Source organism: Oryctolagus cuniculus, chromosome 3 (genome assembly GCF_051225735.1).
Source record: "Oryctolagus cuniculus isolate XC-2025 breed Fujian yellow rabbit chromosome 3, ASM5122573v1, whole genome shotgun sequence".
NCBI lineage: Eukaryota > Metazoa > Chordata > Mammalia > Lagomorpha > Leporidae > Oryctolagus > Oryctolagus cuniculus.
In genome coordinates, this window is record NC_142869.1 from 173,893,972 (window position 1) to 173,966,060 (window position 72,089).

The window sequence follows — 72,089 nt, forward strand, 5'->3', positions numbered from 1 at the left end:
CCATCCTCCACTGCTTTCCCAGACCACAGCACAGAGCTGGATCGAAGAAGAGGAGCAGGGACTAGAACTAGCACCCATATAGGAAGTTGGTGTCACAGCTGGAGGCTTTAGCCCACTATACCACAGCTTTGGCCCCCTTACGCAAGTTTTTAAAAGGTCTCTTGAAGTCTTGCCCTTAAAACTTGGTTCCAGTTATTCAACACAAGAGTAAAGATCTTAAAATGTTGATATTGTGACTTAAAAATATGTTTTGCATATTTGTTCTTGGAAAACTATTTCTGGCAAAACTATTTACCACACTAGCCAGGTGGATAACACTTGGACAAACAGTAACACTAACAACTCTCTAAAGGCAGCTGAAATATAGAACAGTAATACTGTTGGCAAAGTGATTTCCTAACATGCTAAGTAACACCTGGTAAATTTCTGAACAATACAATCTTCAATCAAGTTTAATAGTAGTTCCCATTCCTTGAAAACTTACTGTTAATCAAAATTGTGCAGAAAATATTCTGTTATATGTAAAAGAGGGATATGTTCTAGATGGACACAATTATGAGCAGAGGTTAATACACAATAATGTTGTGTCATGGTGACAACCAAAAACACCAAACAAATTTCCAAAGTACACCTATGGGGCAGTACTACCTTTCTTTGGAAACTGATTTAGAATTAGCTTGTGTTTATTACAGGAAAGACTATTGTAAGCTCTAGCTCTAACTGTACCTGTAGTGTATGTAAACATATTGATACTAATAGGAAATAATTTGAAATGTTCTCAGGAATATTTGTATTTCTACTTTTGGTACACTTAAACTCAATTATCAAAATGGATTTTCCTCTTCTTTTAAAATTCAAGGAACACTGCTATATTGGAAATAATTGTTCTTAAATTCTCTAAGAGCTGATCTTAATTCATCAAAATTTTATAGGTGTTGATAGAATTTATTCTGACATTTCTAAGGGAAAGAAAAATTACTTTGTTTTAAAAATCAATGCCTTGGGGGCTGGTGCTGTGGCTTAATAGGCTAAGCTTCTGCCTGTGGTTCCAAAATCACATAAAGGCACTGGTTCCTGTCCTGGCTGCTCCTGTTCCCATTCAGCTCTCTGCTTATGGCCTGGGAAAGCAGCAGAAGATGGTCTAAATGCTTGGGCCTCTGTACTGGAGAACTGGAGGAAGCTCCTGATTCCTGGGCCTTCAGATCAACCCAGCTCTGGCCATTGCAGCCATTTGGGGAGTAACAAATGAATGGAAGACCTTTCTATCTGTCTCTCCTTCTGTCTGTCATTATACCTTTCAAGTAAATAAATAGAATTTTTTTAAAAAATCAATGCCTTTATTTTACAATAATATCAATAAATATATATGTTTTAATATAACAATTTTGATAATCTGAGAGATGCCTAAATTTTATTAATATCAATTAAAATAATAAATTAGCATATGCAAATGATATGGAAAATAAATAATGAAGTGAATTATCAGAATGTGCTAAAATTAATTGGGAAGGCACTCTTGTAAGAAATTTAAAAATGTAGCTGGAAAGGATAGAATGTCAGAAAAGACACGATTGCATTTGAAGAAACTCATGGAACAAGAAAAGAAATAAAATGAAACAATATTTCAATTACTAAGGTCTAGAGATAAGGTTAAGTTTTTTCTTTACTTTGGTATTTTTCATTTATTTTAATAGGATGTCGAAAGGCAGAATTTTGAGGATATTAACTAAACTTTAAGCAATTTGACTGCTTAACTGAGGGCACTAATCCCATTCTATGACTTTCATACTGTAGTTTCTTATTTCAAAGCAACATTTGAACAAATCAATTCCTTCAGGAATTCGTGAAAAAACAGCAGATATTATTTGATTTTGAAGTACAAATACAAAACATTGTTCTATAACCCAGAAAAGCTATTTTTGTTCCGAGAAAGACCAATGATTCAATTTGACATGTGAGAGAAAACAACAAGGAAGTCAAAAGGAAACTGTTACAGGTATCCTTAGTACATGTATTTGCAAACACAGAAAACTTCATGAAACTCCGAACACCAGTAAGTCAGGTGGCCTGGGAAAAACTGGGGAAGATGTCTGAGCCCTAACTATACACATGGGAAACCTGGTTGTTGCTCCCAGCTCCTGGCTTCAGCCTGGCCCAGCCCTGGCCGTTGTGGTCATTTCGGCAGTGATCTCTCTCTCTCTTTCTCTCTCTTTCCTCCCCTCCCCCATCTCTGTAACTCTTTCAAATAAATATATGAAATCTTTAAAAAAAGAAAACAAGTCACATTGAAAATGATGTGAGTAAATGCTAACAAATGCAGCAGAAAAAAAATATGGTCACCAGGAAATTAAGCTAATATTACCAAATAACATAAAGGAAATTAAAACAAACATAGGATTACAAAATAATAGCAAGACCAGAACAAAGAAGGTAGAAAATAAGTCTTCTAAACAAAAACAAAAGAATAATACAAGAAATGTTAATGACAATCTAGGAAAGATTAGAAAAGGTAATTTCAGAAATGAGTACTAAGAGAAAGGCCCACATGGGCATCTTGAAAGGCTAAAGATTACCATTTACAATAATACATAATATGGATAATACATGGAATGGATGACTTAGGAATAATGTCAAATTTCATAAAGGAGAAATTGCACTGACCCAAGTAAAGTAGGAGAATGAGCCGGTAGTGGAAGACTTTGACATCTGTCTCTCCAACAAAAGCATGGCCACAGAAAACATAACATATTCATAAGGCAGCTCTTGCATCCTTAGGTACTTTCTGCTCAGGTCATCCACTCCTAATCATCAGATACCCTGTGGGACAACACTAATTGGAAGTCCCATTTCCCATTATTTGAAATGAGCAAAATGTTCTATATCAAACTCAACATCTCAACTGATGTTTTTCTATCATTTTTCTTTTTTTTTTTTTCATTTATTTTCAACTTCAAATTGTTGTTGATGTAAGTATTTAATGTGATGGATTTTCCTAGGAGCATTACTTTTTCTACAAACCATAGATTCTAGTATTTTTATTTCATTGTAATTATTTTCTAGAAATTTTGTATTCGAATTCCCTTTTTACCCTAAATTTTTGTTATTAAGCAAATAAAACATTGCTGGAAAAATTTAAAAATAGAAACAGACAAAAATGGAAAACTAAATTTCATTTGTGAATTTAATGCAAAAATCTTAAACATAATACTAGTAAACAGAAGCTAGCATTGTATTCAAAAGCTAGATTCTGATGTACATGTTTATTTAGCCTACCATTTAAAATGCTGCACTCTGTATCATTTTGCCTGGGTTTGGTTCCCAGCTATAGTTCCTGTGGCCAGGTTGCTGCTAATGCAGACTCTGTGACAAAATGATGATGGCTCAAATAATTGGATTATTGCCATCCACATGGAGGACCTGGGTTGTACTTCAGGCTGGCAACTTCAGCCCCACTAAGCCCCGGCCATTTCGGCCATTTCAGCCATTTGGGGAGGGAATACGCAGATTGGATTGGAGATGGCTCTCTATTCTGTCTCTCTCTTTCTATCTGTCCTGCTCTGTCTCTCTGCCTTGCAAATAAATAGAAATAAATGAAACTGAATCATACTCAACCCTTAAAATATATGTTCTGGCCAAATGGAACTTTCTATAGGTATACAGTTGCCCATAATTAGAAAATACATTAAATAACTCACTATATTAATAATTAAAAGAAGAAAAAAATATAGATATAAAAACATATTTGAAGAAATTGAAGTTATTAAGGAATATCCCTCTGTCTCTTCCTCTCACTGTCAGTAACTCTACCTCTCAAATAAATAAGTAAAATCTAAGAAAAAGAAAAGCTCCGAACAGTACTATCAGAGGGGCTGGTGCTTGCAATTTAGGGGTATTTATATGTCTTTAACACGTTATCTCCAAGGAACAAAGGTAGTGGTTATACATTAGTTACCGTGAAGACCTGAGTTGGGGGGGGGGGGGTTGGCAGTCTTAATGGAGCCCTTTCTAGCCTGTTTTTATGGAGACCTAGATCTTGTCATTGAAACTTAGGTCTTGTCACCTTTGATAAGTATTTGTTACAAGGGGTTTCCATCCTGATTTATTTAGTGTGTATGTGCTGGGAGGGAGCCTTAGCATACGTGTTGAAAGGAGCTGCAGGATACAGCCAGTCTGGCCTGCTTCTAGTTCTATGCATTCCCCCTCTCTGCTTATGGAAACCCTGGCTGATGACAGGGCTTAGAGCAGAGATGGCTCTGGCTTCTTCAAGCTGAGTAGGGGAGAAGCAGGGGCCCTCAGTCAGGCCAAGGTCCCAACACTGGGTGGCCTTTCAAGGGGGCCTCTGTACCAACTCACAGCACTGTTTCCAACCGAGGTTCTATGTGCATGACCATCTGGAGTTTCATTGCTTCAAGTATAGAAGAAACAAATTTAATAAGCAGGTTAAAAATGTAGGGCCTAAACATTAGAGTACAGATTATCATAGACAATGGGCCCAGCAGAGCAAGTATCCACGCTGTGGATGGCAACCAGGGTTTCATTTGTTCCCAGACTTGACCCATCATTTGTGTCTTAACTGAAAGACTTTTTTACCACATGGCCTTTTGTAGGATTTTATCTGTTCAGGTATCTATGGCTCCTGAGATGTGGATATGGAAGCAGCAAGAGGTGTTTGGTACTGCATGCACTCCTGCTTGCTGAGCTAACATATAGTCCAAACCAAGTCTGTGGTCTAAGACCATCTGTACTAATAAGTTAAGAAATTTTTGTAGGTCTTTGAGGTTGAGATGAGCTTCCTGAGCTATGTCACCTACAGTGTTGGTAATATTAGTTTCTTGTGGGTGAGTACTAACTGCTCCATAGGTTCACCCAGCCAGCGATGCCACTCGGTCAGCAACACCCAGTACAATCAAGGTGTTCTCTGGTTCTCTTTTGGTTCTGGCTTGGTAAGCCCTCTCAATCAATGTCTGATTGATTTGAGAAAGAAGATTCCTTCTGAGTCTGGCATTAATTGGCCCAGTGTCCAACATCCTCTGGTTTTACCTGGATGGAAGCATCTTATACCCAACGCCTTTCTAGACTGGCTATTGTAACCTACAAAGAACATCCTCAGGGAAGACAAAGAAGCTTTTTTGTGGGCATGCTGTTAAGATTATTTTTTAATGTTTTTTAAGATTTATTTATTTATTTGAAAGGCAGAGTTACAGAGAGGCAGAGGCAGAGAGAGAGAGAGAGAAGGTCTTCCATCCAATAGTTCACTCCCCAAATGGCTGCAATGGCTGGAGCTGAGCTGATCTGAAGCCAGAAACTTGGAGCTCCTTCTGGGTCTCCCATGCAGGTGCAGGGCCCAAGACTTGGGCCATCTTCTACTGCTTTCCAAGGACATAGCAGAGAGCTAGATTGGAAGTGGAGCAGCCAGGACTCAAAATAGCACCCATCCATATGGGATTCCAATACTGCAGGTGGCATCTTTACCAGTTATGCCACAGTGCCAGCCCCGAGTAACATTATTACTTAGCGGTGGATCATGATGTTGAACATCTTAGGGGATGAGAGGTTTATTTCATTTTGTTTTAGTTTTTGCCTTGCCTTTACTTCACTGGTTTTACCCTCCCTCTGTTGGAGCATGCTGATCACATCGCCAATAGAGTAGGATGACTCTTATTTTCATAGACTCCCTTTCAGCCAAAGCCCCAGCCAAAAATAGAAGTAGAGCAATAAAGTCCTCCCATATTTATGTAGGAAGTTACTTGTCCCTCCCACAAGAGTTGATCTATGGGCATGACAGGGTTAGAGAAGGACAGATTTTTTACCTTTTACTATTTGTGTCAACCCATTTCAAATCTGAGGCTTAAACCACTAAGGCTCAATGGCTGTTCTTAAAGAAGAAAAACACATCCAGCAATTGTTAAGTCGGTGGCTGCATTTGCCATATGGACAAGGGAGTTGTGATCAACCCTGATAAAAGAACCAATAGCTGTACCCATCAGTGTTACATACATACAACATAAGAAAAAGAGCCATCACACCCAGCAGAGGAAGAGCTGTACTACTATGATCCCTTTGTCAACTGTTTTATCAGAGAGGTTGTTACTCCTAGTCTCACTGCCACAGTCAAGATTCACTGAAGTTAGTGATGTTACCAGATGAGGACACTAGTCTTGGCTTACCATCAGATCTGACCCTTTTGAAGAAGAATCTGAGGTTTTCAGTGAGCTCACAGGTGTACGTGTCTGGGTGGGTCATCTTTTCCTGATCTTGTTCTTTGCGTTGAGATGTCTACGGTTTGAATCTGGAGTGGTGGATCCAGCAGTCAATCCCATTCACCTTGACAAAGATGGGTATGGATAAAATCATGATATATGATCCCTTCCAAATGAGTTCTAAGGAAAGGGAGAGAGAGGGCAAAGCCTTGATTAGTACATTATCCCCTGGGTTAAAGAGTGGATTTCCTTCTTTCCAGGGCTGAGAGTCAGTTGTCAGATAGTTTATTGGAAGATTCTTTCTTAACCTGATAAAATCTAACTATATCTGCCCCAAAAACAACATATTGCTTAATAAGGAAATATTAGATGCATAGCAACTAACATCAGAAACAAAATAATGATATTCATTATCTCTACTACTATAAATGTATTCACTAAGTTAATTAGTCCAGATAAAGAAATTCAGTGCAAAAGAAACAGAAAGAGGTGGAGAGGCATAGATTGTGGGAGATCCCACACCCCAGCCTCAGGCAAACGGGATTTGCTTTCTGCCTGCCACGGATTGAAGTGTCCATGATGGAATTACCCAAGAAGGAGAAAATCTGTTCCAGCTGAGCCCAGGCCACCCCAGAAATGCGATGGCTGTGGAGCAGGCAGGCAGGACCAGACTGAGGTTGAGTTTCCAACAAAGATACTGGATTCTTCTAGTTAGGATAAAGAACTTCGAGTCCTTAGCAGTGAAAATGGCATGGTCTGCATTAGCATCCCACAGTTTGAAGGCATGACAGTTAAGGAACACACATGGAAATGCATGCACAGAAAAAAGGAAATCTGTAATTTTTAGAAGTAGGAAGACATTCTTCTGTGCCAAAATGGGTACATTCTGCTCAGTTATCAAGTTTGAAAATCTCCAAGAATCAAAGATATTGTATCACTGGGGTCCCATCATAGCCCTTGGTGTTACAGCAATATGTTCAACGATGGCCATAATTGACTCTGTGCTGTGGTACTGACCCTTACTAAACTGCAGGAAGTGTGAATTTCACCATGTTGATAAATTGGACTGTCATGATTCATTATAATTACTTCAATGCCATGTTTTTTGGTCCTGGCTTTGTCCCTCTGGGGTGGAAACCGGAGAATTCTCAGGATACCATGTATCTCCAGTTTTGTAGTCTGCCAAGCATCCAAGGCACCACATTCACATCACTGCAGAAAGTGTAACAGATGTGTAATGAATATGGATCATCACTGTCCTTAGATCAACAATTGTAGTTACCAAAATCATGCTTCATTCACACTGTTTCTCCTGTTAGCACCACTGGGTTATTATTTTTTTTGACAAGCAGAGTTAGTGAGAGAGAGAGAGACAGAGAGAAAGGTCTTCCTTTGCCGTTGGTTCACCCTCCAATGGCCGCCGCGGCCGGCGCACCGCGCTGATCTGAAGGCAGGAGCCAGGTGCTTCTCCTGGTCTCCCATGGGGTGCAGGGCACAAGCACCTGGGCCATCCTCCACTGCACTCCCGGGCCATAGCAGAGAGCTGGCCTTGGAAGAGGGGCAACTGGGACAGAATCAGGCGCCCCGATCAGGACTAGAACCCGGTGTGCCAGCGCCGCAAGGCAGAGGATTAGCCTGTTGAGCCATGGCGCTGGCCTGGAGACAAAATTCTTAATGATTCCTTTGTAGAAGATGTTTCAAGAATCAGAGGACGGTTCCCAAGCAACTGTGTGGAAAAGTGTCCCTGTGATGCAGAAACAGATCTGGCCCCAGAGGGTGAGAAGAAAATAAATAGCCACTGTAAATGTGAAGTGATTCTTTAAAGCTGCTTTACTACTTGAAAATTGTACATAATTACTCAAGAATTATGCAAAGAGTCTACTCTGGTGAAGGTGTTCTTTTCCTCAAAGGTGCCCTAGTGCCACGATCTAAAAATTTTTATACTGTTTTGAAATGGAGAAGCCATTCTGCATATGCCTTTGAATCCTACTCTTTTAGCCACCTCTTCTTCTGCCCAAAAGGGAAAACCATTTTACCAAGCAAGTTGAAATTGCATTTTCTCTAGGATTTTTCATGTGCTACACACTCTGGACCTTACCTGCAGATGTGGTTCTCTCTTTGCAAGGAACAACTGAATGTGATGCTTTTATTTCCCCTCAGTTCATATATCTTATATAATATTCTAGATCCTGCAGAATTAATTTGTCAGATTCAATATAAGCTCAGATTTTGTTACTTGTCTTTTAATAATGCAGATTTTGTCAAATCAAATAAAGATTAATGGACGTTGTTAAAAAAAAAAAACAGAAAGAAGCAAAACTTTTTTCTGTTCATAGATAGCATGATTAAAGATTTGGAAATCTCAAAAGTAGTAATGGAGAAACCATTTCAAGCCATAAGGAAAAATAATAAAATTTCAGGAAAAAAATGAGCATACAGGCTTCACATACAGAAAAAATGTCTGGAGTTGGACAGGTTTTGTTCATAAAAATCATAAGGAAGAAAATCCAAGTAAAAATTGTCAGGAAAACTTCAAGAACAATAGGAGAGTGAGTTTAAAACATTAAAATAAACACAGAAAACATACAAACCCACAGTAACTAAAATATTTGTGCTTTGTGGCTGTATGAATAGGCAGACATCCTGGAACAGAAGATATAGGAAAATATACACAAATGCATGTAGAAATTTAGCATTTGAGCAAGTAAGGAAAAGATGAATTTTTAATTAATTACATTAGGACAACTGGACTACAACACAGTAAAGGTAAAAATTAAACCTGCAAATACCATATACTTCTAGAAATTCCAAAATGATCAGAGCTGGAAAAGAAAAAGTGCCTTGATATACAGAAGAAAACTTTCCAAACTAGGCTTAAATCCAGAGGCAATAGTAAGAAGTGTGTGCAGGTGTGACAAAGGATTGATATTCCTGATAATCAGTTTCTTAAAAATGGAGCACTGCAGAAAATGAATTACTTAAAAATTGCGTAACAATTCAGAATAAAAGAAGTTAAAATGGACCTTATATTTTGTTACATGTTGTACAACCTCTTTTATAATAAGAGCAAAGCAAATGTAACCATATTAAGATCTTATATTTATATGAGATTGGCAAAAATCTAAAAGCTTGACATCATGCCCTGTATTAGAAGCCATGGAAAGTAGGCATTCTCATGCTCTGATGTGGAAAGGTAAAATGGGGCAACTCCTATGCGGGGAAATTTGGCAGCATTTACTAAAATTACATAAACATTTACTCCTTCATCCAGCAATTCCTATTTTGAAAATCTATCACTGAAAGATATTTGCAAAAGTATAAAATTATGTGTGTGCACAGTATTCACTTTATGAATTACTCATTTTTTAAGAACTAAAATGTAGTGTCTGCTAATACTAACTGATAGAATCAAAAAGGGAGAGAACGGTCCAACATGGGAAGTGGGATACACAGCAGACTCATAGAATGGCAGATGTCCTAAATAGCACTCTGGCCTCAGAATCAGCCCTTAAGGCACTCAGATCTGGCTGAAGAACCCATGAGAGTATTTTAGGCATGGAAAGCCAAGACACTCTGGGGAAAAAAAAAAAAAGAAGACGACCTAAATGAAAGATCTCTGCGAGTGAGATCCCAGTGGAAAGAACAGGGCCATCAAAGAAGGAGGTACCTTTCTCTGAAGGGAGGAGAGAACTTCCACTTTGACTATGACCCTGTCAGAATAAGATTGAAGTCGGAGAACTCAAAAGGCTTCCATAGCCTTGGAAACTCATGACTAGAGCCTAGGGAGATTACTGACGCCATAAACAAGAGTGCCAAATTGTTAAGTCAACAACAGGAGTCACTGTTTACTTACTTCTCATGTGGGATCTGTCCTTAATGTGTTGTCCAATGTGAAGTAATGCTATAACTAGTACTGAAACAGTATTTTACACTTTGTGTTTCTGTGTGGGTGCAAACTGATGAAATCTTTACTTAATATATACTAAATTGATCTTCTGTATATAAAGATAATTGAAAATGAATCTTGATGTGAATGGAATGGGAGAGGGAGCGGGAGATGGGAGGGGTGCGAGTGGGAGGGAAATTATGGGGTGGGGAAAGCCACTGTAATCCATAAACTGTACTTTGGAAATTTATATTTACTAAATAAAAAAAAAGAAAAAAAAGAACTAAAATTAAAAAAGACACACACACACACACACACACACACACTAAAAAACCATCTGCCAAGGACTGTTTTTGCTGTACTGCAGTGCACTGCAGTTTTTTTAAGGCAACGGCTGCTGGCTGATATTAGACCATGAATTCTACAGGTATGATTTGTTGTTCTACTGTATTTGCTGATACATAAGGTATCTGTCAGAGGTATTACTGTGCAGTAAAAAGTTATAATATGTGAGGTATCCTTTTTTTAAAGATTTATTTTATTTATTTGAAAGAGTTACAGAGAGAGGTAGAGACAGAGAGAGGTCTTCCATCCGCTGGTTCACTCCCCAGATGGCCACAATGGCCAGAGCTGTGCTGATCCGAAACCAGGAACCAGGAGCTTCTTCCAGGTCTCCCACGCCGGTGCAGGGACCCAAGGACTTGGGCCATCTTCTACTGCTATCCCAGGCCATAGCAGAGAGCTAGATGGGAAGAGGAGCAGCCAGGACTAGAACTGGCACCCATATGGGATACCGGCGCTTCAGGCCAGGGCATTAACCTGCTGCACCACAGCGCTAGTCCCCATAATATGTGTGGTATTCTATGCATCTGCATACACTGGCAGAAGTCCTGTGGCCAACGAAGGCAAATCTATGCTAAAGTCCCATGTTAATGAGGACAAACACTATCCCTGCTATGATAGAAGGAAGCCTCGTGTAATCAATCTTCACCAACAAAATTACTGGAGTCCACCAGGGAAGATAGCTATATCTCCTTTTGTCTTTTGGGTACTAAATAGCATCAGATCAGCTTTGGAAAGGAAAAATTCAATGTCTTCTTTGTCTCTTGGGTCATCAAGCAAGCACCAACCTCACTGCAGATGCCGTATTAGGAGGATTTATATGGGAATTGCCTATCTTCAAACGTGGTGTGCTTCCTAGTAAGTCCAACCTATAACCAGCCACACAATTTGTTAAATACTGCCTATGAATTAGTGTTGACCTGGTCTTCAGGTTATTTCTCCTTTCACACAAAGTGAATTCTTAGATCCACCACAAATATTCTACCTAATGGGAGAATTTTCCTTCACGTGTGTCCTAAACTATGAGTAAGGCCATAGTGCAGGAACCATGCACTTCCGTCTGCTTTAGGTCACTGTACATATTGATCTACCTATGAAACCATGTCTTTGGTTTTTCTTCACAAGAAAACACTATGGGTGAGGAAACCACAAAATTGCAGGGCAGCAACAAAGGCAGTCATTATCATTGCTGAACCTGAAAGCAGAGGAAGAGGGAGTGGTTCCTGGAACAAGGCAACAGAGAAACTATGCTTCAAATTTGGTTTATTTATTAACTTGTTTGATTATTTGTAGCTTTTTTGCTATGATCCACTTGCTTATGATAACATGTCCACCCAGAGACTTGCACACAGCAGAAACGTTAGGGGGCAGGGGATATGTGGGAACCCTCTGTACTATTTGCTCAGTTGATCTGTAAACACAGAACTACTCTAAAAAGAATGTCTATTAGAATTGTATCAATGGAGGCCAGCACTGTGGTATAGCAGGTAAAACCTCTGCCTGTGGTGCCAGCATACCTTTTGGGCACTGGTTTGAGTTCTGGCTGCTGCACTTCCAATCCAGCTCCCTGCTAATGGCCTGGGAAAGCAGTGAAAGATGGCCCAAGCACTTGATCTCCTGTACCCACTTGGAGACCTGGAAGAAGCTCCTGGCTCCTGGCATCATATTGGACCAACTGCAGCCACTGCAGCCATTTGGAGAGTGAACCAGCAGTTGAAAGACCTTTCTCTCTGTCTCTCCCTCTATTTGTCTGTAACTCTGCCTCTCAAATAAATAAATCTTAAAAATAAAAGAATTGCATCTATGAAATAATTGAATCTGTTAAAAACTAATTAAAAGTTAAAATAAAAATATCTTTAAAAGAATGTCTATTAATATTTTATGTCAGGATACAACTATTCATAATCACAGTGTTGGTGGCATTCTAGGATACCATGGTTAATATAGCATATTGACCTGCATCAACTAAAGTCAGAACGGTTGGTCAGTTCCTCACATGTGCCCTCACCTGCAGGTACTGGGAGTACTCCTAGAGTGCAGGTGCTGGTTCACCTGGGTCAGAGAAGCTCACCCCATGATAGTGCAGGCAGACTAGGGGCATCTGGTAAGGACAGGGAGAAACCAATGAGCTGTCAGGGCACAGTGCAAACTTCCAAACATTGACACTTCACAGCTACCCAGTAGCACCCACACATAAAATCAAAAGGATACTGGGAGGATCTGAATGTGGCAGTGACCCCCCTGCCTGAAAGATACAACAGCTTCAGGGACTTGAGTAGATGTGAAAGAATCAGGAGCCAGAAAAAACTTAGGTGACAACTAGAACATCTGAGGACTAGAAGATCCTAGGGTTTGAGCCACCAACCTTTTCCATTAACAGCCACACACCAAACAAGTATATCAGAGATGACGTACTATAATGTCACAGAGTGTTCCCAGGTGGTGAGAAGACACTCCCAACCCCTTCATTCTCACTTGAAGACACATTCACAACCAGCTTGTGCTGGTCACAATAATTCTTATCTTTAGCATGTTTGATCATTGACATGAATGAGCTGTTGCACTGTACACTCAAACACAAGGCCACAAGTTGATCCCACCTGCTTCTTGCCTTGTAGAAGGCAGCCCTCTTCTGGTGATAGCTGTACCACTCAGGCCAAAGTCATACATTTACCATTCTTCACCATGCTTCATCCTCATGGTCACCCCAAGTCAAACAAGACCCAGATGGTAGGCACACAGGAAGGACTAGAATAAGCTCTGCACCTACTTTGCTGCTCCTTCTCAATGTCTCCACAAATGAACTTCATGATCAGGGGACCTGAGATGTGCTCCTTATGCAGTGCCCTTCCAGTGCAGGACCTGACACCTGATAGTGCCCAGTAAATGATCAGTGGAAGGAGGTATTTGCTACAAGGGCCTGGGGTATCACGAATTCCATTGCATCATGTCAACTTTTAGTCCTAGAGAATCTCAGAAGAGGAGGGTATAAAAGACTTTCAATGGTGTGTTCTTTGCAACCTTTATGCTCACAGCCAAGCAAATTTCCCACCACAGAAACATTACAGGCATCATCTGCATCAGTGCTGAGTGCCCTATCCAGCACAGTGAAGCTGACATAACCTGGGAGATGCAGGTGTTGGGAAGAGGGTACAATGCGTCAAAAAGGAGAAAGTGGCAGAAGTGTGGCAGCAGAGAGAGAATAGAGAAAATGAAAGAGAGAAAAAAGAGAAAGTTTGGAATGGGGGCAGAGAAAAGAGGCACAGAGGAAGCCATGAAGGAAAAGGTCCTGAAAGAATTACTATTACCGACTTAAATCAAACAACTTACTCCTGGGGCCAGCGCTGTGGCTCAGCGGATTAACGTCCTGGCCTGAAGTGCCGGCATCCCATATGGGTGCCTGTTCTAGTCCCGACTGCTCCTCTTTTGATCCAGCTCTATGCTATGGCCTGGGAAAGCAGTGGAAGATGGCCCAAAATCCTTGGGCCCCTGCACCTACGTGGGAGACTCAGAGGAGGCTCCTGGCTCCTGGCTTCGGATTGGCGCAGCTCCAGCCATTGTAGCCAATTGGGGAGTGAACCATCGGATGGAAGACCCCTCTCTCTCTGCCTCTCCTCTCTATGTGTAACTCTGACTTTCAAATAAACAAACAAATCTTAAAAAAAAAAAACTTAACTCCTGACCACAGCTCTACAGATTGTAGATGGCAAACCATGATCATGGTTGGATAAGTAGGGGTCATGGTCCCTTGGTTCAAGTCTGCATTTCAACACTAGAGGACCTTCTGTCCCTGACTACAACCTGCAAAGCTGCTGTGCGGTTTTTTTCCTTTGGGTCAGGCAACTTTCCACGTCCTTCTATAATCAGGCAAGATGGCTGATGCTGCACTGCATCAGGACAATTCTGTGTTCAGAGGCTCAGTGATGTCACAGGATGTCCCTCCAAGGCAGGAGGTGACAGCACTCCAGAGTGAATTCCAAGAGCACAGAGTGTTGGGGCTCCAGATAGCAGCAGGACAGGAAGCCATGATCTCTTGTTGAGTGCCAGATGCCTGAGAACTTTCACTTCTGTCTAAATGAGGAATGTGGCTAGTTCTTCTCTGGGCAAGCTCTAGCCAAACTATTCCAAAACATTAAAGGGGGTGCTCCAAACTAATTTTACGAGGCCAGTATTATCTGGAACCAAAAGCCAGTCAAAGCAAAAACAGCAAAGTTATAGGTCAATAGATGCAAAAATTCTCAACAAAGTCTAGGAAGTTGATTCCAACATTACATTAAAACAAAAGAAAAGGAAAAAAAAAAACATACATCACAGGGGCCAGTGCTGTGGTGCAGCAGATTAAGGCCCTGGCCTGGAGCACCGGCATCCCATACGGGCACCAGTTCTAGTCCCAGCTGCTCCTCTTCCAATCCAGCTCTCTGCTGTGGCATGGGATAGCAGTACAAGATGACCCAAGTCCTTGGGCCCCTGCACCTATGTGGGAGATTCAGAGGGGACTCCTGGCTCCTGGCTTTGGATCGGCGTAGCTCAGGCCACTGCGGCCATCTGGGGAGTGGGACAGCGGATGGAGAACCTCTCTCTGTATCTCTACCTCACTCTGTAACTGTCTTTCAAATAAATAAAATAAATCTTTAAAAAAAATACATTGCGATCAAGTGGGATTTATTTTAGGAATGAATCAACATCCAAAAATCAATAAATGTAAGGTATCATATCAACAGAACCAAAGATAAATATCACATGCCCATCTTAGTTAATGCAGAAAAAGCATTTGATAAAATACTACATCAATTCATCATGAAATCTTGAACAAATTGGGGTTGGAATTTGCATACCTCAACCTAATAAAGCTGTATAGGAAAAATCCACAACCAGAAAAATAGTTAATGGGGTAAAGCTGAAAGCATTTCTTCTAAAATCTAGAACCAGAAAACGATGTCCACTGTCACCATCCATATTCAAAATACTAATGGAAGTATTTGAGCAATTAGAGAAACAAAATGAACAAAAGCCATATGGGAAAGGAGGAATTCAAATAACCCATGTAAGCAAATGATAGACTAGAGAGAGAGAGAAATCTAAAGACTCTACTAGGATATTAATAAGCAATTTAGTAAGAAAATTAGATAAAGGTGCATTATGCAAAATCAACATACAAAGACATAGCATTTTTATGCACCAATGAAGAATTTGCTAAGAGATTATGTAAATGTCATTCCCAAAAGCTAAAAAAAAACTGTGTAATAAATTTAAAGATGAGACACATCTCTACAATGAAGAGATACTAACAAAAGAAATCCAAACATATGCATAAATAAAAAGATCTTCTATATTCATAAACTGGAGAACTAACATAATGAAAATATCTGTATTACCCAAGCCATTTAGTACTCAAGGCATTTGTCATCAACTACCAACAGCATTCTTCTCAGGACTAGAAAACACAACACTAAAATTCACATGGAAGCATAGAGATGCAGAATTGTTTTGACCCTTGTGGGAGGGCAGATTCATTTTAACATCCCGTTTAGTGCTGTATCAATATTTTTTTTACTTTTATTTAATGAATATAAATTTCCAAAGCACAACTTATGGATTACAATGGCTTCCCCCCATACCGTCCCTCCCACCCACAACCCTCCCCTTTCCCACTCCCTCTCCCCTTCCATTCATATCAAGATTCATTTTCGATTATCTTAATATACAGAAGATCAGTTTAGTATACATTAAGTAAGGATTTCAACAGTTTGCTCCCACACAGAAGCATAAACTGAAAAATAATAGATGACTTTTTAAATGATGATGAAATCAGATCAGACCTATTGTCATGTTTAATCCCAGTGAGAGTCAAGTTGGGAATTGATAATTTCTTTTTTTTTTTACAGAAGATCAGTTTAGTATGCATTAAGTAAAGATTTCAACAGTTTGCACCCACATAGAAACACAAAGTGAAATATACTGTTTGAGTACTCGTTATAGCATTAAGCCTCAATGTACAGCACATTAAGGACAGAGATCCTTCATGAGGAGTAAGTGCACAGTGACTCCTGTTGTTGACTTTACAAATTGACACTCCTGTTTATGGCATCAGTAATCTCCCTATGCTCCAGTCATGAGTTTCCAAGGCTATGAAAGCCCTCTGAGTTCTCCGACTCTTATCTTGTTTAGACAAGGTCATAGTCAAAGTGGAGGTTCTCTCCTCCCTTCAGAGAAAGGTACCTCCTTCTTTGAAGACCTGTTCTTTCCACTGGGATCTCACTCACAGAGATCTTTTTGCCAGAGTGTCTTGGCTTTTCATGCCTGAAATACTCTCATGGGCTTTTCAGCCAGATCCAAATGCCTTTAGGGCTGATTCTGAGGCCAGAGTGCTATTTAGGACATCTGCCATTCTATGAGTCTGCTGAGTATCTCGCTTCCCATGTTGGATCACTCTCCCCTTTATTTATTCTATCGGTTAGTGTTAAGTGCTGTATCAATATAACCCTCTGAGGTTCAGGTCAGATTTTTCAACATACTGTGGGGAGCAATTCGGACTATACTGTTACTGGAATTAAGATTTATTCTATGCATCTGCTCTCCCACAATATGGCGCTGGGAGAGAAGTAAACAGCTTCTACCCAGCTGCCTCTCACCAACTTGACAAGCTGCAGGAGCTGCTCCTGATTGGAGGAGAGTGGCGTGCTCGGCGTGTGGGCAGCCAAGTTGGGATTGGTGGAGAGGACTATATAGGAGGAGAGAGACGGCATGGTGGTGTGGGTTGGTTGGAGAGTGCGTTGGAGAGTTCGCGGGGAAGTTCGTTACTTCGTTCTTTCTCATTTCTCTCTACTCATTCTTGCTTTGGGAGTTTGCTGTTTACTTATTCTTACTTTACTATAGAAAGGACTTGTAAAAAAGGGAACAACAAGCGCCCGGTCCGGTGCGGCTCCTCCGCGTGCGGAGGAGCAGCAAGTGGTGCCGTGACTCGGATAGGAAACCTAGGAGGGAAAGACCGGGAAGAAGTGGGAAATTACTGGAGAGAGAGACTAGCAAAGAGCCTAGGGGAAGGCCGGACGGAAAGAGTGCCGGTGAAAAGCTAGTCAGAACCTAGGAAAAAAGCCGCGGGGGAAGAAAATTAGAAGCTAGGAAGGAGGTATTAACTGGGAACGTCTGGGAGACTCGGTCTTCCATTACGCTCACTGCTCCAACATGTCACAGACGGTACAGACAATGGAGTTCTTTGGCTACTCTTTGCCCACTGGCTACCTCTTCCTCCTCCTGGGCACCATCCTCTGTTTCTCCCTAAAGATCATCTATGGGCTAAATATGGTTTCTCTCTCTCTCTCTTCCTACTCCCCACCTCGTCGCAGCTTTTCCTCTAAGCAAGGGAAACGAGGGGGGAGGAAAATTCATGCATTCGTAAGAGCAATCGTAGAGACGTCCCCCTGGTTTCCACAGCAGTGGAGGCAGGTGGGACGGAAAATGCGCGAGGCTGGGGAACCGATAGAAGTGCTGAAGCTGTGGCAACTCGTTGATCAGGTGCTTCAGAACCCCACGGAAGGGATCGAGTTGTTGCTTAATGAGGGGAGTGAAATGCAGGAAGAATTATGGCAGGGCAGCCAGGCGAGCAACTATTGTAACGAACAAGTGAGAAGAAAATCAAAGAAGGATTTAGAGAGCCAGGAAGCTTATGGGGGGGAGAAGGAAGCTGAGGAGGGAACCTCGCCCCCGAGAGAGATGCCTGGCCATACAAGGCTGGCAAATTCAACCATAAAGGATGAATCACCACCCCGGTATCGCCCATTGGTACTACCAAAGTTTCCTCCTGTAAAGAAAAGCCCCTTTTTTCCCCATGAGATTGAAGAAGAGTGGGAGGAAGAAGGAGTGATGGAGGGAGTAGGTATGCAGGAGGAGCTAGAAAGGCCAAGAACCGAAAACAAGCAAAGGGGAGCTGTTTATAGAAAACCTGCTTGGGAGCAGTACCAGGAACCAGGCCAGGTGTTTCCTGTAATTCAGGATCCACAGGGAAACAGGGGATGGACGCCTCTTGACCATAAATTACTTGAGTTGCAGCAATCAGTACAATTGTATGGGCCCCATGCAAGTTACACTCAGGCAATCCTTGATAACATCGGGCAGCAAGGCCTAATACCTGAGGATTGGAGAAACTTAGTAAAGGCGGTGTTAGGCGGGGGTGACTTCCTCTTGTGGCTAGCTGCCTATAAAGAATTTGCGCGAGAATATTCAAAGCAGAACTATCAAACAGGGAATCAAGCATGGGATGAGGAAATGTTAAATGGAGAAGGGCGATTTGCCTGTCCCGATGAGCAGGCCCGATTACCAACAGCTGTCCTCTTACAGGTGAGAGAGATAGCAAGAAGAGCCTGGAAGGTGATACCCAGAAAAGGAGAAGTAAGACACAGCCTAACTAAGATAGTACAGGGCCCTACCGAACCTTACGCTGATTTCGTGAACCGATTAATGGAAGCAGCAGGAAACATTTTCGAAACCGTGGAAGAAGCAATGCCCTTAGTCAAAAGATTGGCGTATGAACAGGCCAATAAAACATGTCGGGAAGCTCTTAGACCATGGCAGCATAAGGACATCCCTACCTTTTTGAAAATCTGTAGGGATGTCATGGATGATGTAGTTTCTGGATCACATGCTGCAGTAGCAGTAACCCGACAATTTAGACAGAACATGAGGGGACGTATATGCTTTAGATGTGGTCGAGAAGGGCATCTAATGAGGGAATGTAGGGCCAGATTTCCAGCCCGAGATCGGCAGGGCATAGAGAACTCGAGAAGACCAGGCCTTTGCCCACGCTGTAAAAGAGGAAATCATTGGGTCAGTGAATGTTACTTTAAAATAAACAGCGCAGGCAATCCCCAGAGGATGCCAAATGAGCCGGGCCCCATAAGAAGATCAGGTGTATATGGTCAACAGCAAAAAAACGGAATGTGGGCCCCTGCACCCCGGGGCCAAAACAATCGGTGGGTGCCACGGTCCCAAAACCAAATATTTACCGCGCAGAGTTACGAGCCACCGAATATTCGGTACTGACACCTCAAATGGGGCCACAAGCCATAGAGGTGAGGGCAGAAGCAATTTCAGCGGAGCATAACGGACTTGGAATAATCGTAGGAAAAGAAACAAATGCTTTGAGAGGCCTAATGGTCATCACCGGAGTCATTCAGTTACCTTTTGATAAGTTAAAAGTGCTAATACAATCTACAAAGGGTATTATTCAAATCAAACCAGAAGAACCTGTGGCTCAAATACTGATCATGATTGGAGCGCAGGACGTTCATGGACCCCAAGGGGAGAAATTTGCAGCCTTGTCCCTATCTCTAGCAGATCGACCTCTGTGGACCTTAACCATTAGAGGAAAGTCGATTCAGGGCCTGCTAGACACAGGTGCGGATGTAAGTATAATTTCGGAAAATGATTGGCCGAAGTCATGGCCCCTTCAGCCAGGAGATAATACTTTAGTAGGCCTAGGTGCGGCCATGACACCATCAAGGAGTGCTCAGGTGCTTCATTGGCAGGATCAAGAAGGGAACAAGGGAAATGTGCAACCTTATGTTAGTGCACTCCCCATCACATTATGGGGAAGAGACATTTTAGAACAATTGGGACTGACGTTAACAAATGAGGATCAATTGGAGAGTTCTACAGGACGGCGTATTATGTATAAAAAGGGATATCAGGAGAGAGGATTAGGCTCCAGAGAAGGCAGAAGGGACCTAGCCCAGCCCATAGGCGATTTTAAAAGACAGGACACGGGTTTTTCGTGGGGGCCACTGAGATGCAGCCGCTGCCATTGTCATGGCTGGACAACAAGCCAAAGTGGATACCACAGTGGCCCCTTACCCAGGAAAAGTTGGCTGCGGTAAATGATATAGTATCACAACAATTAGAGGCAGGCCATTTGCAACCATCAACCTCCCCATGGAATACGCCAATATTCGTGATAAAGAAAAAATCAGGGAAATACCGGTTGTTGCATGATTTACGGGCTGTTAATCAGCAGATGCAACCCATGGGGGCATTGCAACCCGGACTCCCGGTTCCTACTATGATCCCAAAGCACTGGCCACTAATAGTACTCGATCTGAAGGACTGCTTTTTTAGCATACCTCTACATGAACAAGACACTCAGAGGTTTGCTTTCACCGTACCTTCCATTAATCATCAAGGTCCCGACAAAAGATATGAATGGAAGGTGCTTCCCCAAGGAATGACTAACAGTCCTGCCATATGCCAGCTATATGTTGACCAGGCAGTAGAGCCGGTTCGACAACAGTGCCCAAAAGTACAAATTTTACACTACATGGATGACTTGTTAATAACGGCTGAAAGTGAAAGTCACCTAATGGAAGCATATAAGCTGCTGCTATTATATTTGGAAAAAGTTGGGTTACAAGTAGCGCCAGAGAAGATACAAAAAGGGGAAGTAGTACAGTACTTAGGACTTAAAGTAACTTCTGAAAAGGTAACCCCATTAGAATTTGAAATTGCAATAGATGGGACTCCCGGCAAGATGGCGGAATAGGAAGGGAGCACACTGATAGTCTGGGGAGAGATAGTTTAATAAAAGTGGAGATACTGCAGGTTCAAGGAAGAGTAGGGGAGGAAACAGCAGAAGAAACTCTTCCGGAACGCGTGACTCACAGCGGACCTGCGTGGACAGCGTGGGAGCCCACAGTTTGGGACATCAGCGGCAGACTCAACACACCAGCGCTGGAACGCGAGGTGAGCCGAACCTCAATAGCCCGAGACACCGGCAGGCAAGCGGAGAGAGGAGACTAGAGGGAACGACCCCCCGGGGGGGGGAAGTTCACAAGGCTAACTGGAAGAGAGAGAGAGAGAGAGAGAAAAAAAAAAGGGTGACTCTAGTACGGACACGGGTTTCTCTCTCTCCGCTCACCTCTCAAGGACGAGCAAGACAAAGAGCAGGCGCCATCTTGGACATACGTCATAAGCAGAGCGACCTCAGGTCTGCACCGGCCCTGAGCCTAGCAGAAAAACCTGACTCTGGGCGGGGTGAATTAACAGGAGATTAGGAGCTAGTAAATTTGTGGTGCTACTGAACTGAGACTGTGAAAAAAGAGACGGTGGGGGAGAGAACTCACGGAATTCACGTGAGCACTCTCCAGAGACGCTACAATTCCGTAACTTTGGCAACCCAGTGAGAGGCTGAAGGAGAATTTGAGCCCACTCTGAGGGCCGAACAGATTCCCTGTGGGGATCTTGGGAAAGAGCTTCCGATCTCTGGCTCCTGTGGGTATATCATTTGCCTGCTAACTACCTCCAACTTCATTCAGCTGTGCGGAATTACTTCCCTTTTGAATCAAAAAAAAAAAAAAAGAAAGAGAGAGAGAGAGAGAGATTTACCACGCCTAACCTGGGAGTGTCACCTTTGGCACACCAAACAGAGCTCTCAGGCCACACCCATCTCAAGCCCTAAGGCTCCATCAAAAACAGATAGTCCACTTAATCTAGAGTCATAGTATAACAAGAAAAAGCACCACAGTGAAGAAACCAAATATCTCCAATATGCCAAATAACAAACGCAAAAACCGAGGTAATAAAAACAAGGAAGTCACCATGACGCCCTCAAATGAAAAAGACACCCCAATTCAAGATTATGAAGATGATGACATAGAAGAAATGCAAGAAGCAGATCTCAAAAAATTGATAAGAACATTAAGAAGTTCTCAAAAACAAATTCTGGAACTACACAAATCCTTAATGGACAAGATAGAAAATCTCTCTCGTGAAAATGAAATATTAAGGAGGAATCAAAATGAAACGAAACAACTAGTACAACAGGAAACTGTGATAGTGACTGAAGCGAAGAATTCAATAGATCAAATGAAAAACACAATAGAGAGCCTTACAAACAGAATGGGTGAAGCAGAAGAGAGAATATCGGACTTAGAAGACAGAGAACAGGAAAGGATACAGTCAGACCAAAGAAAAGAAGAGGAAATTAGAAATCTGAAACATATTGTCGGGAATCTTCAGGATACTATTAAAAAAACCAACATTCGGGTTCTAGGAGTTCCTGAAGGCATGGAGAGGGAGAAAGGATTAGAAGGCCTTTTTAGTGAGATATTAGCAGAAAATTTCCCAGGTTTGGAGAAGGACAGAGAAATCCTAGTACAGGAAGCCCACAGAACCCCTAATAAACACGACCAAAAGAGATCCTCACCACGACACGTTGTAATTAAACTCTCCACAGTGAAACATAAAGAAAAGATCCTAAAATGTGCAAGAGAGAAACGTCAGATTACTCTCAGAGGATCTCCAATCAGACTCACAGCTGACTTCTCATCAGAAACTCTAAAAGCTAGGAGGGAATGGCGAGATATAGCCCAGGTACTAAGAGAGAACAACTGCCAGCCCAGAATATTATATCCTGCCAAGCTATCATTTGTGAATGAAGGTGAAATAAAGACTTTTCATTGCAAACAGAAATTGAAAGAATTTGTTGCCACTCGTCCAGCCCTGCAAAAGATGCTTAAAGATGTGTTACACACAGAAACACAGAAACATGGTCATCAATATGAAAGAAGGTAAAGGAAGGAAACCAAGGAAGGAAACCTCACAGCAAAAGATCACAGGGAATTCAAAGCATATATTAGAACTTATCTTTGGCAAATGGCAGGGCAAAGTTACCACTTATCATTAGTCACTTTGAACGTGAATGGCCTGAACTGTCCAGTTAAAAGACACCAATTGGCTGATTGGGTTAAGGAACAAAACCCATCTATATGCTGCTTACAAGAAACACATCTTTCCAACAAAGTCCATACAGACTGAAAGTGAAAGGCTGGAAAAAGATATACCATGCCAACAGAAATGAAAAAAGAGCGGGCGTAGCCATCTTAATATCGGACAACATAAACTTTACCACAAAAACTGTTAAGAGAGACAAAGAGGGACACTATATCATGATTAAGGGATCAATTCAACAGGAAGATATAACAATTATCAATGTATATGCACCTAACTACAGGGCACCAGTTTATCTAAAAGATTTATTAACGGACTTAAAGGGAGACTTAGACCCCAATACAGTAGTACTGGGGGACTTCAATACTCCACTCTCAGAAATAGACAGATCATCCGGTCAGAAGATCAACAAGGATACAGTAGATTTAAACGACACTATAGCCCAAATGGATCTAACAGATATATACAGAACTTTCAATCCTACAGCTAAAGATTTTACATTCTTCTCAGCAGTACATGGAAGCTTCTCTAGGATTGACCACATACTAGGCCATAAAGCAAGTCTGAGCAAATTCAAAAGAATTAGAATCATACCATGCAGCTTCTCAGACCATAAAGGAATGAAGTTGGAAATTAGTAACTCAGGAATCCCTAGAGCATACGCAAACACATGGAGATTGAACAACATGCTCCTGAATGAACACTGGGTCATTCAAGAAATCAAAAGAGAAATCAAAAGCTTTCTGGAAGTAAATGAGGATAACAGCACAACATACCAAAACTTATGGGACACAGCAAAAGCAGTGTTAAGAGGAAAGTTTATATCAATAGGTGCTACATCAAGAAATTGGAAAGACACCAAATAGATGAGCTTTCAATTCACCTCAAGGATCTAGAAAACCTACAGCAAATCAGACCCAAATCTAGTAGGAGAAGAGAAATCATTAAAATCAGAGAAGAAATCAACAGGATTGAATCAAGAAAAACATTACAAAAAATCAGCCAAACGAAGAGCTGGTTTTTTGAAAAAATAAACAAAATTGACACCCCATTGGCACAACTAACTAAAAAAAGAAGAGAAAAGACCCAAATCAATAAAATCAGAGATGAAAAAGGAAATGTAACAACAGACACCACAGAAATAAAAAGAATCATCAGAAATTACTACAAGGACTTGTATGCCAGCAAACAGGGAAACCTATCAGAAATGGATAGATTCCTGGACACATGCAACCTGCCTAAATTGAACCAGGAAGACATCGAAAACCTAAACAGACCCATAACTGAGACAGAAATTGAAACAGTAATAAAGGCCCTCCCAACAAAGAAAAGCCCAGGACCAGATGGATTCACTGCTGAATTCTACCAGACGTTTAAAGAAGAACTGACTCCAATTCTTCTCAAACTATTCAGAACAATCGAAGAAGAGGGAGTCCTCCCAAATTCTTTCTATGAAGCCAGCATCACCTTAATTCCTAAGCCAGAGAAAGATGCAGCACTGAAAGAGAATTACAGACCAATATCCCTGATGAACATAGATGCAAAAATCCTCAATAAAATTCTCGCCAATAGAATGCAACAACACATCAGAAAGATCATCCACCCAGACCAAGTGGGATTTATCCCTGGTATGCAGGGATGGTTTAATGTGCGCAAGACAATCAATGTGATACACCACATTAACAGACTGCAGAAGAAAAACCATATGATTCTCTCAATAGATGCCGAGAAAGCATTTGATAAAATACAACACCCGTTCATGATGAAAACTCTAAGCAAACTGGGTTTGGAAGGAACATTCCTCAATACAATCAAAGCAATCTATGAAAAACCCACAGCCAACATCCTATTGAATGGGGAAAAGTTGGAAGCATTTCCACTGAAATCTGGAACCAGACAGGGATGCCCACTCTCACCACTGCTATTCAATATAGTTCTGGAAGTTCTAGCCAGAGCTATTAGGCAAGAAAAAGTAATTAAAGGGATACAAATTGGGAAGGAAGAACTCAAACTATCCCTCTTTGCAGATGACATGATTCTGTATTTAGGGGACCCAAAGAACTCTACTAAGAGACTATTGGAACTCATAGAAGAGTTTGGAAAAGTAGCAGGGTATAAAATCAATGCACAAAAATCAACAGCCTTTGTATACACAGACAATGCCATGGCTGAGGAAGAACTTCTAAGATCAATCCCATTCACAATAGCTACAAAAACAATCAAATACCTTGGAATAAACTTAACCAAAGAAGTTAAAGATCTCTACGATGAAAATTACAAAACCTTAAAGAAAGAAATAGAAGAGGATACCAAGAAATGGAAAAATCTTCCATGCTCATGGATTGGAAGAATCAATATCATCAAAATGTCCATTCTCCCAAAAGCAATTTACAGATTCAATGCAATACCAATCAAGATACCGAAGACCTTCTTCTCAGATCTGGAAAAAATGGTGCTGAAATTTATATGGAGGCACAAGAGACCTCGAATAGCTAAAGCAATCTTGTACAACAAAAACAAAGCCGGAGGCATCACAATACCAGATTTCAAGACATACTACAGGGCAGTTGTAATTAAAACAGCATGGTACTGGTACAGAAACAGATGGATAGACCAATGGAACAGAATTGAAACACCAGAAACCAACCCAAACATATACAGCCAACTTATATTTGATCAAGGATCTAAAACTAATTCCTGGAGCAAGGACAGTCTATTCAATAAATGGTGCTGGGAAAATTGGATTTCCACGTGCAGAAGCATGAAGCAAGACCCCTACCTTACACCTTACACAAAAATCCACTCAACATGGATTAAAGACCTAAATCTACGACCTGACACCATCAAGTTACTAGAGAACATTGGAGAAACCCTTCAAGATATTGGCACAGGCAAAGAATTTCTGGAAAAGACCCGGGAGGCACAGGCAGTCAAAGCCAAAATCAACTATTTGGATTGCATCAAATTGAGAAGTTTCTGTGCTGCAAAAGAAACAGTCAGGAGAGTGAAGAGACAACCGACAGAATGGGAAAAAATATTTGCAAACTATGCAACAGATAAAGGGTTAATAACCAGAATCTACAAAGAGATCAAGAAACTCCACAAAAACAAAACCAACAACCCACTTAAGAGATGGGCCAAGGACCTCAATAGACATTTTTCAAAAGAGGAAATCCAAATGGCCAACAGGCACATGAAAAAATGTTCAAGGTCATTAGCAATCAGGGAAATGCAAATCAAAACCACAATGAGGTTTCACCTCACCCCGTTTAGAATGGCTCACATGCAGAAATCTACCAACAACAGATGCTGGCGAGGATGTGGGGAAAAAGGGACACTAACCCACTGTTGGTGGGAATGCAAGCTGGTCAAGCCACTATGGAAGTCAGTCTGGAGATTCCTCAGAAACCTGAAGATAACCCTACCGTTCGACCCAGCCATCCCACTCCTTGGAATTTACCCAAAGGAATTTAAATTGGCAAACAAAAAAGCGGTCTGCACCCTAATGTTTATTGCAGCTCAATTCACAATAGCTAAGACCTGGAACCAACCTAAATGCCCATCAACGATAGACTGGATAAAGAAATTATGGGATATGTACTCTTTAGAATACTATACCGCAGTAAGAAACAACGAAATCCAGTCATTTGCAACAAAATGGAGGAATCTGGAACACATCATGCTGAGTGAAATAAGCCAGTCCCAAAGGGACAAATACCATATGTTCTCCCTGATCGGTGACGACTGACTGAACACCAAGAGGGAAACCTGTTGGAGTGAGGTGGACACTATGGGAAATGGTGGCTTGATCAGCATAGCCCTGACTGTTAATGAACAACTTAATACATTATCCCTCTTAGTAGTTTTTTTTATCTGTTCTACTTAATATGACTGGTTTAGATCTGTAATTGATGCACAGTTATTCTTAAGTGTTGAAAATTAACTGAAATGTGATCCCTGTTGAACATGGTGGTGGGAATGGGAGAGGGAAGAGATGTATAATTTGGGACATGCTCAGGCTGACTTGCCCCAAGTGGTGGAGTTGGAAGCATACCAGGGGATTCCAATTCAATCCCATCGAGGTGGCATGTACCAATGCCATCTCACTGTTCCAGGTGATCAGTTTCAGTTCACAGTTGGTCATGGTGAAGGGACTGGGAGTCAAAGGGAACACATAGACAAGTCTAGTACCTGCTAACGCTAACCGATGGAGTAAATAAAGGGGAGAGTGATCCAACATGGGAAGTGAGATACTCAGCAGACTCATAGAATGGCAGATGTCCTAAATAGCACTCTGGCCTCAGAATCAGCCCTAAAGGCATTCGGAGCTGGCTGAAAAGCTCATGAGAGTATTTCAGGCATGGAAAGCCAAGACACTCTGGCAAAAGATCTCTGCGAGTGAGATCCCAGTGGAAAGAACAGGTCATCAAAGAAGGAGGTACCTTTCTCTGAAGGGAGGAGAGAACCTCCACTTTGACTATGACCTTGTCTAAACAAGATAAGAGTCGGAGAACTCAGAGGGCTTCCATAGCCTTGGAAACTCATGACTGGAGCATAGGGAGATTACTGATGCCATAGACAGGAGTGTCAATTGGTAAAGTCAACAACAGGAGTCACTGTGCACTTACTCCTCATGTAGGATCTCTATCCTTAATGTGCTGTACATTGAGATTTAATGCTATAACGAGTACTCAAACAGTATATTTCACTTTGTGTTTCTATGGGGGTGCAAACTGTTGAAATCCTTACTTAATGCATACTAAACTGATCCTCTGTAAAAAAAAAAAAAAAAAGAAAAAAAAAAAAGAAATTATCAATTCCCAACTTGACTCTCACTGGGATTAAACATGACAATAGGTCTGCTCTGATTTCATCATCATTTAAAAAAATCATCTATTATTTTTCACTTTATGTTTCTGTGTGGGAGCAAACTGTTGAAATCCATACTTAATGTATACTAAGCTGATCTTCTGTATATCGAGATAATCGAAAATTAATCATGATGTGAATGGAAGGGGAGAGGGAGTGGGAAAGGGGAGGGTTGTGGGTGGGAGGGACGGTATGGGGGGAAGCCATTGTAATCCATAAGTCGTACTTTGGAAAATTATATGCATTAAATAAAAGTTTAAAAAAAAAAAAAAAGAAATTGCAATAGATGGGTTACAGACCCTTAACGACTTCCAAAAATTATGTGGCAATTTAAATTGGTTGAGGCCCTATTGTAAATTAACTACCGAAGATATGATGCCATTATTCAATATTTTAGAAGGAGATGCCCAGCTTGATTCCCCTCGTAGATTGACAATAGAAGCCCGCTTGGCGTTACAGAAAATTGAAAAACAAATTAAAGCAATGCAGATGGAAAGATGTGATCCACAACAAGCCCTAGAAATATTAATTTTTATGGAACAGCTGTATCCCTTCGCAGTCATTTGGCAAGGAGGACCCTTGTTGTTTGTATACCCACATTCACATGCACCGCGTGTACTATACACCCAAGGCATTGCGGTGGCCGATTTAATATTAACAGCAATAAAAAAGGCGACAGAAATGGCGGGGAAGACTCCAAAGCGATGTGTAGTTCCCTTTGCTCAAGAGGCAGTAGAAGCCTTTACAAGGGAATGCTGGCAATGGGCATACATAGTTCTCATTCTACAAATAGAGATTGACAATCACTACCCTCGCCATCCATTTGTTAACTTCTGCACACAGGTTTCAATAAAACGGGTGCAGAAGGTGCGAAGGGATCCAATTCAAGGGGCAGTTACCGTATTTACGGATGGAGCTAAAGGCGGAACAGGAGCAGCTATATTTAACAATCAACGATATTTCGTTTTAACAGCATCCCCTTCTCCACAACATGCAGAATTAGCTATTATCGCAACAGTATTACGCAGAGAGAGTGCACCCATGAATATTTTGTCTGATAGTGCATATGTGGTGAATGCAGTTCAGATGCTCACTACACAGTGCCTTATTCTTAAATCCTCCTCAGTCTATTCTTATCTAAGTGAAATTCAGGGGTTATTAAATCAAAGAGAGCATGCTATTTACATAGGCCACATAAGAGCTCATTCTAATTTACCTGGCCCACTTACTCGAGGAAACATGATGGCAGATCACTATTCAAGATTCTTGCTTGCATGCACCGCTTTGGAACAAGCTAAAGAATATCACTCTAAATGGCATGTTAACACCCACACTTTAAGTTTTAAATTTAATATTCCCCGCAAGCAAGCAGAAGATATTATTAGATCCTGTGAAAAGTGCGTTGTTACCATAGTTCCAAAGATTCCTGCGGGAGCCAGTCCCCGTGGCCTTAAACCAGGACATATCTGGCAGATGGACGTTACACATATCCCTTCTTTTGGGCGACAAAGCTGTGTTCACGTCACTGTAGATACATACTCAGGTGTAATTATGGCCACAGCCATGAATAAAGAAGGAGTACAACAAGTAATCCAACACTGCTTGCAGGCTTTTGCAGCCTGGGGAGTTCCTCATGTGATCAAAACGGATAACGGCCCAGCGTATACATCAAATAGTTTTGCTGCATTTTTGAAAGAATTTGGAATCTCCCATATTACCGGTATTCCATACAATCCACAGGGGCAAGCTGTGGTAGAACGCGCTCACTTATATTTAAAAAATTTAATAATTAAACAAAAAGGGGGAATAGGGGAAATGGCCACATCCAACAAGGATGTCTTGGCCCTAGCTCTTTATACAATTAATTTTTTGAACAAGAAAAAGAACGGTAAAACACCTGCAGAAATGCATACTCAATCAGTTGATAAGGAATCAATACAGTGGGTAATGTGGAAGGATTTACAGGACAACCAATGGAAAGGCCCGTTCCCCTTACTCAGAAGAGAACGAGGCGCCGTTTGTTTTTTTCCACAGGGTGCGGCACAACCAATATGGACCCCTGAGAGAAGAATTCGGTTGATAAACCTGCCAGCAGAAGATCTAGAAGAAGAAAACTCCATTTGAGGAAGAAAACAATGAATAACCAATCCCTGGGATCTTTGGAATACGGGACATTTTTCAACAAACTCTGAAGTAGCACGACAAATAAGAGTCAATAGCATGAAGATCACACTGAACTTTACACAGGCGCGTATCAACGCCAAAAAAATAAAAAGAAAGGGGGATCTGTGGGGAGCAATTCGGACTATACTGTTACTGGAATTAAGATTTATTCTATGCATCTGCTCTCCCACAATATGGCGCTGGGAGAGAAGTAAACAGCTTCTACCCAGCTGCCTCTCACCAACTTGACAAGCTGCAGGAGCTGCTCCTGATTGGAGGAGAGTGGCGTGCTCGGCGTGTGGGCAGCCAAGTTGGGATTGGTGGAGAGGACTATATAGGAGGAGAGAGACGGCATGGTGGTGTGGGTTGGTTGGAGAGTGCGTTGGAGAGTTCGCGGGGAAGTTCGTTACTTCGTTCTTTCTCATTTCTCTCTACTCATTCTTGCTTTGGGAGTTTGCTGTTTACTTATTCTTACTTTACTATAGAAAGGACTTGTAAAAAAGGGAACAACAAGCGCCCGGTCCGGTGCGGCTCCTCCGCGTGCGGAGGAGCAGCACATACGATTTAAAGCTGAGGGAAGGATGACATGGGGGAGTCTGGTTAAGACAGAATGTAAACCAGGACTCAAAACCCAGAGTCCTTAGCGGGCCTTGAACTATCACCTTTCAGTGAGCAAATAAGGGAACGAATGATTTCCCAGCTGACACAGACCTTGCGCCTCCGTGCACCTTCTCCTGCCCCCAGGCTGCAGCACCCCAGGGCCCTGCGCCTCCTCCAACCCCGCAGCTCCGGGAGACACGGAGGACAGGGCTCCTAGGGACACGTCTCCAGCTCCTGTCCGGTGCAACCAAACCCTGACAGATCTCGAAGCTCGCGGGTTGAAGGACGCTCACGCCCACGCGCAGAAGGAAACGATCATGGCTGTGAGAGGCTGGACAGACGAAGGCAGCATTTCCTACCGCCCGATCCACGCAGGGTGTCCTGAGACTCCTTTCCCGGCGGGGCGGCCAAGGCTTGGCTACCTGGGCTTGCACCGCCGGCCTGGGCGCCTGCGCCGGGCCTTGGCGCGCCTTCCAGCCCCTGCACGCGGCCACCGCCCTCCCCTACCTCGCTCTTCCCAGGAAGCTGTGCGCGCCGCTCCCTCGTCTTCCTCCCTCTGAGCGTCAGTTCTGAGGCCGGGTCGGCGCTCTGCCCTCCGGAAACGCTGTTCCTCAGCGCCATCCCGCCAAGCCGCCTCCGCTCCTGGGCCCGGCGTGGTGTTCGCTCTCGGCGGCTTCTCCCTCGAGCAGGTGTCCCCAGCAATGGCCTCAAGGGCTCCAGCCGCCGACGTCCTCCAGGGTGAAGGCAGGGCTGAGGCGTCCCTGTGCGGTCGGTGCGCGTGGCCTCGGCCGCCTGAGGGACCGCGGCGCTGAGGCGCGGCTGGGCGGGGCCTGCGCCGATGACGCACGAGGGGCGTGGCCTCTGCCCACGTGGCCTTTCCCGCCGTTTGAGGGCTGCTGTGGAGGCCCCGGCCGGAGTGGGCCCTGGGGCTCCCGGGGCCCTGGAACCAAGTCCAGCACCGCCGCCCGACTGGGGTCGGGTGCGGCCTTCGCACGGGGCCCGGGACGCAGGCGTGCGGGGTCCTGGAGACCTTGCGGTGCTGTGCAGGGAGTGAGGCTGAGCCTGCGGCACGTGACGCGTGTTCTCGCGCACAAGGACGGACATCCTGACGTGAGGCTGCTCCTCCAGGTGAGGCCATGTGGGTGTCGCACGTCCTGTGTCTGCAGCTTCCGACCGCGTACACGGTGCCGAGTCAGGGATGCGTTGAGATACTGCATATGCAGGCGGACGGGACGAGGCGGGCTGAGGAGACCAGGAGGGATGTGACGTGGTGGGCCCAGGACACAGGAAGTGACGTGTGTGACAGGCAGAGGGGACAGGACTGGACAGGACTGCTGCTGGCCGGCCGAGGAGGCCGGACGGAAGTGTCGGGGCTGGCGGAGGAGGCGAGAAGTAACATGACAGGAGGTTCGGGGCAGAGACGTGGCGTGAGGGACTGAGGCCGAGGTGAAGTGCGGGCGGAGGAGACGCACTGTGCGGGTCAGAGAATGAGGCGACGGGCGGGCTGAGCAGGGGTGAGACTGGGGGTGACCGCCGAGGAGAGGAGACCATGGCGGGAGCGAGTGTGCGAGGTGACTGGTCTGGGCTCCGGGAACACATGAAGAGCTGGGATGGAGGCTGCCTCGCGGTAGGGGTGGTGCTGGGTTCTGGACCATGGACGTGAGCAGTGTTGGCCATGCGGGGGTCTGTGGCCTGGGCATCGTCATGACGGCAGTAGCACCAGTGTCTGGGGCAGGCATATGGTGGCGCAGGGATGGAGGTGGGTTGGTGATGGCTCCACCATGGGCTTTGGGCAGCGCCGTCCGCCAGGGTAAGCGTTAGTGGGGACTGCAGAAGCCCTCGGTGAAAGCTCATTTCCTTTTTCCCCCACGAGTGGAGGCCTTGGCCAAATAGATCTTCTCAGCCTCACCTGAGCCAGTCTTCCTCCTCTTTGCTAACCTTGAGCTTCCAAGATCCCTTTCTTCTTTCTGGTTATCCTGATCCTCCCTTCCACATTGACAGCTCCCTGCACTTTCTGTCTGGCACAGCTCCTCAGGCTGCTGCAGACTGCAGAGGAGTAGCAACCTTGGCTGTATGGAGGGTCCTTTATTCCTACTGCTAACTGGTGTTTCATTGCTGTTGCTGTCAGATACTGTGTGCATGGGTGTGAGTGTGGGTGTGTGCAGTACATGCACATGGGTATGTACATGCCTACGCATGTGTGCACACATGTGTGCACCCCATTCCACGAGTTTGTGTTTGGGATGACTTGTAGGGACACACCAGAATGAGGATGTGAGAACCTCAGGCTGTAGGTTCTACCCCTTTTCTGGCTGTGTCTTATTTCCAAGTTTGTGAGACTTTGCTGGAGCCCACCAACCATTCTCCAGCTGCCCTGCCCTCCAGGAACTGCCCTTAGTTCGGAATACCTGGAGCAATGGGAAATGCTCTACTCTGCCAGGCTCACCGCACTTCCTTCTTGCACAGGCTTCATAAATTAGGGCACATCTGTCACCCACTGGAAAGAGTTCATATCTCAGTTCAAGGCTGTAGAATGCCAAGGGTTCCTGAATCCTCAGAGGCAATGCTGCAGTGCAGGGACATCAGGTCATGTCTGTGGTTGCCAGCACAGTGTACACAAGGAGCATCCTGCAATGCCAGCACTGTCACTGATCTGGGTGGGACCAAGGGTCATCTTTTATACTTCCTCTGTCCTGCACTCTCCCTTTGTAACCTGAACACATTGTGATCCGCATCCCTCATTGTGCCCTGTAGATTGACATAACCTGACTGCACACTTTGAGGGTTTTTACCTGGTGTATTTTGTAGGTATAAATGATAAATTTTTAGCTGTGTAAAACAGTATGCAGAAAGACACATAAAACAAAAATATTTCCCTTAACAAATTTCTACAAGTTATTGTATCCTTCACTCATATTAATACCCAGAATACAGGGAGTTTCCAGAAGTTTCCAAGATGTCCTTTCCTATCTCTCCTCACTCTCCGCCCTGAGCACTTATCATGCTGTTATCTTCACTGTGTTCTATTCTTTTTAAAGATTATAATTTTTTGCCTCTTGTATGTTCTAAACAGGTCTGCATTTTAATCTAATCATTCAGGGTTTATTTTCCTATACGTGGTTGCTTTGTCATTAAAACTTACTGATTTGGTAGTCACTTATCCTCAAGGTCAATGAAAAAAATCATAATTTGTCTTCCTTTTTTAATTAATTTATTTTTAAGGAATAGAAATTTTACATGTATGTTAGGAATATAGTTATTCTTCCCACTGTACCCACCCTCTCACCCCTCCCTCTGCTCACTCTCCCATTCCCTGTCCCATTCTCCATTAAAAATCATTTTCAGTTAATTTTGTACACAGAAGACCAACTCTATACTAACAATTTCAACAATTGCACACACACACACACACAAACACACAACTGTCTGAGAACAGGTATCATAGTTAACTCTCATAATACAACTCACTGAGGACAGAGGTACTGCATAGGGAGTTAGTGCACAGTGACCCTGTTGTTAATTTAATAGTTAACACTCTTATGTATGATGTCAGTGACTACTCGTGGCTCTTGACATGAGCTGCCTAGGCTATGGAAGCCTTTTGAATCCACAAACTTCATCAGTATTTAGACAAGGCCATAAGCAAAGTGGAAGTTCTCTCCTTCCTTTAGAGAAAAGAACATCCTTATTTGATGGCCACTTCTTTCCACTGGGGTCTCACTCACAGAGATCCTTCATGTAGAACATTTTTTTGCCCACTATTGGCTTTCCATACTTGAAATGCTCTCATGGAGTATTCAGCCAGACCAGGAAGCCTTAAGGGCTGATTCTGAGGTCAGAGTGTTACTTAAAGCAATTGGCATTCTATGAGTCAGCTGTTTGGACTGCTTCCGGTGTTAGAACATTCTCTCTTTTTGAATTCTATCTACTATAATTACCCTACACTTGATCCTACTTATATGATCATTTTAACACTTAATCCTATCTATATGTTCACTTGAACACTTCATATGATAACCTTAACACTTAAGTTGACATTTTTATCACCCAGCTTAATGGGATTTGGGGTCCCATGACAAGTTTTTAAACTGTACCCTTAGAAGTTAGTCCTTAGGAAAGTATACAGAACTGTACAGCCTTCCAGTTGCAAACTTTCTCCTCCATCTCTTATCTCACTCTTATTTCTTACTGAGATCCATCCTTAATTGACTTTATATACAAACAATTAACTCTATGTTAAGTAAAGAGTTCAACAAATAGCATGAAGAGAAAAAATGAAAAAAACAAAACTGTTCCTTGATGGTCAAGACAAGGGCTGCTCAAGTCATTGTTTCCGCACGTGTAAATTTCACTTCTGCAGATTTCATTTTAGGTGCTCTATTAGTTCTTTTTTTTTTTTTTTTTGACAGGCAGAGTGGACAGTGAGAGAGAGAGACAGAGAGAAAGGTCTCCCTTTGCCGTTGGTTCACCCTCCAATGGCTGCCGCGGCCAGCATGCTATGGCCAGCGCACTGCGCTGATCCGATGGCAGAAGCCAGGTGCTTCTCCTGGTCTCCCATGGGGTGCAGGGCCCAAGTACTTGGACCATCCTCCACTGTACTCCCTGGCCACTGCAGAGAGCTGGCCTGGAAGAGGGGCAACCGGGACAGAATCCGGCAACCCGACTGGGACTAGAACCTGGTGTGCCGGTGCTTCAAGGCGGAGGATTAGCCTATTGAGCCACGGCGCCAGCCACTCTATTAGTTCTTACAGATCAAGGACAATATATGGTATTTGTCCCTTTGGGATTGGCTTATTTCACTAATTATGATGTTTTACAGATTCATCCATTTTGTTGCAAATGATTGGATTTCATTTTTTACTGCTGTGTTATATTCCATAGTATACATATTCCATAATTTCTTTTTTAGTGTGGTATTTTCTTTTTTTAAATTTTTTAAGGAATACAAATTTCATAAATACAACTTTAGGAATATAGTTTTTCTTCCCACCACACCTGCCCTCCCACCCATGCTTCTACCCCTCCCATTCCTCCCTTTCCCCTTGCCAGTCCCATTCTCCATTAAGATTCATTTTCAATTAACTTTGTACACAGAAGACCAACTCCATGCTAAGTAAAGATCTCAACAATTTGTATTCACACACACACACACACACACACACTATTTCAGAACTGGTTTTATGCTTAACTGTCAATACCACTCATTGAGGACAGAGGTCCTGCCTGGGAAGTTAGTGCATAGTGATTCCTGTTGTTAATTTAACAATTAGCACTTTTATGTATGACGTCAGTGACCACCCAAGGCTCTTGACATGAACTACCTAGGCTATGGGAGCCTTTTGAATCCACAAGCTCCATCAGTATTTGGACTAGGCCATAAGCAAAGTGTAAGTTCTCTCCTCCCTTTAGAGAAAAGTGCACCCTTCTTTGATGCCCACTTCTTTCCACCGGGGTCTTACTCACAGAGATCTTTCATGTAGAACATTTTCTGCCACAGTGTCTGGCTTTCCATGCCTGAAATGCTCCCATGGGCTTTTCACTGAGACCAGGATGCCTTAAGGGCTAATTCTGAGATCAAGTGTTACTTGAAGTGATTGTCATTCTATCATTCTGCTGTGTGGATTGCTTTCCATGTTGGACATTCTCTCCATTTTAATTATATCTATTCTTATTACCAGGCACTTGATCCCATTTATATAATCTCATTAGCACTTAATCCTATCTATATGTTCACTTTAACACTTAATATGATCACTTTAACAATTAATATGGCATTTTAGCACCAAGTTTAATGGGATTTGAAGTCCCTTGACAAAGTTTTAAACTATACCCTTAGAGGTAAGTCCATAGGAATGTATTTAGAACTATGCAGCTTTACAGTTACAAACTTCCTGCTCCCTCTCTTACTCCCATGATTACTTTTTACTAAGATCTACTTAAAATTGACTTTATATACATATGATTAACTCTGTGTTAAGTAAAGAGTTCAACAAATAGTATGAAGAAAAACATGAAACTCTTCCTCAATAGGCAATTCAAGGGCAGCTCAACTTATCCCTTCTCAAAGTGTAAGTTTCACTTCTACAGATTTCTTTTTAAGTGCTCTATTAGTTCTCACAGATCAGGGAGAATATATGGTATTTGTCTCTTTGGAATTGGGTTATTTCACCAAGTATGAGGTTTTCCAACTTGCTCCATTTTGTTGCAAATGACCAGTTCCATAGTGTGCATATCCTATAATTTCTTTATTCAGTCTTCATTTGATGGGCACTCTGATTGATTCCATGTCTTAGCTATTGTGAATTGAGCTGCAATAAACATGGGGTGCAGATAACACTTTCATATGCTGATTTCATTTCCTTTGGGTAAATTCTGAGGAGTGGGATGGCTAGGTCATATGGTAGGTCTATATTCAGACTTTTGAGGTATCTCAATACTGTCCTCCATAGTGGCTTTACCAGTTTACATTCCTACCAACAGTGGATTAGTGTACCTTTTTCCCTACATCCTCTCCAGCATTTGTTGTTTGTTGATTTCTGCATAAAAGCCATTTTAACTGGTTTGAGGTGAAACCTCACTGTAGTTTTGATTTGCATTTACCTGATGGCTAGTGATCCTGAACATTTTTCTATGTCTGCTGGCAATTTGGAAAATTTTAAAATGTCTGTTTAAGTCCTTTAACCATCTCTTAAGTGGGTTGTTTGGTTTGTTGTTGTAGAGTTTCTTGATCTCTTTGTATATTCTGGTTATTATTCCTTTATCAGTTACATTGTTTGCAGATAATTTCTCCCATTTTGTCAGTTGCCTCATCACTTCTCTGAGTGTTTCTTTTGCAATACAGAAACTTCTCAATTTGATGTAATCCCATTTGTTAATTTGGCTTTGATTGCCTGTGCCTCTGAGATCTTTTCCAAGCAGTCTTTTCCTATGCCCAGTGGTCTCTAATAATTTGATGTTGTCAGGTCATAGATTTAGATATATAATCCATTTTGAGTAGATTTTTGGGTAAGGTATTTCTGCATGTGGAAATCCAGTTTTCCCAGCACCATTTGTTGAAGATACTGTCCTTGTTCCAGGGATTGGTTTTATCTCCTTGGTCAAATATAAGTTGGTTGTAGATGCTTGGATTGATTTCTGGTGCTTCTATTCTGTGTCATTGGTCTATACATCTGTTTTTGTAACAGTACCAGGCTGTTTTGATGATAACTTCCTTTAGTATGTCTTGAAATCTGGTATTGTGATGCCTCCAGCTTTGTTTTTGTTGTATAAGATTTCTTTAGCTATCTGAGGTCTCCTGTGTTTCCATATAAACTTCAGCATGATTTTTTTCTACATTTGAGAAGAATGTTTTCAGCATTTTGATTGGTATCACAGTGAATCTGTAAAATACTTTTGAAAGATTGGAAATTTTGATGATATTGATCCTTCCAATCCATGAACATGGAAGATTTCTGCATTTTTTATATATTCTTTTATTTCTTTCTTTAATGTTTTGTAATTCTCATTGTAGAGATCTTTGACATCCTTGATTAAATTTATTCAAGGGTATTTTATTTTTTGGCAGCTATTGTGAATGGGATTGATCTTAGAATTTCAGTCTATTGCTTGTCATTAATTGTACATACAAAGGCTGTTGATTTTTGTGTATTGATTTTATATGCTGCTACTTTACCAAACTCTTCTATGAGTTCCAGTAGTCTCTTGGTGGTGCCTTTTTGATCCCCTATATATAAGATCATGTATATGGATAGTTTGACTTCCTCCTTCACAATTTGTATCCCTTTGATTTTTTTTCTTGCCTAATGGCTCTGGCAGAAACTTCCAAGATTATATTAAATAGCAGTGGTGAGAGTAGGCATCCTTGTCTGGTTCCAAATCTCAGTGGGAATGCTTAACTTTTCCCCATTCAATAGGATGCTGTCCGTGGGTTTGTCATAAACTGTGGTAGAATTAGAAGATGAGAAGATCATGAATGTGGTGGAATGAGAAGGTGAGAAGGTCATGCCAAGATGGCCACCGACAACAGAAATTGCCTGGCAACAGGCGTGATTGGATGGCTTTGGAAATCACATGACAACAGAGCCTGACTGACAACAGGATGTGATTGGATGGTTTCAGAAACTGCCTGGCAAAAGAGCCTGACTGGCAGCAGGCTGTGATTGGATGGCTTTGGAAACTGCCTGGCAACAGGCTGTGATTGGTTAGGGCATAGACCGCCCCTTAACTGGATTGGCTACCTTGGCTACATAAGCAGCTGTAGCAACTGAAATAAACAAGTCTTTGGGCTGCTCACCTCTGGCCCACTTTCACCCGACTCCCGGGGTCTGTGTGGTGACTCCATGCCTCTCGCCCCTGCCATGCTCTTCCTCTCAGAAACAAATCCACAGCAACAATAAACTCTTGATTGTGTTGAGGAATGTTCCTTCTGTACCCAATTTGTTTAGAGTTTTTATCACGAAAGGGTGTTGTATTTTATCAAATGCTTTCTGTGCATATATTGAGATAATCAAATGGTTTTTAATTCTTCAGTCTGTTAGTGTTATGTATCACATTGATTGATTTGCAAATGTGGAACCATCCCTACATGCCAGGGATAAATCCCAATTGGAATGGGTGGATGAGCTTTCTGATGTGTTGTTGGATTTGATTGGCTAGTATTTTGTTCAGGATTTTTGTGTCTATGTTCATCAGGGAAATTTGTCTGTAATTCTCTTTCTGTGTTGCATCTTTTTCAGATTTCGGAATTAAGGTGATGCTGGCTTCATAGAAAGAATTTGGGAGAATCCCTCCCTTTCAATTGTTTTGAATAACTTGAGAAGAATTGCAGTTAGTTCTTCTTTAAATGTCTGGTAGAATTCAGCAGTGAAGCCATCTGGTCCTGTGCTTTTCTTTGTTTGGAGGGTCTTTATTATTGATTCAATTTCCATCTTGGTTGTAGGTTTTCTGTGTCTTCATGGCTCAATTTAGGTAGGTTGTATATGTCCAGGAATCTATCCATTTCTTCTAGGTTTCCCAGTTAGACAATGGAATGAAGCTGGAAATCAGCAACTCAGGAATCTATAGAATATATGTAGGAGGCCAGCACTGTGTCACAGTGTGTAAGCCACTGCCTACAGTGACAGTATCCCATATGGACACTGTTTGAGTCCTGGCTTCTCCAAACTCTATTCAGCTCTCTGCTATGGCCTGGGAAAGCCATAGAAGATGGCCCAAGACCTTGAACCCATGAACCTGGCTTTGGATTTGCACAGCTATGGCCATTGTGGCCAATTGGGGAGTGAATCAGTGGATGGAAGACCTCCCTCTCCCTCTCTCTCTATCTCTCTCTCCCTGTCCTTCTTTCTCTATGTAACTCTAACTTTCAAATAAATAAATATGTCTTTTTTAAAAAGAACATATGTAAACACTTGGAGACTAAACAACATGTTCCTGAAAGAACAGTGAATCATTGAAGTAATCAAAGAGAAATAAAAAATTTCTGGAAACAAATGAAGATGACAATACAACATATCAAAACGTACAGGATATAGCAAAAGCAGTGTTAAGAGGAAAGTTTATATAAGGAAGAATCAAAATGAAATGCAGAAACTAGTAGAATAGGAAAGTGTGATAGTGAAGAGAAATCAAAATGAAATGAAGAGCTCAATAGATCAAATGACAAACACATTAGAGAGCCTTAAAAACAGAATGGGTGAAGCAGAAGAGAGAATATCGGACTTAGAAGACAGAGAACAGGAAAGGATACAGTCAGACCAAAGAAAACAAGAGGAAATTAGAAATCTAAAACATATTGTTGGGAATCTACAGGATACTATTAAAAAAAACAACATTCGGGTTCTAGGAGTTCCTGAAGGCATGGAGAGAGAGAAAGGATTAGAAGGCCTTTTTAGTGGGATACTAGCAGAGAACTTTCTGGGTTTGGAGAAGGACAGAGACATCCTAGTACAAAAAGCTCATAGAACCCCCAGTAAACATGACCAAAAGAGATCCTCACCATGACACATTGTAATTAAACTCTCCACAGTGAAATATAAAGAAGAGATCCTAAAATGTGAAAGAGAGAAACGTCAAACTACTCTCAGAGGATCTCCAATTAGACTCACAGCAGACTTCTCATCAGAAACACTACAGGCTAGGAGGGAATGGCGAGACATAGCACAGGTGCTAAGAGAGAAAAATTGCCAGCCCAGAATATTATATCCTGCTAAGCTCTCATTTGTGAATGAAGGGGAAATAAAGACTTTTCATAGCAAACAGAAATTGAAAGACTTTGCCGCCACTCATCTGGCCCTGCAAAAGATACTTAAAGATGTGCTACACTCAGAAACACAGAAACACGGCCATCAATATGAAAGAAGGTAAAGGAAGAACACCTACCAGTAAAAAAGCATGGGAAGCTCAAAGCATATACTAGAAAATATCTCCGGGAAAATGGCAGGGCAAAGTCACTATGTATCAATAGCCACATTAAACGTTAATGGCCTGAACTGTCTAGTTAAAAGACACCGATTGGCTGAATGGCTTAAGGAACAACACCCAACTATTTGTTGCCTACAAGAAACACATCTCTCTTAACAAAGAAGCAAGCAGACTGAAAGTGAAAGGTTGGAAAAAGATATTCCATGCCAACAGAAACCAAAAAAATCAGGTGTAGCCATATTAATATCAGACAAAATAAACTTTAATACAAAAACTGTTAAGAGAGAAAAAAAGGGGCACTATATAATGATTAAGGAACAGGACAATGATTAAGGAACAACGGGAAGATGTTACTATTATAAATGTATATGCACCTAATTACAGGGCACCGGTCTATTTAAAAGATATGTTAAGGGACTTAAAGGGAGACTTAGATTCCAATACAATAGTACTGGGGGACTTCATATTCCACTCTCAGAAATAGATAGATCATCCGGACAGAAGATCAACAAGGAAACAGCAGATTTAATCGACACTATTGCCCAAATGGATCTAACAGATATCTACAGAACTTTCAATCCTACAGCTGAAGATTTTACATTCTTCTCAGCAGTGCATGGAACCTTCTCTAGGATTGATCACTTACTAGGTCATAAAGAAAGTCTCAGCAAATTCAAAAGAATTAGAATCATACCATGCAGCTTCTCAGACCACAGCGAAATGAAGCTGGAAATTAGCAACTCAGGAAACCCCAGAAAGTATGCAAACACATGGAGACTGAACAACATGCTCCTGAATGAACACTGGGTCATTCAAGAAATCAAAAGAGAAATCAGAAACTTTCTGGAAGTAAATGAGGATAACAACACAACATATCAAAACTTATGAGATACGGCAAAACAGTATTGAGAGGCAAGTTTATAGCAATAGGAGCCTATATCAAGAAATTGGAAAGACACCAAGTAAATGAGCGTTCAGCGCATCTCAAGGACCTAAAAAAACTGCAGCAAACCAGACCCAAATCTAGTAGGAGAAGAGAAATAATTAAAATCAGAGAAGAAATTAACAGCATTGAATCCAAAAAAAAAATTTACAAAAAATCAGCCAAGTGAAGAGCTGGTTTTTTGAAAAAATAAACAAAATTGACACCCCATTTGCCCAACTAATTAAAAAAAGAAGAGAAAAGACCCAAATCAATAAAATCAGAGGTGAAAAAGGAAACATAACAACAGACACCACAGAAATAAAAAGAATCATCAGAAATTACTACAAGGACTTGTATGCCAGCAAACAGGGAAACCTATCAGAAATGGAGAGATTCCTGGACACATGCAACCTACCTAAATTGAACCAGGAAGACATAGAAAACCTAAACAGACTCATAACTGAGACAGAAATTGAAACAGTAATAAAGGCCCTCCCAACAAAGAAAAGCCCAGAACCAGATGGATTCGCTGCTGAATTCTACCAGACACTTAAAGAAGAACTAATTCCATTTCTTCTCAAACTATTCAGAACAATCGAAAAAGAGGGAATCCTCCCAAATTCTTTCTATGAAGCCAGCATCACCTTAATTCCTAAGCCAGAGAAAGATGCAGCACTGCAAGAAAATTATAGACCAATATCCCTGATGAACATAGATGCAAAAATCCTCAATAAAATTCTTGCCAATAGAATGCAACAACACATCAGGAAAATCATCCACCCAGACCAAGTGGGATTCATCCCTGGTATGCAGGGATGGTTCAACATTCGCAAATCAATCAATGTGATTCACCACATTAACAGACTGCAGAAGAAAAACCATATGATTATCTCAATAGATGCATAGAAAGCATTTGATAAAATTCAACACCCTTTCATGATGAAAACTCTAAGCAAATTGGGTATAGAAGGAACATTCCTCAATATAATCAAAGCAATTTACAAAAAACCCACAGCCAGCATCCTATTGAATGGGGAAAAGTTGGAAGCATTTCCACTGAAATCTGTCACCAGGCAGGGATGCCCACTCTCACCACTGCTATTTAACATAGTTCTGGAAGTTTTAGCCAGAGCCATCAGACAAGAAAAAGAAATCAAAGGAATACAAATCAAGAAGGAAGAAGTCAAACTATCCCTCTTTGCAGATGATATGATTCTGTACTTAGAGGATCCAAAGAACTCTACTAAGAGACTATTGGAACTCATAGAGGAGTTTGGCAAAGTGGCAGGATATAAAATCAATGCACAAAAATCAACAGCCTTTGTATACACAAGCAATGCCATGACTGAGAAAGAGCTGCTAAGATCAATCCCATTCACAATAGCTACAAAAACAATCAAATACCTTGGAATAAACTTAACCAAAGAAGTTAAAGATCTCTACGATGAAAACTACAAAACCTTAAAGAAAGAAATAGAAGAGGATACCAAAAAATGGAAAAATCTTCCATGCTCATGGATTGGAAGAATCAACATCATCAAAATGTCCATTCTCCCAAAAGCAATTTATAGATTCAATGCAATCCCAATCAAGATACCAAAGACATTCTTCGCAGATCTAGAAAAAATGATGCTGAAATTCATATGGAGGCACAAGAGACCTCGAATAGCTAAAGCAATCTTGTACAACAAAAACAAAGCTGGAGGCATCACAATACCAGACTTCAGGACATACTACAGGGCAGTTGTAATCAAAACAGCATGGTACTGGTACAGAAACAGATGGATAGACCAATGGAACAGAATTGAAACACCAGAAATCAACCCAAACATCTACAGCCAACTTATATTTGATCAAGGATCTAAAACTAATTCCTGGAGCAAGGACAGTCTATTCAATAAATGGTGCTGGGAAAACTGGATTTCCACGTGCAGAAGCATGAAGCAAGACCCCTACCTTTCACCTTACACAAAAATCCACTCAACGTGGATTAAAGACCTAAATCTACGTCCTGACACCATTAAGTTATTAGAGAACATTGGAGAAACCCTTCAAAATATTGGCACAGGCAAATATTTTCTGGAAAAGACCCGGGAGGCACAGACAGTCAAAGCCAAAATCAACTATTGGGATTGCATCAAATTGAGAAGTTTCTGTACTGCAAAAGAAACAGTCAGGAGAGTGAAGAGACAACCGACAGAATGGGAAAAAATATTTGCAAACTATGCAACAGATAAAGGGTTAATAACCAGAATCTACAAAGAGATCAAGAAACTCCACAAAAACAAAACCAACAACCCACTTAAGAGATGGGCCAAGGACCTCAATAGACATTTTTCAAAAGAGGAAATCCAAATGGCCAACAGGCACATGAAAAAATGTTCAAGGTCACTAGCAACCAGGGAAATGCAAATCAAAACCACAATGAGGTTTCACCTCACCCCGGTTAGAATGGCTCACATACAGAAATCTACCAACAACAGATGCTGGCGAGGATGTGGGGGAAAAGGGACACTAACCCACTGTTGGTGGGAATGCAAACTGGTCAAGCCACTATGGAAGTCAGTCTGGAGATTCCTCAGAAACCTGAAGATAACCCTACCGTTCGACCCAGCCATCCCACTCCTTGGAATTTACCCAAAGGAGTTTAAATTGATAAACAAAAAAGCGGTCTGCACCCTAATGTTTATTGCAGCACAATTCACAATAGCCAAGACCTGCAACCAACCTAAATGCCCATCAACGGTAGACTGGATAAAGAAATTATGGGATATGTATTCTTTAGAGTACTATACCGCAGTAAGAAACAACGAAATCCAGTCATTTGCAACAAAATGGAGGAATCTGGAACACATCATGCTGAGTGAAGTAAGCCAGTCCCAAAGGGACAAATACCATATGTTCTCCCTGATCGGTGACAACTGACTGAACACCAAAAAGGAAACCTCCTGAAGTGAAATGGACACTATGGGAAACGGTGACTTGATCAGCATAGCCCTGACTGCTAATGGACAACTTAATACATTATCCCTCATAGTATTTTTTTTTGTCTGTTCTACTTAATATGACTGGTTTAATTCTGTAATTATCACACAGTTATTCTTAAGTGTTGAAATTTAACTGAAATGTGATCCCTGTTAAACATAAGAGTGGGAATAAGAGAGGGAAGAGATGTATAATTTGGGGCATGCTCGGGCTGACTTGCCCCAATTGGTAGAGTTGGAAACATACCAGGGGATTCCAATTCAATCCCATCAAGGTGGTATGTGCCAATGCCATCTCACTACTCCAAGTGATCAATTTCAGTTCACAATTGATCATAATGAAAGGACTAAGAGTCAAAGGGAGCACATAAACAAGTCTAGTATCTGCTAACACCAACCGATAGAATAAATAAAGGGGAGAGTGATCCAACATGGGAAGTGAGATACTCAGCAGACTCATAGAATGGCGGATGTCCTAAATAGCACTCTGGCCTCAGAATCAGCCCTAAAGGCACTCGGATCTGGCTGAAAAGCCCATGAGAGTATTTCAGGCATGGAAAGCCAAGACACTCTGGCAAAAAGATCTCTGTGAGTGAGATCCCAGTGGAAAGAACAGGTCTTCAAAGAGGGAGGTGCCTTTCTCTGAAGGGAGGAGAGAACCTCCACTTTGACTATGACCGTGTCTAAACAAGATAAGAGTCGGAGAACTCAAGGGGCTTCCATAGCCTTGGAAACTCATAACTGGTGCATAGGGAGATTACTGATGCCATAAACAGGAGTGTCAATTGGTAAAGTCAACAACAGGAGTCACTGTGCACTTACTCCTCATGTAGGATCTCTGTCCTTAACGTGCTGTACACTGAGGCTTAATGCTATAACGAGTACTCAAACAGTATATTTCACTTTGTGTTTCTATGGGGGTGCAAACGACTGAAATCTTTACTTAATGTACACTAAACTGATCTTCTGTAAAAAAAAAAAAAAAAAAAGAAAGAAAGAAATTATCAATTCCCAACTTGACTCTCACTGGGATTAAACATGACAATAGGTCTGATCTGATTTCATCATCATTTAAAAAAAATCATCTATTATTTTTCACTTTATGTTTCTGTGTGGGAGCAAACTGTTGAAATACTTTTAAGGTATACTAAGCTGATCTTCTGTATATTAAGATAATTGAAAATGAATCTTGATGTGAATGGAAGGGGAGAGGGAGTGGGAAAGGGGAGGGTTGTTGGTGGGAGGGACGGTATGGGGGGGGAAGCCATTGTAACACATGAGTCGTACTTTGGAAATTTATATGCATTAAATAAAAGATTAAAAAAAAAAAGAAATTGGAAAGACACCAAGTAAATGAGCGTTCAGCGCATCTCAAGGACCTAAAAAAACTGCAGCAAACCAGACCCAAATCTAGTAGGAGAAGAGAAATAATTAAAATCAGAGAAGAAATTAACAGCATTGAATCCAAAAAAAAAATTTACAAAAAATCAGCCAAGTGAAGAGCTGGTTTTTTGAAAAAATAAACAAAATTGACACCCCATTTGCCCAACTAATTAAAAAAAGAAGAGAAAAGACCCAAATCAATAAAATCAGAGGTGAAAAAGGAAACATAACAACAGACACCACAGAAATAAAAAGAATCATCAGAAATTACTACAAGGACTTGTATGCCAGCAAACAGGGAAACCTATCAGAAATGGAGAGATTCCTGGACACATGCAACCTACCTAAATTGAACCAGGAAGACATAGAAAACCTAAACAGACTCATAACTGAGACAGAAATTGAAACAGTAATAAAGGCCCTCCCAACAAAGAAAAGCCCAGAACCAGATGGATTCACTGCTGAATTCTACCAGACACTTAAAGAAGAACTAATTCCATTTCTTCTCAAACTATTCAGAACAATCGAAAAAGAGGGAATCCTCCCAAATTCTTTCTATGAAGCCAGCATCACCTTAATTCCTAAGCCAGAGAAAGATGCAGCACTGCAAGAAAATTATAGACCAATATCCCTGATGAACATAGATGCAAAAATCCTCAATAAAATTCTTGCCAATAGAATGCAACAACACATCAGGAAAATCATCCACCCAGACCAAGTGGGATTCATCCCTGGTATGCAGGGATGGTTCAACATTCGCAAATCAATCAATGTGATTCACCACATTAACAGACTGCAGAAGAAAAACCATATGATTATCTCAATAGATGCATAGAAAGCATTTGATAAAATACAACACCCTTTCATGATGAAAACTCTAAGCAAACTGGGTTTGGAAGGAACATTCCTCAATACAATCAAAGCAATCTATGAAAAACCCACAGCCAACATCCTATTGAATGGGGAAAAGTTGGAAGCATTTCCACTGAGATCTGGTACCAGACAGGCATGCCCACTCTCACCACTGCTATTCAATATAGTTCTGGAGGTTCTAGCCAGAGCTATTAGGCAAGAAAAAGAAATTAAAGGGATACAAATTGGGAAGGAAGAACTCAAACTATCCCTCTTTGCAGATTATATGATTCTTTATTTAGGTGACCCAAAGAACTCTACTAAGAGACTATTGGAACTCATAGAAGATTTTGGCAAAGTAGCAGGCTATAAAATCAATGCACAAAAATCAACAGCCTTTGTATACACAGACAATGCCATGGCTGAGGAAGAACTTCTAAGATCAATCCCATTCACAATAGCTACAAAAACAATAAAATACCTTGGAATAAACTTAACCAAAGACGTTAAAGATCTCTACGATGAGAATTACAAAATCTTAAAGAAAGAAATAGAAGAGGATACCAAAAATGGAAAAATCTTCCATGCTCATGGATTGGAAGAATCAATATCATCAAAATGTCCATTCTCCCAAAAGCAATTTAGATTCAATGCAATACCAATCAAGATACCGAAGACCTTCTTCTCAGATCTGGAAAAATTGGTGCTGAAATTTATATGGAGGCACAAGAGACCTCGAATGCTAAAGCAATCTTGTACAACAAAAACAAAGCCGGAGGCATCACAATACCAGATTCCAGGACATACTACAGGGCAGTTGTAATCAAAACAGCATGGTACTGGTACAGAAACAGATGGATAGACCAATGGAACAGAATTGAAACACCAGAAATCAACCCAAACATCTACAGCCAACTCATATTTGATCAAGGATCCAAAACCAATCCCTGGAGCAAGGACAGTCTATTCAATAAATGGTGCTGGGAAAATTGGATTTCCACGTGCAGAAGCATGAAGCAAGACCCCTACCTTTCACCTTACACAAAAATCCACTCAACATGGATTAAAGACCTAAATCTACGACCTGACACAATGAAGTTACTAGAGAACATTGGAGAAACCCTTCAAGATACTGGCACAGGCAAATATTTTCTGGAAAAGACCCGGGAGGCACAGGCAGTTAAATCCAAAATCAACTATTGGGATTGCATCAAATTGAGAAGTTTCTGTACTGCAAAAGAAACAGTCAGGAGAGTGAAGAGACAACCGAAAGAATGGGAAAAAAATTTGCAAACTATGCAACAGATAAAGGGTTAATAACCAGAATCTACAAAGAGATCAAGAAACTCCACAAAAACAAAACCAACAACCCACTTAAGAGATGGGCCAAGGACCTCAATAGACATTTTTCAAAAGAGGAAATCCAAATGGCCAACAGACACATGAAAAAATGTTCAAGATCACTAGCAACCAGGGAAATGCAAATCAAAACCACAATGAGGTTTCACCTCACCCCGGTTAGAATGGCTCACATACAGAAATCTACCAACAACAGATGCTGGCGAGGATGTGGGGGAAAAGGGACACTAACCCACTGTTGGTGGGAATGCAAACTGGTCAAGCCACTATGGAAGTCAGTCTGGAGATTCCTCAGAAACCTGAATATAACCCTACCGTTCGACCCAGCCATCCCACTCCTTGGAATTTACCCAAAGGAGTTTAAATTGATAAACAAAAAAGCGGTCTGCACCCTAATGTTTATTGCAGCTCAATTCACAATAGCTAAGACCTGGAACCAACCTAAATGCCCATCAACGGTAGAATGGATAAAGAAATTATGGGATATGTACTCTTTAGAATACTATACCGCAGTAAGAAACAACGAAATCCAGTCATTTGCAACAAAATGGAGGAATCTGGAACACATCATGCTGAGTGAAACAAGCCAATCCCAAAGGGACAAATACCATATGTTCTTCCTGATCGGTGACAACTGACTGAACACCAAAAAGGAAACCTGTTGAAGTGAAATTGACACTATGGGAAACGGTGACTGGATCAGCATAGCCCTGACTGCTAATGGACAACTTAATACATTATCCCTCTTAGTAGTTTTTTTGTCTGTTCTACTTAATATGACTGGTTTAATTCTGTAATTAATACACAGTTATTCTTAAGTGTTGAAATTTAACTGAAATGTGATCCCTGTTGAACATAAGAGTGGGAATAAGAGAGGGAGAGATGTACAATTTGGGACATGCTCAAGCTGACTTGCCCCAAATGGTAGAGTTAGAAACATACCAGGGGATTCCAATTCAATCCCATCAAGGTGGCATGTACCAATGCCATCTCACTATTCCAAGTGATCAATTTCAGTTCACAATTGATCATAATGAAAGGACTAAGAGTCAAAGGGAGCACATAAACAAGTCTAGTACCTGCTAACACTAACCCATAGAATAAATAAAGGGGATAGTGATCCAACATGGGAAGTGAGATACTCAGCAGACTCATAGAATGGCAGATGTCCTAAATAGCACTCTGACCTCAGAATCAGCCCTAAAGGCATTTGGATCTGGCTGAAAAGCCCATGAGAGTATTTCAGGCATGAAAAGTCAAGACACTCTGGCAAAAGATCTCTGTGAGTGAGATGCCAGTGGAAAAAAAAGGACTTCAAAGAGCGAGGTACCTTTATCTCAAGGGAGGAGAGAACCTCCACTTTGACTATGACCTTGTCTAAACAAGATAAGAATCGGAGAACTCAGAGGGCTTCCATAGCCTTGGAAACTCATGACTGGAGCATAGGGAGATTACTGATGCCATAGACAGGAGTGTCAATTGGTAAAGTCAACAACAGGAGTCACTGTGCACTTACTCCTCATGTAGGATCTCTGTCCTTAATGTGCTGTGCATTGAGATTTAATGCTATAACGAGTACTCAAACAGTATATTTCACTTTGTGTTTCTATGGAGGTGCAAACTGTTGAAATCTTTACTTAATGTATACTAAACTGATCCTCTGTAAAAAAAAAAAAAAAAAAAAAAAAGAAAAGAAAAGAAAAAAAGAAATTATCAACTCCCAACTTGACTCTCACTGGGATTAAACATGACAATAGGTCTGATCTGATTTCATCATCATTTAAAAAAAATCATCTATTATTTTTCACTTTATGTTTCTGTGTGGGAGCAAACTGTTGAAATCCTTACTTAATGTATACTAACCTGATCTTCTGTATATTAAGATAATCGAAAATGAATCTTGATGTGAATGGAAGGGGAGAGGGAGTGGGAAAGGGGAGGGTTGTGGGTGGGAGGGACGGTATGTGGGGGAGCCATTGTAATCCATAAATCGTACTTTGGAAATTTATATTCACTAAATAAAAGTTAAAAAAAAGAAGATGGAAATATATTTTAAAATTAAAATAAAATAACTTGTGGATGAACTGTGAAAAAAAAAATCAGCCAAACAAAGAGCTGGTTTTTTGAAAAAATAAACAAAATTGACACCCCATTTGCCCAACTAATTAAAAAAAGAAGAGAAAAGACCCAAATCAATAAAATCAGAGGTGAAAAAGGAAACATAACAACAGACACCACAGAAATAAAAAGAATCATCAGAAATTACTACAAGGACTTGTATGCCAGCAAACAGGGAAACCTATCAGAAATGGAGAGATTCCTGGACACATGCAACCTACCTAAATTGAACCAGGAAGACATAGAAAACCTAAACAGACTCATAACTGAGACAGAAATTGAAACAGTAATAAAGGCCCTCCCAACAAAGAAAAGCCCAGAACCAGATGGATTCACTGCTGAATTCTACCAGACACTTAAAGAAGAACTAATTCCATTTCTTCTCAAACTATTCAGAACAATCGAAAAAGAGGGAATCCTCCCAAATTCTTTCTATGAAGCCAGCATCACCTTAATTCCTAAGCCAGAGAAAGATGCAGCACTGCAAGAAAATTATAGACCAATATCCCTGATGAACATAGATGCAAAAATCCTCAATAAAATTCTTGCCAATAGAATGCAACAACACATCAGGAAAATCATCCACCCAGACCAAGTGGGATTCATCCCTGGTATGCAGGGATGGTTCAACATTCGCAAATCAATCAATGTGATTCACCACATTAACAGACTGCAGAAGAAAAACCATATGATTATCTCAATAGATGCATAGAAAGCATTTGATAAAATACAACACCCTTTCATGATGAAAACTCTAAGCAAACTGGGTTTGGAAGGAACATTCCTCAATACAATCAAAGCAATCTATGAAAAACCCACAGCCAACATCCTATTGAATGGGGAAAAGTTGGAAGCATTTCCACTGAGATCTGGTACCAGACAGGCATGCCCACTCTCACCACTGCTATTCAATATATTTCTGGAAGTTTTAGCCAGAGCCATCAGACAAGAAAAAGAAATTAAATGAATACAAATTGAGAAGGAAGAACTCAAACTATCCCTCTTTGCAGATTATATGATTCTTTATTTAGGTGACCCAAAGAACTCTACTAAGAGATTATTGGAACTCATAGAAGATTTTGGCAAAGTAGCAGGCTATAAAATCAATGCACAAAAATCAACAGCCTTTGTATACACAGACAATGCCATGGCTGAGGAAGAACTTCTAAGATCAATCCCATTCACAATAGCTACAAAAACAATAAAATACCTTGGAATAAACTTAACCAAGGATGTTAAAGATCTCTACGATGAGAATTACAAAATCTTAAAGAAAGAAATAGAAGAGGATACCAAGAAATGGAAAAATCTTCCATGCTCATGGATTGGAAGAATCAATATCATCAAAATGTCCATTCTCCCAAAAGCAATTTAGATTCAATGCAATACCAATCAAGATACCAAAGACATTCTTCTCAGATCTGGAAAAAATGATGCTGAAATTCATATGGAGACACAGGAGACCTCGAATAGCTAAAGCAATCTTGTACAACAAAAACAAAGCTGGAGGCATCACAATACCAGATTTCAGGACATACCACAGGGCAGTTGTAATCAAAACAGCATGGTACTGGTACAGAAACAGATGGATAGGCCAATGGAACAGATTTGAAACACCAGAAATCAACCCAAACATCTACAGCCAACTCATATTTGATCAAGGATCCAAAACCAATCCCTGGAGTAAGGACAGTCTATTCAATAAATGGTGCTGGGAAAATTGGATTTCCACGTGCAGAAGCATGAAGCAAGACCCCTACCTTTCACCTTACACAAAAATTCACTCAACATGGATTAAAGACTTAAATCTACGACCTGACACCATCAAATTATTAGAGAGCATTGGAAAAACCCTTCAAGATATTGGCACAGGCAAATATTTTCTGGAAAAGACCCGGGAGGCACAGGCAGTCAAAGCCAAAATCAACTATTGGGATTGCATCAAATTGAGAAGTTTCTGTACTGCAAAAGAAACAGTCAGGAGAGTGAAGAGACAACCGACAGAATGGGAAAAAATATTTGCAAACTATGCAACAGATAAAGGGTTAATAACCAGAATCTACAAAGAGATCAAGAAACTCCACAAAAACAAAACCAACAACCCACTTAAGAGATGGGCCAAGGACCTCAATAGACATTTTTCAAAAGAGGAAATCCAAATGGCCAACAGACACATGAAAAAATGTTCAAGATCACTAGCAACCAGGGAAATGCAAATCAAAACCACAATGAGGTTTCACCTCACCCCAGGTAGAATGGTTCACATTCAGAAATCCACCAACAATAGATGCTGGCGAGGATGTGGGGGAAAAGGGACACTAACCCACTGTTGGTGGGAATGCAAACTGGTCAAGCCACTATGGAAGTCAGCCTGGAGATTCCTCAGAAACCTGAATATAACCCTACCATTCAACCCAGCCATCCCACTCCTTGGAATTTACCCAAAGGAAATGAAATTGGCAAACAAAAAAACGGTCTCCACCTTAATGTTTATTGCAGCTCAATTCACAATAGCTAAGACCTGGAACCAACCCAAATGCCCATCAACAGTAGACTGGATAAAGAAATTATGGGACATGTACTATATAGAATACTATACAGCAGACAAAAACAATGAAACCTGGTCATTTGCAACAAGATGGAGGAATCTGGAAAACATCATGCTGAGTGAATTAAGCCAGTCCCAAAGGGACAAATACCATATGTTCTCCCTGATCGGTGACAACTAACTGAGCACTAAAGGGGAAACTTGTTGAAGTGAAATGGACACTATGAGAAACAGTGACTTGATCAGCTCTTGTCCTGACTGTTGATGTACAATGTAATACTTTATCCATTTTAGTATTTTTTTGTTCTAGTACCATTGGTTGAACTCTGTAATTAACACACAATTATTCTTAGGTGTTTAAATTTTAACTGAAAAGTGATCCCTGTTAGGAATTTGGAAAGCATCATGCTGAGTGAAATAAGCCAATCCACAAGGGACAAATACCACTTGTTCTCCTTGATAGGTGACAACTAACCGAGCACCAAAAAGGAAACCTGTTAAAGTGAAATGAACACTATGAGAAACGGTGACTTGATCAGCCCTCACCCTGACTGTTGATGAACAACTTAATATGTTATCCCTCTTAGTATTTTTTTGTTTGTTCTACCTAATACTTTTGGTTGAATATGTAATCAATACACAGTTATTCTTAAGTGCTGAAACTTAACTGAAAAGTGATCGCTGTTAAACACAAGAGTGGGAATAAGAGAGGGAATAGATGTGCAATTCGGGACATGCTCAAGCTGACTTTCCCCAAACGGTAGAGTTAGAAACATACCAGGGTATTCCAATTCAATCCCATCAAGGTGGCATGTACCAATGCCATTTCACTAGTCTAGGTGATCAATTTCTGTTCACAATTGATCATAATGATAGGACTAAGAACCAAAGGGATCGCATAAACAAGAATAGTGTCTGCAAATACTAGCTGATAGAATAAAAAAGGGAAAGAATGATCCAACATGGGAAGTGAGATACACAGCAGACCCATAGAATGGCAGATGTCCTAAACAGCACTCTGGCCTCAGAATCAGCCCTAAAGGCATGCAGATCTGGCTGAAAAGCCCATGAGAGTATTTCAGGCATGGAAAGCCAAGACACTCTGGGAAAAAAAAAAAACCTAAATGAAAGATCTCCATGAGTGAGATCCCAGTGGAAAGAACGGGTCATCAAAGAAGGAGGTACCTTTCTCTGAAGGGAGGAGAGAACAGAGAACTTCCACTTTGACCATGGCCTTGTCTAAATATGATCAGAGTCGGTGAACTCAGGGGGCTTCCATAGCCTTGGCAGCTCATGACAAGAGCCTAGGGTGATTACTGAGGCCATAAACAAGAGTGTCAATTTGGTAAGTCAACAACAGGAGTCACTGTGCACTTACTCCTCATGTAGGCTCTTTGTCCTTAGTGTGCTGTACATTGAGATTTAATGCTATAACTAGTACTCAAACAGTATTTTTCACTTTATGTTTCTGTGTGGGAGCAAACTGTTGAAATCTTTACTTAATGTGTGCTAAACTGATCTTCTGTATCTAAAGAGAATTGAAATTGAATCTTGATGTGAATGAAGTGGAGAGGGAGTGGGAAAGGGGAGGGTTGCGGGTGGGAGGGACGTTATGGGGGGGGGAAGCCATTGTAATCCATAAGCTGTACTTTGGAAATTTATATTCATTAAATAAAAGTTAAAACAAATATTTAAAAAATAAAATAAAATTAGAGATGAGAAAGGAAATGTAACAACACACACCACAGACATAAAAAGAATCATCAGAAATTACTACAAAGAGCTGTATGCCAGCCAACCAGGAAACCTAGAAGAAATGGATATATTCCTGGACACATACAACTTACCCAAATTGAGCCATAAAGACATAAAAAAACTAAAGAGACCCATAATGAAGATAGAAAATTAATCAGTAATAAAGACTCTCCCAACAAAGAAAAGCCCAGGACCAGATGGCTTCACTGCAGAAACCTGAATATAGACCTACTGTATGACGCAGCCATCCCACTCCTGGAGATTTACCCAAGGGAAATGAAATCAGTAAATAAAAGAGTTATCTATACGACCATGTTTATTGCAGATAAATTCACAATAGCTAAGACATGGAGTCAACCCAGATGCCTGTCACCTGAAATCTGCATGAAGAAATTATGGGATATATACACTATGGAATACTACACAGTGATTTTAAAAATGAAATCTGGTCATTTACAACAAAATGGATGAATCTAGAAAACATCATACTTACTGAAATAAGCCAGTCCCAATGGGACAAATAGCACATGTTCTCCCTGACCTGTGAAAACTAATAGAGCATCTAAAAGGCAATCTGTAGAAGTGAAACTGTCATTTTGAGAAGCAATGATTTGAAAAGCCTTTTTCTTAACTGTTAAGGAACAGATTTTTTTAAATACTATTTGTTGAACTCTACTTAACATAGAGTTAATCATATATGTATAAAGTCAATTGAAAGTAGATCTCAGTAAAAAAATAAGAGTGGGAATGGGAATAAGAGAGTAAGGAGGAAGTTTGTAACTGTAAATCTGTACATAGCTCTACATGCATTCCTACGGACTTAATTCTAAGAGTACTGTTTAAAAATGTGCCATGGGACTCCAAATCCCCTTAAGTTGGGTGGTTAAAATACCATCTTAAGTGTTAAAGTGATCATATGGATAGGACTAAGGGCCTGGTAATAATAATAGATGGAATTTAAAAGGAGGGAATGCTCCAACATGGGAAGCAGTCCACACAGCAGACTCATAGAATGACAATCATAGCACTCTGACCTCAGAATCAGACCCTAAGGCTTCCTGTTCTGAATGAAAAGCCCATATAAGAGCATTTCAGGCATGGAAAGCCAAGACACTCTGGCAAAAAATGTCCTACATGAAGGACCTTGGTGGGTGAGACCCCATTGAAAAGAAGTGGTCATCAGAGAAGGATGTACATTTCACTGAAGGGAAGAGAGAATGCCTTGTCTAAATACTGATGGAGTTTGTGAATTCAGTAGGCTTCCATATCCTAGGCAGCTCATGTCAAGAGCCTCAGGTGATTACTGATGCCATACATAAGAGTTTTAATTGTTAAATTAACAAAAAAAAGTCACTGTGCATAAACTTCCCATGCAGGACCTCTGTCCTCAAAGAGTTGTATTTTAATTATGTCTAAGTGCTCCCCAAAGATGTATCAATCTTGGGTGCTTCTTTAAAGTTAATTAAGTTTAATTAAAAAGAAGTGAAATTCAAGATGTAATTACTTTGAACAGCCCTTCTCTCAACTATTAAGGTAGTTTTTTTTTGGGGGGGGTGTTTTTTTCCATTCAAATTGTTGAACTTGGGGCTGGCGCCATGGCACAGTAGATTAATCCTCCACCTGTAGCGCCGGCATCCCATATGGGTGCCAGTTCTAGCCCCGGCTGCCCCTCTTCCAATCCAGCTCTCTGCTATGGCCTGGGAAAGCAGTAGAAGATGGCCCAAGCCTTGGGCCCCAGCACCCACATGGGAGACTGGGAAGAAGCACCTGGCTCCTGGCTTTGGATTGGCACAGCTTCTGATCGGCATGGCTCCAGCCGTCATGGCCATTTGGGGAGTGAGCCAATGGAAGGAAGACTTTTCTCTCTGTTTCTCCCTCTCACTGTCTGTAACTTTACCTCTCAAATAAATAAAATCTTTTTTAAAAATATATATATATGGTTTTTTTAAAATGTTGAACTCTACTTAGTATAGAGTTGGTCTTCAGTGTATAAAGTTCATTAAAAAAGGATCTTAGTGGCGAATGGGACTGGAATGGGAGAGGGGGAAGGAAGAGAGTTGGGAGCGTGGGTTGGAGGGCAGGTATGGTGGGAAGAATCACTATATTCCTAAAGTTGTACTTATGAAATGCATGAAGTCTGTATTCCTTAAATAAAATATTTCTTTGAGAGGAAAAATAGATTAAAAATAGTAAAGCAAAAAAAATAGATCTTATTAAAAAAAGAATGGGAATAGGAGTGGGAGGAGGAAGGGGCAGGAGTGGGGATGGAATGGCAGATACAGTGGAAAGAATTACCATATTCCTAAAGTTATATTTATGAAATGCATAAAGGCATGAAGTTTGTATTCCTTAAATAAAAGGTTTCTGTGGGGGAAAAAAAGAAAGAAAGAAAGTAGACTAGTAGCTTTCCAGGGTTGGAGAGAGTGTAAGAATGTGTTAGTATGTGTGCATGCAAGGATGGGAAGAATGAAAGGTACAGGCTTCTTTTTAGGGTGATAGAAATATTCTAAAATTTATGTTACAGATAGTTTCAGAACTCTAAATACAATCACTGAATTGTATACTTAAACCAGGTGAACTGTATGTTTGTGGATTATTTACCAGTAGAGCTGATACCCAAAGAGAAAAAAAAACATAGTTTTTATTTAAACCTTTTTATGTATGAACTTGCTTGAGCTATCACAGGTGAGAACAGTGCCACTCTTTTCATTTACTGTCAAACCTACAAAGTACATGTAGTTATACCATGGCTAGTTTCTTGTTTCTTCAGAATCACTATCATGAAACTATGATTTGTTTATCCTCCGTCAGACCTTAGGAATCACTGATATTGTATAAGAAGGAATCCATGTGATACACATCTCTGCCTTTCAGAAAGATTGTTTTGAGATTTACTTTCTTTAACATGCATTATGAAGTATCAGTTTTTCACCAAAGTTATGCTTCATATTGATAATCTTTTCCATATGACACATATGCCTCTTCCTGCCGGTTTTGGGGAAATCGCTGTCTCCTTTTTCTCCAATGTAAGCCTGTCTCAAAGATGGTTCAAGTCCTGTGTTTTACATTGTTTTCATCCTTGCATCACACCAGATACTCTGTCCTTGAATCTCAGACTTCAGGATTCTGAGACATGCAGTGGAGATTTACAGCCAACTGTGGATCCTTCAGGCCATGACTTAGCCAGTCCCTTTGTTTCTTCTAGCCCAGAGGTTCTCAGTTCATCAGTTTACGGAGCACCTGCAGATCTTAAGTAAAATGTAGGTTCGTAGGCTTTAGCCCTAAAGCTTTTGTAACAAACTCCTCATGGGGTTTGGATGTCCACAGCAAGTACAGAAAGTACTGATTGTCTTCTATGTTGCAGAACTGGGCTAACACTACAATGCATGGAATTTCATGTAAGCATCCACTGACTCCACCAGAGGAGTGTTGTAACCATGACCTTACATGGAACAAGACTGGGGCTTAAAGAGGCTGAGGGAGTAGCCATGTAAAGTCTATGGATTATACAGCTTCCTCAGAGGTCTATTGGGAAGAAAGGGTGGATCTAGAGTCACTTTGTAAAAATTAGTTACTTTAGTCTATCTTACCTCAACAACTGTGAATGTTTGTGTGCCAGCCACCTTGGTATATGTCGCTCCCCCTCTTCATGGAGGAACGACACTAAACCCTGCCTAGGCTTCCTATCCGAGTCACGGCACCATTATGTCGCTCCCCCTCTTCGCGGAGGAACGACACAGGACCCTGAGCTGTTGTTTGTCTGCTCGGCCCTCCCCGGGTTTGCTGCTGGTTCTTCCCGGGTTGGCTACCGTCCCTTCCACCTCTGTGGAAGGGCGGTTCCCCCTAGCCACTTTCCCCACTTCCGCGGGGGAGCGGCACACCGCCGGCCGGCTCTCTAGGGGGCTGCTCAGATGTTCCTCAGGTGTTCCTGGTGCATGTTGTCTCTCTCCTCCTTTATAGTCCTCTTCCACCAATCCCAACTCTGCTACACACACGCTGAGTACGCTGCTCTCCTCCAATCAGGAGCAGGTCCTGCTGTTTATTGGTTGAACTGGAGGCAGCTGTGTAGAAGCTGTTACTCCCTTCTCAGCGCCATATTGTGGGAGAGCAGATGCATAGAATAAGTCTTAATTCCAGTAACAGTCTAGTCCGAGTTGCTCCCCACAGGTATATACTTGCCTTCTCTTGCTCCTGACAGACAGTCCAGCAAAGAAGGTGGGAAGTTCTGTTCTCCCTTCTTTAGGGATGGACCTGGGCTTAAAGAGTAACTCTCCTGAAGGCAGAACTAACTCTGGTCCCCAGAATTTCCTGACTTCTCGTCCCATCTGTAGGCTGCATGCATGTGCCCTGTTGGTTTTCTGTGCCCAGGTCATGTGATTGGCTGGGTTATTGTTGAGGTTTGTGTTTTTTTTTCTTAAATTTATTTATTTATTTGAAAGTCAGAGTTACACAAATAGAGAAGGAGAGGCAGAGAAAGAGAGAGGTCCTCCATCCGCTGGCTCATCCCCCAGTTGGCTGCAATGGCTGGAGCTTCGTGGAAATCAAAGCCAGGAGCCAGAAGCTTCCTCTGGGTCTTCCCACACAAGTGCAGGGATCCAAGGACATGGGCCATTCTACACTGCTTTCCCAGGCCATAGCAGAGAGCTGGATTAGAAATGGAGCAGCCAGGACCCAAACTGGCACTCATATAGGATGCTGGCACTGCAGGCGGGGCTTTACCTGCTATGCCACAGTGCCAACCCCATTGAGTTTTTTAATACATTTTGTATCTTAATCTTCTATCAGATGAAAAGCTTGCAAGCATTTTCTCTATTTCTGTTGATCTTTTCCCTCTGTTGAATATTTCCTCTACTGTGTAGAAGCTTTTTATTATAATCCCATCTGTTTAGTTTCAGGTTTTCTTTGCCTGTACTTTTGGAGATTTGTCAAAAAAAAATCATTGCATATACTGAGGTTGTGAATTGTTTGTCCTACATTTTCTTCTGTTGCTTTCATAGTTTCAGTTCTTACCTTCTACTCTTTGATCCATTTTAGTTGATTTTTGTATTATGTGTGTGGTGGAGGGTCAAGTTTCAAACTTCTGTGTATGGATAGCCAGCTTCTCCAGCATTTTTTATTGAGAAGACCATCCTCTTTCCAGTGTCAGTTTGTGGTGCCATTTTTGAGAGCCATGTGGCTGTAGATGCATGGATTCATTTCTGGGATCTCTTTTCTGTTCTGTCTATGTGTCTGTTTTCAGGCCAGTGTAATGCTATTTTGATGACTGCAGCTCCGTAGTATTCTGAAGATCAGGAATCATGAGGCCTCCAGCTTTGTTCTTTGTGCTCAATATTGTTTGTCTATTTGGGATCTGTTGTGTAAAAGTCATAAACTTTAGGATTATTTTTCTAGTTCTAGGAAAAATGTCATTTTGCATTGAATTTGTAAATTGATTTTAGTAGTATGGATATTTCAATATTAATTCTCCCAACTATGCACAACAAAGGGTTTTTAGTTATTTTTCTCTTTCATTTCTTTCATTCATGGTTTGTCATTCTCATTGTAAAGATCTTTTTCATTCTTGCTCCAATTTAATCCAAGGTTTATTCTCTTTTTAAAATTTTTGTTCTTTATTTTTTTAAAAAAAATGTTTATTTTACAAGGGAGAGAGAGAAAGAAAGAAAATCTTCCATCTACTGTTTACTCCCCAGATGGCCCACCCAGAACACGGGCAGGTAACAGGCAGAAGCCAGGAACACAATCCGGGGATACCACAAGGGTGAAGTGGCCCAAGTACTTGGGCCACATCTGTTACCTTCCGGGTGCATTTGCAAGGAGTTGGATTAGGAATGGAGTGGTTGAGATCTAACCAGCACTCATATGAGATGCTGGCATCACAGGTAGTGGTTTAACTCTGTCCTACAACACCAGCCCCTACTCTTCTTTCTTTTTAATGGGTTTATTATTGGCAATCAAACTGCTACTGGCTTTTGGTTATTTATTTTGTATCCTGAAACTTTACTGAATTGGTTTATCAATTCTGATATCCACAGTCTTTGGTGGAGATATTAGGTTTTCCTATATAGATATTCCTATCATCTACAAACAGGGATGTTTAGACTTACCCTTTCCAATTTGTATGCTTTTATTTCTTTCTGTTGCACAATTACTCTGGCTGAAACTTCTAGTACTATATTGGATAAGAGTGTTAGCATTGTACATCTTTGTCTGATTCCAAATCTTAGTGGAAATGTTTCTAACTTTTCTGTATTCATTATGATATTGATGTGGGTTTGCATTTATTGCCTTTATTATGTTGAAGTATGTTCCTTCAGTATCTAATACATTCAGGTTTTATATTTTAAACGGATGTTGAATTGTGGCAAATGCCTTTTCTGTATCTATTGAGATACATATCATTTTAATCTTTGATTTCATAGATGTAATATGTTACATTTACTGATTTATGTATGTTGAACAATCCTCACATCTCTGGGATGAATCCCACTTGGTTGGAATGAAGGATATGTTTTAATGTGCTGTTGGATTCCGTTGGCTAATATTTTATTGGGAATTTTTGCATCTGTGTTCATCAAAGATGTTGGCCTGCAGTTTTCACTTGTGTGGTGATGGTTGTATTATTGCCTGGTTTTGAAATCAAAGGAATGCTGGCCTCATGGAGATTTAATTTGGAATGGTCCCCTCTGTTTCAATTACTTTGAATAGTTTTTTTTTTATGTTAACGTCTTTTATTAACTCCTCATATACAGTTACTTGTCTTCTGGTTTGTTGAAGCAGTAAGTCAGACAGCATTTGCCACAGTAATGTCTGTCGAAGTGGCTGGCCATGAACACGCCAGCACCACATTCATCTGAAGGGCACTCGCGACGCAGCCGACTGATCTTGCCGTTCTCATCCACCTTATAGTACTTCAGGACAGCCAGCTTAACCTTCTTTCTCTTATGCTTATTCTTCTTGGGAGTGGTGTAAGACTTCTTCTTCCTTTTCTTGGCACCCCCATGAAGTCTCAACACAAGGTGAAGAGTAGACTCCTTTTGAATGTTGTAGTCAGATAAAGTCCATCCATCTTCCAGTTGCTTGCCAGCAAAAATCAGTCTTTGCTGATCAGGAGGAATTCCTTCCTTATCCTGGATTTTGGCTTTTACATTTTCTATTGTATCCGAGGGTTCAACCTCGAGCGTGATGGTCTTCCCGTAAGGGTTTTCACGAAGATCTGCATCCTGGTGGCGGGCCCACCTGCGCGCAGATGGCAGATCGAAAAAGCTTGAATAGTTTTTAAAAATTGCTGTTGGTTTTCCTGTAAAAGTTTAATAGGATTCAGTAATGAAAGCAGCCCTGGACTTTTTTATGAAAGAATCTTCATTCTTGATCAATCTCATTGTTTCTTGGTCTGTCCAGTTTTCTGTCTTACTGGTTTACTTTTCATATGTTATCTGTACCAGAAATGTATCCAGTTCTGCTAGGTTTTCCATTTCTAGTGTATGGTTGTCCATAATGGTTCCTATTGATCCTTTTTTTTTTTGAAAGGCAGAGTGGACAGTGAGAGAGACAGAGAAAGGTCTTCCTTTTCCATTGGTTCACCCCCCAGTGGCCGCCATGGCTGGCGCACTGCGGCCGGTGCATCGCGCTGATCCAAAGCCAGGAGCCAGGTGCTTCTCTTGGTCTCCCCTGGGGGTGCAGGGCCCAAGTACTTGAACCATCCTCCACTGCACTCCCGGGCCACAGCAGAGAGCTGGACTGGAAGAGGAGCAACCAGGACAGAATCCAGTGCCCCGACAGAGATTAGAACCTGGGGTGCTGGTGCCGCATGCAGAGGATTAGCCTATTGAGCCACAGCGCCAGCCCCTATTGATCCTTTGTAATTCTGTGATGTCAGTTGTAACATTTCCTTCTTGACTTTTTATTTTATTTAATTTCCTCTTTTTTCTTCAGTGAGTCTAGGTAAGTATTTAATGGTCTTGTTTATATTTTCAAAAAACCAAGTCTTCATTTCACTTGTTGTTTGAAAGGTGTGTGGTAGAGCCTGCCCTGCAGGGGCCCCCAGCCACTTGCCTACAGTGGTCTTTCCCCTCACACTCTCTTCCCAGGCTACAGTCACTTGGAGGCCACTCCTTCCATACATGGTTGTCCTGCCCATGCCAAAGCAGGACATCCACTCTTGGAGGAGAACAGGCCTCCTGTGCAATCACAACTTTGGCATATAGGAAATCCACTGAGAAGAGGCATACAAAACCCAAACACTCAACCCTTCATGTTCTATTTCATTCCATGACTTGAGAATCCAGGGTTTTCTGCTGGGTTGGGATAGTATCTTTGGGAGATACAGGATAGATGCCTCTGATGGCAACCTTGTCCTGCACCCCACCACTCCAGCACTCTCAGGAAACACAGTGCCTGAGGGGGCTCTGCTCTGCCTCCATCTGAGCTTCGGGAGCTGGAAAATGTGCTACAGCACCGAGACAGAGAGATAGCAGTTTTGTTTTGTTTTAAAGATTTATTTATTTATTTGAAAGTCAGAGTTACACAGAGAGAGGCAGAGGCAGAGAGAGAGAGAGAGGTCTTCCATCTGATGGTTCACTCCCCAGTTGGCTGAAGCTGAGCCGATCCAAAGCCAGAGGCCAGGAGCTTCTTCTGGGTTTCCCATGTGGGTGCAGGGGCCCAAGGACTTGAATCATCTTACACTGCCTTTCCCAGACACATTATCATGGATCTGGATCAGAAGTGGAGCAGCTGTGACTCGAGCCGGTGCCCATTTGGGTTGCCAGAGCTGCAGGTAGCGGCTTAACCCACTATGCCACAATGCCAGTCCCCTACTACTGTTCATTAACAAGAACACTGGTGGAGTAGCAAGAAAACTGAGCTCATGTTCTAATGTACCTGCAGTATGGTTGCCCATCCGTTCTGACGGATACCCCACCTCCATTAAAACTTGCTACCTTGCTTACCACTACTCTCTTGACTCACGCCCGAATTCTTTCTGGTGAGAACACAACAACCTCTATTCCAGCCATCTCCGCTAACAGTTAATTATTCCGTTCACATAGAAGAAATGTTTTCTGCAGGTTAGTGTGCCTTGTGGTAAAATTCAGAGCAACTGAGGTATATGCATAAACCAGAAATTCAGGATGTTTTAGGACAGGTAAGATTTTTAAATGCCTTTGTCTTCAAATTTCAATACATATTAATATTTTATTCTTATTGGGCAGAAAATCATTGTTCTTATGTATTTTTTATTCAACCATGAGTACCTTGACTTTCCTACATTCATTATTAAACTGTAGTTGTGCTGTATCATTAATTTTTGTAATTTGGTATCAAGAAAGGGATATCAACATTATCACTCCTCAAAGATAACTACCCAATGTACAAGATTTAAAGTAAAGAAATAGGAGTCTGTCTTCTAGGCCAATTCTAGGCTCAATTCACCTTCAATTCTTTTCTGCCTTAAAAGAATTTCTTCTTGGGGCCGGTGCTGTGGTGCAAGTTAATCCTCCACCTGCCGCCAACAGCATCCCACAGAGGTGCTGGTTCATAGTCCTGTCCCAATCTACTCTACTTCCAATCCAGCTCTCTGCTATGGCCTGGGAGAGCAGCAGCAGATGACCCAAATCCTTGGGTCTCTGCACCGGGATGGGAGTCCTGGCTCCTAGCTTTAGATGAGCTCAGCTCCATTTGGGGAGTGAACCAGCAGATGGAAGACCTCTCTTTTCTCTCCCTGTTACTGCCTGTAACTCTACCTCTCAAATAAATAAAATATTTTTAAAAATTATTTTTTCTCTTGGTTTCTGTGGATATATTCAGGCAGGCCAAAATATAAACATGACTTAAAATGAGATTTTTAAGTAGGAAACACAGAAAACATTAGAACCAGATAAGGGCCGGTGCTGTGGCTCAATAGGCTAACCCTCCACCTTGTGGTGCCAGCACACTGGGTTCTAGTCCCAGTCGGGGCGCCGGATTCTGTCCCGGTTGCCCCTCTTCCAGGCCGGCTCTCTGCTGTGGCACAGGAGTGCAGTGGAGGATGGCCCAAGTGCTTGGGCCCTGCACCCCATGGGAGACCAGGAGAAGCACCTGGATCCTGCCTTAGGATCAGAGCAGTGCGCCGGCCGCAGCCCACGGGCCGCGGCGGCCATTGGAGGGTGAACCAACGGCAAAGGAAGACCTTTCTCTCTTTCGCTCACTGTCCACTCTGCCTGTCAAAAAAAAAAAAATATATTTAACTCAAACGTATCTTGGAAAATCATAGTGGCAAATAAAGAACCCCAACGTCTCCTATCATTAAATGATCAGTAATGCCCAGGAAACGACGGCAACATAATTCTTAGAGTGGTGGGTCGTTTTTAGGAAAAAAAAAAAAAGTACTTGTAAGGAGAAACTGCATTGGGCAATTCCCTCTCCCTTTGCAGCGAGGGTCTCGCGAGCTCCGAGACGCAGTTTACCGCAGGAGCTAGCAGAAACCCGCGAAGTCAGGCTGCTCCCCGCCGGGGACGCAGCCCTGGCTCCCGCAGTCCCCAGCGGGGCCGCCGACTTCCGCTCCTGCCGGGAACCGCGGCCGCCGCGCGCGCGACCTCCGCTGCGTCACATCCGGCCCGTGCGCGTCGGGCGCGCGGAGCCCGCGCTATGAAGTGCGTGTTCGTTACCGTAGGGACCACCAGCTTCGACGACCTCATTGCGTGCGTCTCGGCGCACGACAGCCTGCAAGTGAGTGGGGGACGGGCGCGGTGGCGGCTCGGCGCGGCCCGCCGCGGCCATTCGTCACTGCGGGCCCGGGAACCCTGCCGGACCGCGGCGCTCGGACGGAAGTCGCCGCAGCTGGACCGAGCGGCGCGGCCCCGCGCCCCGCCGAGCTCTCCCCCGGCCGCGGCTCCTGCCCGGCCCCGGCTTCCCGTCCGTCGGGCGCGCCCTCCTCAAGGCTCGCGGGCCTCGCAGCCCGGCTCTGAGGAGGGGGACCCTGGCCGTTCCCTGCGTCTCCCCGGCTAGCTTGCGACCCCCTTTGCACTGTTCTTTGCCGACTTGGAGAGCTGGGTCCCCGAGATGCATTTGGGCTGGTGAGGTCCCTGGTCGGGCTAAGTTGGGAAAATTAAGGTTATTTGGCCACCCTTGCTCCGTCTTCCTGCGGGCTTTAGCGTTTGTTACTGCGGTTTTCACGGGAGCCAATTTAAAAGGCCCGCGTTTTCTTATTTCCTGTTTCAGATAATCAAGAGCCTTGGTTACGACCGACTCATTCTCCAAATCGGTAGAGGAACGGTAGCACCTGAACCGTTCAGTACTGAGTCCTTTACTCTGGATGTGTACAGGTACAAGGATTCCTTGAAAGAAGACCTCGAGAAGGCAGATCTTGTTATTAGTCACGCAGGTAAAATGCCTTCGAATCTCAGGATTTGGTCTTTGCGACTTAGCAAAAACGAACTGACAAGACCTTTTTGTGCTAAAAATCACCAAAATTCCCGACGGTAGCCCTTTTGAGCATAATAATTCCTGAGTTATTTGAACGTAACAATTAAGAACCTTATTGGAATTTAGTATTTCTGGGTGAGAGAAGGATGGAAAATTCATCATCGCTGGCTCAACCTTCCAATAAAACACCCTAAGCACAGAAAGGAAGATAGTTTACCCGATGACACATGTAATGAACTGTCCCTTGAAATTCGTATTTGGGCTTAGAACTGAAGCAATGTTTAGCCTGCTGATGAGTTGGATTGGTCACGGTGAAATTCACTTTGAAAGATTTTTTTTGCATTTCTACTAAAAGTGTCTGTGAAATGAATTCAGTCAGAAATATTCTTTATAGATTATGCAAATCACTGCCTACTCTTAAGAGAACCGTGCTAATGATCTAGTTAATTAGACTTCCAGTTCCTTCATAATTGTATTTAGGGAACGTTGCAATTTTCACTGCCAGGAGGGAGGATATTCCTGGTTTTTAAAGAGTCTAGTTTGAGGAAAGAAAAGTCATTAGATATGGACATCACTAACAGATTAGTGATTGATTAAAAAAGAGTATAATAGTTCAAGAGCTTTTGGAGCTGCTCTGAATGCTTTGTGTCTTTTATCTTGTTTAATTCTCCCATATGAAGTAAATGTAAGGAAATTCCAGAAACTTCATGGAAGTTACAATTAAAGGATATTTATTTTGATGGAAAAAATTTTGAAGTCCATGCGTAACTTTTTCATAATACACATTTTTCATAAACTTTTTATGTACCCGTGTTTCTCCATTTTATAGATGAGGAAACAGAAACAAGGGTTAAGTAATTTGTCCAGTCAATAAGTGGTAGATAGATAACAATCTGGTGCTGAAGACTTTGTTAATTACCCCTTCCCTTAAAAGGAACTGTCCACTCATCAGTGTTCTTGCTCCCATTTAAAATAGCTGCGTGATTTTATTTTTATTTATTTATTTATTTTTTTAACAGGCAGAGTGGACAGTGAGAGAGAGAGACAGAGAGAAAGGTCTTCCTTTGCCATTGGTTCACCCTCCAATGGCCGGCGCGCTGCGGCCGGCGCACGGCGCTGATCCAATGGCAGGAGCCAGGAGCCAGGTGCTTTTCCTGGTCTCCCATGGGGTGCAGGGCCCAAGCACCTGGGCCATCCTCCACTGCACTCCCTGGCCACAGCAGAGGGCTGGCCTGGAAGAGGGGCAACCGGGACAGAATCCAGTGCCCCAACCGGGACTAGAACCCGGTGTGCCGGCGCCGCTAGGCGGAGGATTAGCCTAGTGAGCCTCGGCGCCGGCCTCTGCGTGATTTTAGATTCAAAGTTGAGTTGATTCTAATATTTTATGGGTGAAAATTCGTAGCACTGTAGTTGTTCTGGGTATGACATCTTACAGCTAGACACATAAGGAGCAGGCAGTGCTTTTCTTTGTTACCAGTTTGTGTTTGAGTAGAAGTAAGCTGCAGTTGTCCCTTGGTATCCTTGGAGGATTGATTCCAGGACGCTGTGCAGACACTCCAGTCTCTTATAAAATAGAATAGTATGTGCATGTGACTTAGACACATCCTTCTGTGTACTGCACTCGAAATCATCTCAAGATTGCTTGTACCAGCAGGATCGGTGGCCACTCGGCGCAGGCAGTTCAGTAATTGCGTTGTCTGCTAAGGTTTTCCAGGAGTGAGCAGACAAGGCTTTCTGAAAGGCAGCTAAGTCTCAGCAGCGGGAACACTGAGAGTGACGCCAGCCCAGCTTTCAAGAACATCTGGGCTTGCTAGAGAAAAAGAAAGATTACAAACTGCACTAATGACTGCCATAAAAACAAGAATACCTCAGAGCTCTCTGGAAGAAGATGCTTAAAAAACATCCAGATGAATTTTACTATAAAATGATTCATGTTAGACTCCAGGATGGAATTCATCTTATTAAGGAGACAAAGGAAGATGTAACTCTAGAACAGATAAAGCTGATGAGAACTCAGGCTGTCAAATATATAGAAATGAAAAGGGATGCAGAAGCTAAGAAAATTGAAAGACTAAAATCAGAGCTCCATCTGCTGGATTTCCAGGGGAAGCAACAGAATAAGCATGTGTTTTTTTGACACGAAAAAGGAAGTTGAATGGTTTGATGTAACTCATCTGCCTACAGCTCTGGAACTAGGCAACAGGGTTTTCAGTAGACCCAAGATAGAGATCTTACAGAAGAAAAAATTAAAGGAGTTACCCATCAGACTCGGCTTAAGCGGGTAGTTAAAGAGAGAAGAAGTAATATAACTGCCTGATAGCAGCGGATTGAACAAGAGAAGGAATTGTTGTTGCACAGAAAATTGAAATATGCAAAGTTCTTATGGATAAAACTCAGGAGGTGAAGATGAGGAAAGAAGTAGTGAACTCTCCAGCTATTTACAAATTTCAGAGTCTTCAAAAATGTTGAAGTGTTATAGATATGCCTCAACATTCTACATTGAAAGATCACTGTATTTTTTTCTGGTGACTTCAGATTTGATCAGTCCACATTGCATGGTTTTCCTGTTTGTAAGCATCATTGATCATTGAGCTGACTTTTTTTTTAAGATTTATTTATTTGAAAGGCAGAGTTGGGGGGGGGGGCAGGGGCGGGGGTGGCTTCCATGCACTGGTTAACTCCCCAAATGGCTGTAACTGCTGGAGCTTGGCCGAGCCAAAGCCAGGAGCCAAGAGCTTCTTCCAGGTCTCCCATGTGTGTACGAGGGCCCAAGGACTTGGACCATCCTCTATAGCTTTCCCAGGCCGTAGCAGAGAGCTGGATCAGAAGTGGAGCAGCCAGGACCCGAACTGGCACCCATATGGGATGACAGCACTGCAGGCAGCTGCTAACCACTATACCACAGTGCCAGCCCCTGAGCTGACATTTGATCTTTCTGTGCACAACATTAAAGCACCTGTCATTTAAAAAAATATATATGTTGCTTATAATACCTAATACAGGGTAAATACTATGTAAGTAGTAGTTATATAAGGTTACTAAAAATTTTATGGAAAATGGAATTAAAAGATAAGTTTATTCATAGAAAAACTTTGAAACCCACAGATTTTTCATAGCATGCATCTTCCATGAACTTTTTAAAGACTTTAGTGTGCATGAATTTCCAAAATTTTTTATCAAAATAAACTTTTCTGTTTATTTGAAAGGCAGAGTAAAAGAGATTCTATTTGTTGAATCATTCCTGACATGCCTGCAACAGCTAGGGCTGGGCAGTGCTAGAGCTAGAAGCCCAGAGCATAGAACTCTACCCAGGTTTCTCAGATGAGTGGCAGTGACTCAGGTACTTGAGATATCATATGTTGCCCCCAGAGTGTACATTGCAAGGAAGCTGGATTAAAAGTAGAGACCGGGGGACAGAATCCTGGCACACAGCTTAAGCCACCACCTGGAATGCTGCATTTCATATGTGTACCTGTTCAAGTCCTGGTTGCACTACTTTTGATCCATCTCCTTACTAATGCACCTGGGAAAGCAGCAGCAGATGACCCAAGCACTTGGGCCCCTGTAACTCACATGGGAGACCTTGATGGAGTCCCAGGCTCCTGGATTCTATGAGCCAGTGGATGAAAGATATTTTTTTCTCTCTCCCTGTATCTCGATATCTATCTCTGTCTTCTCTCTTTCAAATAAATAGTCTTTTAAAAAAAAAATCTGCTCTCTGAGCATGCAACTCACTGTTAAAAAAAAAAAGGGGGGGGGCCAGCGCCGTGGCTCACTTGGCTAATCCTCAGCCTGCGGCACTGGCATCCCATATGGGCACCGGGTGCTAGTCCCGGCTGCTCCTCTTCCAGTCCAGCTCTCTGCTGTGGCCTGGGAAGGCAGTGGAGGATGGCCTAAGTCCTTGGGCCCTGCACCCGCATGGGAGACCAGGAGGAAGCACCTGGCTCCTGGCTTCAGATCAGCACAGCACACCAGCCGTCGCAGCCATTTAGTGGGTGAACTAATGGAAGGAAGACCTTTCTCTCTGTCTCTGTCTCTCTCTCTCTCTCTCTCTGTCTAACTCTACCTGTCAGATGAAAAAAAAAAAAAAAAAAGGCTGGACTAGGTGGTCCCAGGCATTCTGCCACAATGCCTTCCCTGAAAATAAATCTTTTTAAAGGATTGATTTATTTATTTGAAAGAGTACACAGAAGCAGAGAAAGAGAGATATACCTTCCATCTGTTGGTTTACTCCCTAAATGGCCACAATGTCCATGGCTGACCAGGCCAAAGCCAGGAGCCAGGAGCTTCTTCCAGGTCTCCCACATGAGCGCAGGGGCCCAAGCACTTGGGCCATCTTCCACTGCTTTCCTAGGCACATTAGCAGGGAGTTGGAGTGGAAGTGGAGCAGCCAGGACTCAAACGGGTGTCCACATGGGATGCCAGCGTTGAAGGTGGCAGCTATACCTGCTATGTCGTAGCACCAGCCCCCAAAATAACTTTTAATTCCGTTTTTCCACAAATTTTTTAAAGTATCCTTGTATTGTTTAGGGAATAACAAGAAAAAACCTACACAACGTTTTGTATGGATCCAGTTTGTTTCCAGAATACTGTTTTAAAGATTATTTATTTGAAAGGAGGAGTCACAGGCAGAGACAGAGAGATCTTCCACCCACTAGTTCACTCCACAAATAGTTGCATTGGCTGGGTCTGGGCCAAGCCCAAGCCAGGAGCCTGGAACTCCATCTGAGTCTCCTACGTGGGTGGCAGGGCCAACATTGTGGCGCAGCAGGTTAAACTTTTACCTGCGACATTGGCCTCTTGTGTGAGTGCCAGTTTGAGCCCCAGCTACTCCACTTCCAATCCAGCTCCTTGCTAATGCTCCTAAGAAAGTAGCAGAAGATGGCCGAAGTATTTGGACTCCTGTCGCTCACATAGGAAACCCGGATGGAGATCTAGGCTTCTAGCTTTATCCTGGCACAGCCTCAGCCATTGCAACCATTTGGGGAGTGAACTAGCGGTTGGAAGATCTCTCTCTGTCTCTCCCTCTCTGTGACTCTGTCTTTCAAATAAATAAAACTTAAAAAAAAAATCGTATTAACAGGGCCAGCACTGTGGCACAGTGGGTGAATGCCCTAGCCTGAAGTGCCGGTATCCCATATGGGTGCCAGTTCGAGTCCCAGCTGCTCCTCTTCCTATCCAGCTCTCTGCTGTGGCCTGGGAAAGCAGTAGAAGATGGCCCAAGTCCTTGGGCCCCTGCACCCACGTGGGAGACCTGGAAGAAGCTCCTGGCTCCTGGCTTCGGACTGGCACAGCTCTGGCCATTGTGGCCATCTGGGGAGTGAACCATCGGATGGAAGACCTCTCTCTCTCTCTCTCTGCCTCTCCTCTCTCTGTGTAACTCAGACTTTCAAATAAATAAATCTCTTAAAAAATCATATTAACAAATTTATTTTATTTTATTTTATGGTAGGTGCAGGAAGCTGTTTGGAGACTCTGGAGAAAGGAAAGCCACTTGTAGTAGTTATAAATGAAAAGTTGATGAACAATCATCAGCTGGAATTGGCAAAGCAACTGCACAAAGAGGGATATC

At 42.0% G+C, this 72,089-nt stretch overlaps 2 protein-coding genes and 2 pseudogenes across 5 annotated transcripts in view; 2 read left to right on the forward strand and 2 right to left on the reverse strand.

Annotated features, from left to right (window-relative positions):
* Positions 1 to 6,173: 6,173 nt before the first annotated feature.
* LOC149127605 (uncharacterized) lies at positions 6,174 to 31,899 on the reverse strand. 3 transcript variants are annotated; one of them, XR_016231787.1, is made up of 2 exons: positions 21,335 to 21,734; positions 6,174 to 6,380 (listed from the first exon to the last, which is right to left on the reverse strand). XR_016231787.1 is itself a non-coding variant. In XM_089329543.1 (2 exons), the coding sequence occupies exons 1-2, from the start codon at positions 31,879 to 31,881 to the stop codon at positions 6,351 to 6,353; spliced, it is 627 nt and encodes a 208-aa protein (XP_089185669.1). In that variant the 5' UTR covers positions 31,882 to 31,899; the 3' UTR covers positions 6,174 to 6,350. The 3 variants fall into 3 exon arrangements, 2 of the variants coding, with proteins under 2 accessions (XP_089185669.1, XP_089185668.1); XM_089329543.1 differs by lacking the exon at positions 21,335 to 21,734 and adding an exon at positions 31,285 to 31,899; XM_089329542.1 differs by lacking the exons at positions 6,174 to 6,380; positions 21,335 to 21,734 and adding exons at positions 12,447 to 12,529; positions 31,285 to 31,899.
* A 29,926-nt stretch (positions 31,900 to 61,825) lies between these two features.
* Positions 61,826 to 62,354, reverse strand: LOC100343890 (ubiquitin-ribosomal protein eS31 fusion protein pseudogene; annotated as a pseudogene).
* A 3,284-nt stretch (positions 62,355 to 65,638) lies between these two features.
* The window catches only part of LOC149127606 (UDP-N-acetylglucosamine transferase subunit ALG13), a 10,087-nt gene continuing 3,636 nt past the window's right edge, over positions 65,639 to 72,089 (forward strand). The window contains exons 1-3 of the mRNA XM_002711939.6: positions 65,639 to 65,821; positions 66,314 to 66,476; positions 71,970 to 72,089. The exon at positions 71,970 to 72,089 is cut by the window's right edge and continues 19 nt beyond it. Of these exons, the coding sequence (XP_002711985.1) occupies positions 65,741 to 65,821; positions 66,314 to 66,476; positions 71,970 to 72,089 (364 nt within the window). The 5' untranslated portion in view covers positions 65,639 to 65,740. The remainder of the gene's footprint in view (positions 65,822 to 66,313; positions 66,477 to 71,969) is intronic.
* Positions 67,088 to 69,109, forward strand: LOC103348622 (putative U3 small nucleolar RNA-associated protein 11 pseudogene; annotated as a pseudogene). Its single transcript, XR_016231789.1, has one exon. The product of XR_016231789.1 is annotated as a putative U3 small nucleolar RNA-associated protein 11 pseudogene (transcript).

Excerpts from the sequence above, each read along its gene's own strand:
- LOC149127605 (XM_089329542.1), bottom strand. The coding sequence starts at position 31,881 with ATGTCCGTCCTTGTGCGCGAGAACACGCGTCACGTGCCGCAGGCTCAG. Across the intron at positions 12,530-31,284 it reads AGCTTCCTGGGAAGAGCGAG|ATGCCCCTAGTCTGCCTGCA; the intron begins GTAGGGGAGGGC and ends TGTCCTTACCAG.